Source organism: Phyllostomus discolor, chromosome 1, assembly GCF_004126475.2.
Source record: "Phyllostomus discolor isolate MPI-MPIP mPhyDis1 chromosome 1, mPhyDis1.pri.v3, whole genome shotgun sequence".
In the NCBI taxonomy this organism is placed as follows: Eukaryota; Metazoa; Chordata; class Mammalia; order Chiroptera; family Phyllostomidae; genus Phyllostomus; species Phyllostomus discolor.
In genome coordinates, this window is record NC_040903.2 from 204,356,028 (window position 1) to 204,428,116 (window position 72,089).

General features: G+C 37.5%; 1 long non-coding RNA gene and 1 other non-coding gene across 2 annotated transcripts; one reads left to right on the forward strand and one right to left on the reverse strand.

The window, feature by feature from the left end:
• Positions 1-31,294: 31,294 nt before the first annotated feature.
• LOC118501700 lies at positions 31,295-34,433 on the reverse strand. The gene is made up of 3 exons (XR_004904342.1): positions 33,038-34,433; positions 32,188-32,428; positions 31,295-31,605 (listed from the first exon to the last, which is right to left on the reverse strand). It is a non-coding gene; the product is annotated as an uncharacterized LOC118501700 (long non-coding RNA).
• A 2,042-nt stretch (positions 34,434-36,475) lies between these two features.
• LOC114493471 lies at positions 36,476-36,637 on the forward strand. The gene has a single exon (XR_003684144.1). It is a non-coding gene; the product is annotated as a U1 spliceosomal RNA (small nuclear RNA).
• Positions 36,638-72,089: the final 35,452 nt, after the last annotated feature.

A 72,089-nucleotide genomic window follows, 5' to 3' on the forward strand; every position in this document is an offset into this window, starting at 1 on the left:
GAAAGATAAAACCTCACAAATTTCACAAAAGTTTGTTTTAATAACTCACAGTCTTTAGGCTTTGGATTATCTATTAAGACAATATGTAGGGAAGAATATAGTTAATCCGCCTTAAAGGGAAAGTAAAGTACATTGTATATACTGAGAAACTGCCATTACTCCAGCATGGCTGGCTAGAAATGGAGAAAATGGAGACAGAAAATGAAAGTCAGAGGGAAATGTGACTTCAGAATGATTGGAGAGAGATGCAATACTCTTGGCTTTACAGAGGGAAAATGGAACCATGAGGCAAGAAATGTGGCAGCCTGTAAACATCTGGAATAGGCAAGGGAACAGAGTCTCCCCAAAAACCTCCAGAAAGGGATGAAGATCTGCTGGCATCTTGATTCTAGCCTCATGAGACCTGCAGTCAACTCTACCCGCCATAACCGTGTGATAATAAATTTGTGTTTTTAAGCTTGCATGTGTGGCAAGTTCTTACAGCAGAAACCAACACAATGCCTTTAACTAAATGCATTCTGGGTAGTTGGTTCCTGAACCTCTCCTTCAGTATGCATTATGACTTTTATTCTAAAGCTCTAGTAAGTCTTGATTTTTTTTAAGAAAAAGAGCATGTGATATCACACCGTGGCCCTAATCGCTCACACATAGTTCATTCCAAATAAAACTCGTAGCTCATTTGCTGAATGCAACTCACATGCCAGCTCAGCAGCAGCTAGCTTTCAGGTTAAATGAGAACTGTTTAAAAGGAAGAGAGTCATCGGCTGAAGCTCTGTGCACCTGTTGCTTTTCAGAGAAACCGTGCCTTATCATCAAGCTACCCTTGTCAAGGGTTACAACCAAAGCGTTTGACACAGTATTGCCAACATCGCATTTACACAAAGTGAACCATCTGGTCTAAGGCAGAGAGGATCTTGGCAATAACTTTGCTTTTTTTCTTTCTTCACTTTGTTCTTTGTTTCAAAAACTACTTTAGTGTCTCTGCTTTGATTTGCTACACTTCACAAAATAAATTTTAATGGAAAAAGAATCATCGAATTGTACTTCCCTAGCTTCCTTCTTAGGAGTCTTCTGAGATTTCTCAGAAGTATTTCTTCCATGGTAACAAAGCACAGAATATCGATCTTCATTTACTTTACTGAAAGAGATATTTCACTGGAATTTTACTATTGACTCCCCTCTTCTAAGTACTTAATTCTTTACAGCACCATTCGTCTCAAACCCCTGATAGCCATTACCCCTGTGAAATGAAACTCTGTGCTCTGAATTCAAGGTGGCCTTGGAGATGATCTAGTCTATCTCCATGAGGACTTTCATAATAACATTTTATTCTGTGGTGCCTTAAATTGTCCCCTACTGCCTGATCACCATTTATGTTCATGGTAACCTTTCCTTTTTTGTAATGAAACATTTGCTAAAGAATTAAAATTACACATACACAAATTCCATGCAGTGGGAAGAAGATTCTAAAGCCACAAACCATCCTGATATTTCTAGAAAGAGCTTTTACCATCAAAATTCAATTTCCATTCAGTTACACACAGGAGGGGAAGAAGATTTCAACCAGGGATGTCCAAACTTTTGGCGTCTCTGCACCACACTGGAAGAAGAAGAGTTGTCTTGGGCCACACATTAAATACATTGTGACATGCAATCACAAAAAAAAATCATAACGGTTTAAATAAATTTATGATTTTGTGTGGGCCCTCATTCATAGCCATCCTGGGCCATATGTGGCCTGCACGCTACAGGTTGGACACCTCTAAGCCATAACCTGTCTTGATATTTCTAGGAGCTTTTACCATAAAAATTCATGATTATCTTGACTTTTCTGCTACTATATAGTTGTGTCTACTTTATTATAACTGTAGTGCTCCTCCATCCCCTATGAAATTGTTAGTTTAAGCGTTCCTAAGAACATATGCTACATTTATCCTTCATATCATAATATATTACCAAATTGTTCAATTTGAGAAATGTTCTCATATAACTATCATGAACTCACATAAGTAGTGTACATGGATGAGCAGGTTGTATACATTTGGCCAAAATATAATTAGAGAACAACATGAAACACATTATAATGTTTCAAAGTTCACCATCAAGGAACAGTGCTTAGGGTTAAATTACTGTAAATCTTTATGGTCCTCAGATTTACATTTAAATAATTTTCACAAGGACTTCATACAAGTATAAGAGGGGGACCCAAAACACCTGAAATCTATTTATAAAAATTGTGTATTTATTCTTACATATTTAAATTTCCATCATCTTCAAAGTATTCTCCATTTGATGCAATACATTAACAACATTTTTTCCACCGCTCAAAATAGTTTTTGAACTCATCAATTTTGATGCCTTTCAGTCCTGCCATTTTTTGGTTCACCTCTTCCACACTGGCAAAACATTTCCCTTTGAGGAATTTTTTCATCCAGGGAAACAAACAAATGAATGTGATTCAGGGGTGAGATCTGGTGAATAGGGAGGGTGGGACATGGGGGCCACGCCATTTTTTGTCAAAAACTGCTGAACGCTCAGTGCAGTGTGGGCAAGTGAGCTCATAAATCACCCATCATGAATGGGGAAACATGTTGACAGAGTCTTCAGAAAACTTCACTGAAGTCGATCAAATGCAGCCCCTCACACCACCACCAACTGGTACCCTGATACAGGTGGATTCCTAGACCACTCACCTAGCAGGAGAAGCCTGTGCTACAAGGGGCCTGCCTTCCAGAAGATAATGCTGGTTTTGGGGGGCCCCCTCATATAGGTATAAATATTTAGAATTAGCACTGAAGCAATACAACGCATCACAGATAAGACCGGGACAGGTATATCGAGAAAAGAAAGGAGTGCTTGGTGGAGTAGGACATTCATGGAGCTGTGTTGGCCAGCCGTCCAAGACCTTAAATTTGAAGCAGCCATTTTTCTCTTTGGTAGTTATGACCCAGGGGGTGTGCTGACCTGAGGAGTGGTCCTCTCTCCTCTGTAGGTGTCTAGTCGCCTGGAGGGCTTGCTTCTGGACTCTGTCCTCAGGATTTTTGAGTCAGTAGGTCTCAGGTGGCCCTGGACATCAACATTTCCAATGAGTTCCTAGGTGATGCTGACAATGCTTTTCCAGAGACAAGACTTTAAGAACCACTAAGATAGAAAAAGTAAGCACACAAATTTGTTCTGGTTCATTTTTGTGTTTTTAACTCTGAAATTGAGAGCTCCCAGGAGCCAAGAAAACAGATTTGGTACTGACAGGTAAAATACTGTTTTTATACTCAAAGATATAGATTTATGTCACAGTAAGTGGCCTGGAATGACCCTTCAGGATACATGTAAGTATCAGTAACAGAGACACAATATTAAAATAATGGCAGTGATGCTATTTTATCACTTTAAAATAGTTTTTTAACATTGTCAAAATAGTTTACTTACTATTTGGTGCCTTTAAGATTTCAAACTACCAAATGAAGAAGTAAGGTACTCTATTTTCCATTTTTTTCAGAAATGACATTAGCTATTTTTTCATTTAACATTAACCTTTTTTATTAATTTGTGTTTCAAAGATAGTTATTTTTAGTTCTTTGGAATGGATGTTTTATCCTCTGTGCTTTTACAAAAGCTGGTTTGTCATGTGGAAAGACTTCATTGTTTTTGTCATTTCAGAGTTTACTTTCTGTAAGAAGTGACAAATAGCATCTCTTAACTCCTTTCTCATTCATTACTTTAACAGTTAGTTGTGGAATATATTTCAAAGTTCTGGTTCCAACGATATACTTCACTTTGCTTGCGTTGTACAAAATGCTGAGCTTTGACTCCAGTCTTTAGTAGTCCAACTACTCTAATTGATGATATCTGAATAGTTTTTCCAGTATTTACCCAGGACAGGATATTGTTTAGAGACAAGCTCCATCTTGAAGACTAGCTAGTAATATGTGCATTTCCCCTATTTTCCAAAACCTCTTTTAGAGCTGCGGAGCTCTGCCTCTCATCTCCCCACACCTGTGTCTGAATAAATTAACACATTCGTGCAGGCCCCTCTTCCTGCGCATTTTCCAGAGAGGTAGAGGAATGAAGTTTGTGGGGAAGGATATGTCACAACCGTCCTAACCCACTCACAGGGGTCTATTGTATCAAACAGCCAGCAAACGTTTATTAGCAAAGAAACTGAAAGGAATGATATATTATGTAGAATAAATGAATGAAGAAATATTGCCTCTCTCTTCTCCGTTCTCAGTCTTCCAAATCCTTATTTAGTTACTATATAACTAAAATATAGTTATTCATATTGTTTGTATCTGGTGCTTAGAATAAACCAAAGTTCCCCTTATGGGTAAGCATATTTTAACTGCAAAAGATATGTTAAAATATTAAAATTTATGTCATTTCAGAGTCCCACTATGTACATATATAGCCCCATAAGTACAAATTGATGGAGTTAGGGTCCAAGAAATAATTTTGTAAATATTAGTCTCCTATGACTGTATTGATATGGTCTTCCTTGTGTAATTTATGTGATTTTTCTATGTTTACTTTGATCAGTTTCCTTGTCTATATTTTATTCCTTGAATAAATGTTTCTTTTTCTGTGATGTTGCCACCATGTTCCCCAAATTAATGCTATTGTCTCTACATGAATGTGTCTGAAACTTGATTTTCTCCTGGGCACAGAAGTTCTATTATTGATCATATTCTTTTATAACAAGAAAGAAAAAAATTAAAATATATACTCTTGGGGGCCAGAGAATTGCTGTTACAAGACCATGAGGCAGAACCAAGGATATAAAGGCAGGACAGTATGGAAGGCAACTAATTGCAAATTGAAAATACATGTTTTCTTCTGGCAATGCCCCACAGATTTATTTTCAATAAAATTCATATATATTTATAAAATTTCAAATTTCTAGTTATTTTTGTTTTCCATTTGAATAGGACTTCATGCAATTCTAAAGCACTGAAAATCTGAAAAGGTCATCCTATAGAGAATCTGTGGCTGTGAGATTTAAGGCTAAAAGTATACATTCAAGAAGTTTATGCAGTTTGAATATTAGGTAGTAGTGTATACAATGTTGAATACAGCAGATAATCAATTAGAAGCCAATTGTCATATGTGTGACCCCTATTGTCTCTTAGTAATTGCATGAGGAAGGCAGAAAAGATAAATGAGGGAGGAGCAGGACCCAAATACCTATTTAGCTACAGTAATTTAAATAATCTACAGTAAAATAAAATGGTCTTTATATAAGATTCAGTTTATGTATATGATCTTTCACTGATGTATTAAAGCCATCGCCTTATTATACCCTAATTATCATTATATCAATAAATACTATGTTGGTCTATATTATTTGTCAGTTATTTTATTTTTAATATGCAAGTTAAGTAGAAATTGTCTCTCTATTTAATTTGTTCATTTTAAAATACTTTTATGGAATCTAGGTAAGTAATTAAATCACATAAATACACTAAACACAGCCCTCTAGAACTTGAAACAAAAAATCATGGGAATAAGTATGTCTAAGAACAGCTTAACATGGCGTATACAATATTGGAAACTAAAACATGGTAAGTAAATTTGAAAGGGGTGGCAAAGACATGGATGTTCTCCTACACCAGGGAGATTTTATCTTACACTTAAGGACACCATGGAGGGGATTCTAGAGAGAATGGAAGCTAAGTGATAAGATCAAGTCATTAAAATAAAAAAAAATAGAGCTGCCCAAATGCTGTCTTAGCTGAAGTATGCAAATACTCTGGTAATGGCATCCATGTTAGGGTGGCGATGTTAATAATTTGGGCCAAAGCTAATGACCAGTTCTTACCAGACAATGTGGATCGGGAGGGAAGAATAGATTTGCCAGCCGCTCTCAGGATGAGTCACGCACAGTTAGGGACTGACTACACTTCAGGACCAGAAGGCCAAAGTCACAAATGATTGATTAGTTTTCTCTGCTGGTTGATTGGAATAATGCTTCCACCTTTAATATAGGAAAGAATTCCAAGGAAATCTGAATTGAAGCAGAAATTGAGGTATTTCATTTTTTAAAAAAGCTGAGAGAAGAAATATCTTACACGTCAAATAACTCGGGAGAATACTTTACAATATAATAGCATTTATTCAGAGTTACTGTCTAGGAAAGATTCTCATGTTTTCTGTGCTCTTACACCAGTGCATATGGGTTTATTCTCATACAGGCCAGTTCTCAGACACCAGCAGGTGTCCTACAATTCAGTGAAGCTCTGATACCACCAATTGGGAGCTAGCATCAGATCCCGCACATGAAGGGTTCTATCCCCAGGGGACTGCCCCTTCAGATGCCGATGACAAGGGCCATGTAGTCCCCAGAACTTCTGAACAACCGACTATAAATTGGGATTCTCATAACCTCCTTTTCAGGTTCCTCATTGTGCCAGAATATCTCACAGAACTCAGTGAAATAAACTCAGAACTCAGTAAACTCAGTACTGGTTTATTATTTAATAAAAGATATGATCCATGATACAGATGAACAAGTCAGGTGAAGGGATACATAGGGCAACATCAAGAAGAGTCCCCAACAGGAATTTCTGTCACTGAGAAGTTGGTGTACCACTTTCCCAGCACGTGGGTATGTTCACCAACCCAGAAACTCCCCAAATCTCATACTTTTGGGACTTTTATGGAGGCTTCATCACATAGGCAGGATCGATACTTACTCAACCTCCAGCCACTCTCCTCCTACTGGAGGATGGGGGATGGGGCTGAAATTTCCAAGTTTCAAACCATAGCTTGCTCTTTTGGGTGACTAGACCCTGTCTTGAAGCTATCCAGGTGGGGTCCTAAATTCCAAGAGATTTTCCAAGAGATGCATTGGGAACAAAAAAAAATGTTCCCAATGCATCACTTCAGGAATTTCAGTGGTTTTAACATCTCTGTGCCAAACCAAGGCACATTTAGATCTTCAGATATATACTTTTTCTATTATTTACAATTATCAATTAGTGTTTTCTTGCAATGAAGATATTTTCATTAGACAATTAGAGAGAAAATTCTGAATTCTTGTTAGGGTAAAAGAAAAGTATTATCCAGTTGTGTTCTTATAAGAGAGGACCTGTTCATATTAACCGATCATTTTATTGACAGGTCTAAAGCAAGTGTATCATTTATCTAATGGGTGATGGATGAGTTTGCCTTCCAAACTGAAAAGATAACATATTTCTCACATTCCACCGCATTCCCATTTCAGATGTAAAGCAAAAAGTGTATTGAATTTTTTACAAATGTGCCAAATGGGGCTTATCGGAACATGACACTTGGGATCCATGCCACTTATAAGTGCAAAGCTTCATAATGAGCCATTTCTGCTGTGGTTGCTGCCAGAAATTAGTTCTTCAAGTGAGGCCTCCACAGACTGGCATTGTGCCAAACTTCACACCGATTCACATAGTATTTGGACTAACCTTTAGAGATGAAATTGATTTTCTGTAACAAAGTCTTACCACCACAGAGAATATTCAAAAGAAAATGCTGTAAGCAATTCTAAAAAAAAAAAAAATCCCGAACTGTTTTGAGCAATGGCAAACTGATTGGAATAAGTTTAGAACCACCCATGGTGACTACTTTGAAGGATCAAATATTCCTTTGTCTCGGAGTTTCAAATACTTTTGATAAAAAGTCTATTTGGTTCTTTTATTATAATAAATGCATGTGAATGCAAGTCTGTCTGTACACATACACAGCCCGGAAGACACACTGCTCTAACTGATATTCAACAGATGTTATTCTTTTACCCAATATTTTAAAAATATTTATTTATTTATTTTTTACAGAGGGGAAGGGAAGGAGAAAGACAGGGGAAAAAACATCAATGTGTGGTTGCCTCTTGCATGCCCCCCACTGGGGACCTGGCCCGGAACCCAGGCAAGTACCCTGACTGGGAATCAAACCAGCAACCTTTTGGTTCACAGGCCAGCACTCAATCCACTTAGCCACATTAGCCAGGGCTCCAATATTTTAAGGATAGCACACTAAAACACAACTTTTCCAGTATGCAAACCTATTTAAATTTTAAGGAATGCAAGGTGTTATTTTGATTCATTTATATTTGGACTCATCAAAATGTCATACCACAGAAACATCTGATTCAGAAAGACAGCTGGGTATCTGTCCAGTCTTTCGTTTCTCTAACACAGATAAAAATCTTGGCTAATTATAAACACAACTACCAGCTCATTAAGATTTAGTTTAAAATTCAGAAAAAAATGTTCTTTGAAGGTTCTCTGTGATAAGAGACAATAGAAAAGAAAGAGAAAACTAGGAACTTTCAGCATGAAAGAGGAAAATGAAGTGCTTCATACAGGGTGTCTTAGCTTAGGGCCAGAGCTGAGAGGAGAGGTGAGTCCCGTGTTTCAAAACCCAATTTGTTAGCTACATAACAATGGCCTTTTGTGCAAAATTATATCTATACATTAACAGATACACACACCCATATGCAGAACAAGACTATGTATTTGTGTGCATATATGTGTATGTAAGTATACATGTGTGAGTATGCATGTTTTGTGTTCATTCATGTATTTGTGTGTGTATCAATAATTATACATATTGACAGTGAACATACTAACCTTTAAGGGTGGGATCGATATTCTGGAACCAAGTTTTACTACCATTGCGAATACTCAAAAGAAAGCAATGTAGGCCTTGCAAGAAATTGTATATATAATTCATATAATTTTTATAACTGATATGATGCTAATATAATACATGCTAATATAGTTTCATATGCATATAAGTATAAAATAAACTTTGATAATAACATTCCTTGAACCCATCTTCTAATCATATTCCATTCAAATCTTAATAGGTTTTTCCTAAACTAAAATGTTTTTTTCTGGTATTGTTATAAATCCCCTTTGTAAAAAAAAAAAGTGACATTTCTGTAAACCTTGGAAAACATGAGAATTTTTTTATCTTGAATGACTGTCTTTACCTCTGTATACATCCTTACCCAGATACATTATACTGCTTATAGTATAAATCTAAGGTTAATGCTAAAGATTAATCTATTTATAATCTAATTTTGCTTCAATTTCAAAACAAAGTGATTTTACAGTTTTGAGTCTAAGGGACTCAGGATCATATACTCAATGGTCCTTCTGATCACAGCTGGCGAGGAGGAGGGGGTAAAGGAGATAAGCTGTGCAGTCAGGAGATCTACATTTTATTTACATACAATAAATAAAATGTAGACATATAATTGATAACTTATGAATTTGTTAATTTTATCCAAGTCACTTAATTTCCTGCAATACCAAATGAAAAACATGTATTTCAAAGGTCTCTGTGGAAAACCAAATGACATACAAATCCGAATGTGTTTTATAGTGTATCCTTATTACTACTAGTGCCACTAAGTCTAATTATTATAGTATTTATAGCAATCAGTTATTGTGTATTTACTGTATAGCAGACACTGCGTTAGGTGCTTTCCCATGTATTGACCCTAGTTTTATTATCCCCGTTTCACAGAGTAGCAATCTGGCAAACATGGATTAAAGTTAGTAACAAGCTGTTTAGAATTTTACAAATGATTTCATCACTATTATATTTTTCTGAGGTCCTGCGGATCACTTTTATTTAATTGGCTATTGGTGTTTTCCTATTTATAGTCAGGATCTCCCATCTTTTTCTGTTCCTTGTTTGTTCAATTAGCCAAATTGAAATTATGTTTCACCAAGACTTTGGTAGGTAAAATAGGGACACAATAGACTCAAGAAAATGGTTCTTATAAGAAAAAAATGTCCTCTCTTCTCCTCTCCCATTTTCCATGTGTTGCCACACATGCACACACCTGCATGCAGTAAGATTCAGCTCCAATTCTTTTCCCTGCTCTTAGCCTTGCATTTGTGGCCTATAAACCATATTCTGCTTTTCCACAATGAATGAGTTAAATGATATTATCACAAACAACTATTTAAAGGGAGACCCCACTGTACACACATAATGCTATAATTTATTTTATAGTCAATGACACTTAATATTAGCTTAATTTTGATCTTTTTGTAATAAGATGTATAAGCTTATACGTTTTAATACCTCTATATATTAAAATGATGCCATTTAAGGACATAAACTAAATATATATAAATATATGCTGAAAAAGCCAAATCAAATAAATTCTGACTTTTGGAATTTTTTCTTTCCATTTTGCCTGGTTTGCAGGTGTTCCATGGCATTCACATTCTTGTGAGCTTGGAATGCCTTCAAAGTGGAGAGAATTAGTGTCTGGTGGAATTAGAAGTATAAAATCTAATTAACATACCTGTTTCATGGTGTTAGTGATAGACAATTTATTATTTTATTTTAGGTGTGAATTTGTACTTTAAATAATTTTAAAGCAGAAAAGTAAAAAGAAGCCTCTAGTTTCTTACTGCCATTAAGAGACTTTCTTTATATTTTGCATATTAACCTATTCTCCTAAGAATAAAATGTCTTTTTTCTTTGTTTAAGATTCAAAACACCAAAATCCTTTTAGTTAGCACTATTCTATATATCACTCTTTGTCTCTCTACTTACTTCTATTTGCATCCCCTTCTTGGCTTTACACAACTATAAAAGCACAAGAAAAACACCAAAAATATGGGAGGTGGGTACGTTTGTAGAGGGTATTTTTTTTTAGTAAAGAAGCTACTCTGCCTGATGAAAATCCTTCAGATGAAGTGAAGAATTGGGTCAGCTCTTTTTGTCTCTGTGCACTGTGATGTCCAGATATTCAGAAGTATTTCAAGAAGCAACTTAATTTTCTACTTTTTATTAAGGCATTTAACAATTTGGTAGCCAAGAATGCATTTCTGGTGGGATTTTTTTAAGACATAAGTAATGTTTCTGCAAGTAGGACAACATTCCACATATATCAAATATTTAAAGAAAGGTTTGGACATAACCCTTAAAGACTGAAGGGTAAGCCAGGGAGGGAGGAGGAAGAGGTCATGTAGTATACATTATCCAAAAATTAAGCAAATTTTGTAGCATAAACTGAAATGCTGAGAGATTAAACTGTTGTCTACCTGCAATTCTAAAGAAGAGATAGGAATTCCAGCTTGCACATGTTTTTAGCATGCCTGAACATAGTGAGTGCATATGAATTTCTATTCAGGAAAGAAATTATAAGTAGAGAACTAAGCTGAGGTTATGCCAACTTTCTTTAAGTTAGAACATGTATTTTGATGTTATTCTGAATAGGGATTCCTGTCGTTGGGAGTCAATATGTACAAGTTGTTATTGTTTCTCTTGTAATGGGCAAATATATTATATATCTGTAACTTGTCATATGATTTTCAAAAGTCTAAAAAAGAGAATGTTTTATTTATATATGCAGATAGATGGATAGACAGGTAGATGATAGGATGGACTGATGGATAGATAGATAGATAGATAGATAGGTAGATAGATAGATAATTTACGAGTATATAGAGCAGGTTCTGTTTTCAGCAAGCTTTCCACAAAGTCTCAACATCAAGGAAAAGAAAGAAGTGGTGTTAAGTGTTTCATTCAACACATTTGACCAGCTAGTCAATAATTTCACTTCCTCAGAAAAAAAGACATGGCCTAACTAGTGGGTGAAAGTTTGTGGGTCACAGCCTCCCACTCTAGAAGTGATGGGAAAAGGGAAAAGAGTTGCTGGACAGAGAGAAGGCTAAAACAAGCAAGGGAAAATGAAGAAGAGAGTATTTCCACTAAGAAATTAGAAATACTGAAAAGGCTATCCAAGAAAGAAGACTACATGGATCTGTTTGGACAGGGATCTCAGATAACTGACTATGGGCTTCCCAATAAAGGTGAAAGGAATGGAACAATGCAAATACTGAAGAAAGATAAAGAAAGAAAAGGAAGGAAGGAAGGAAGGAAGGAAGGAAGGAAGGAAGGAAGGAAGGAAGGAAGGAAGGAAAAAGAAAGAAAAAGGAAAAAAGGAAGAAGAAAAGAAAAAAGAGAAACAAAAAATGCATTTAGGAAGATTGTCGATTTTCTATGCAGTCCGTCCCAAAACAGGAAATAGAACTGATATAATAATTTGTTTCTTCAATCCTTCTTGTACCCGAGAATCTGAAACTACTTGCAAAATGTAACTTAAAGTATTGCTATTTTTAATGGTAATCATCATCCTCATCTCCATCATTATGAATGCTGTAACTGTCTTGAGTCCCTACTGTTTTGAAATACTTTCTAAAATATACTGTGTCTACAATACAATGCAATTGCGTATATGGAATTAATTGTATATTTAAAGTGAAACTAGAGTTCTTGGTCTGTTGCATAGTATATCCATTGTGACCTGCCACCATCTTTACTCTGGCATATCTTATAGTAGATTGTTCAGGGAGAAGAGTTATGTGCCAATTCAATGCAGGGCATGGCTTCAAAGTCAGGCTATTCCTTCTGTAATGTGTCTGATTTTCTTGATATGATGACTTCAAGTTCATAAACAAAATCCTCTGATTGAATGAAGGGATTGGTATAGGGGAGAAGAGCACTATATGTAGCTAGTAGCAAAAAAAGGGAGAAACCTGGTCTATGGACAGCAAAGTTGGGTGCTATCTGGCTGATACACACAGGTTTGCCAAATTGTTAATATGCAAGGGACACTGAATTTAAAAACTACAGCAATTTAACTGTGTGCCATATTTCCCACTTGATTACACTCTATATTAATGTCCTAAAATATATACAATAAAAAGGAAATGTTTTTTTCTTACTATTCATTTTACTTCAAATAATTTTCAAGAGCCAGTACTTAACCAAAACCAGCTGTATCTTCAAGTCCCAATCATTATTATGGAGTCCTTTCTAAGAGGCTTTGATTATTTTAATGTGGTTTAATTTTGAACATTCTAGTAAAACCTTATATAGTACGCAAATGGAAAAGCCTAATCAGTCTTTAAAAAGCCTCTCGAGCATATTTTTCATTTATTTCCTTGCACGCATCTTCCATTCATATTGAAGTTGCTGAATTCATTTAAGGCATTTTCCACCAAATAATTTTATTCACGGACCTTGTGTAGAGGCCATTTGCAATCGGATGTTTTACTTAGCACATGAATGTGAAGCATACTCTTTTAGGTTGGTGCTACCTGATGATAGTATGAGAGAGAAAATATATTTTTCTTAGTTGTAATTGGAATTGAAAGGTAGGGGACAAATTGTGTTATCAGTCCAAGTCCATAGTTTTAGTTTAGCACCTCTGATAAAACCAGTGTCAATTGGCCAACAAGGTTTTATTTATTTTTTCTTCTAAATCCATGTAAAGAGGAGACAGCATGATGTAGTGAAACAGCCTACATTTGGAGTTAGATCGGGGTCTAAATATTGTTGAATCCATGCCATGGGGGAGTGAATTATGAGGTTTGAATTCCTGTCTCGACAAAATAAAAATAAGTCCAACACATCAAGGTGGTTCTAGGAATTAGAAAGAATGTAAGTGATCACAACATATTACTGTTTACTACTTATCTGGCACATAGTGATGATTACCTTCTAGATAACAAATTAAACATGCAAAAAGTAAAATTTCAGTAAAAGCAAGGTAAAATTATATCATCACCCCCCCTTAAATAGTGCGTTATTGAGCTCTAAATGACTTGTGTCATCTGACTTATTGCTGATGCTGAACTGTGTAGAATTGCATGCTTACTTCATTAAAGCTATTGTTTCATCTTCATGTTGCATTAAATGCATTTCCTTTGTTTCAGTAGGTAAGGTAAGCACAATTCTTGTCAGTTCACAGCCCTTTCAGGGATTCTCCTGTGTATAAGCCCCCCAAGGGACAATTTTCTGTGGACCACCATGAAATGAGAAATGTCTGGTCTGTAAATCACTGGCTCTAGTTATTATATTTCACAGCAGAGTCTCCTTATAACAGAAGTGTGATATTGTGAAACATTAAGAAATCTATATATTCAGTCTTTGTCTCCATTTCCTGGCCCGTAACACCAAAATCCCTTGTAATTCCTTGTGTAATAGAAGTGAAGGGAACTTTCTATGTTATTTATATTAAGTCCCTTTCCAGCCATATCTAAGTTTATGCTAATACGTGACACTTGAGCTGTCCCTAGATAGCTTCAGAATGGAGGCTGGTTACCATAGGAACTAAAGATGTGATTAAAGGGTTGAAAATTTCAGCTCTAGTCCCTAATCTCCTAATGGCTGGAGATGGGAGAAGAGATGGGCATTTAGTTAATCACCAATTATCAATAATTTAATCAATCATGCATATGTGATGAAACTTCCATGAAAACACTAAAAAAGTAAATTCAGGGAGCTTCCAGGTCGGTGAACACGTCACATATTGATAGGCTGGTAAACCCTAAACTCTGTGGAGACAGATGCTGTCGTACTCACACACTTCCAGACCTTATCCTATGCACCTCATTATCTGGTTGTTCATTGGTATCCTTTATAATATCCTGTAAAATAAATTAGAAATAGTCAATAAAGTGCTTTCTGGGATTCTTTGAGTAATTATAGCATATTATCAAACCTAAGGAGAGGGTCATGGGAACCTCTAATCTGTAGGCAATCATCAGCAGTGTGGCTAACTTGGGATCTGCTACTTGCAATTGTTGTTTGAGATGGGAGGCAGTTTTACGGGACTGCAGCCTGATCCTAAAGGATCTGCACTGCATCTGGGTAGATAGTGCCAGACTTGAGTTAAATTCTGGGTGCCCAGTTGGTGTTTGCAGGAAATTGGAGAATTGTTTCATGTGGAAAGTCCACACATTTGATGTCAGAAGTGTTGTGAGTAGGAAAGTAGAAAAACACAATTTTTGTTTAAGAAGGTTCTGAAGTTAACCTGGGGAGCACAATTTTTATTTATTAAAATATATGTATTTGACTTGTGTTCTAAGTGGTATGGCATTGGGTTATTAAGAAAGTTTTGTAGATAACGTGTAAGAATGTTTCTTAAGCAATAGTGAAGATATGTTTTGTTTGTTCTCTAAAGAAGTCCCAAGGAAATCTCACCCATTTCTTAAGGAACAAGAGGTTTATTATGGGGCATTTATTGATAAATGCAAATATCTTCTTCAAAGGATCCAAGTGACCCCACTCCTAGGCTCTGATCACAGTAGATCTTAAAAGTACTAAATTCATAGACAGATGATGTATTCTGGCTCAGATAAGATGAACCCAACTGAATTCTCTCTAAGGAATTGGAACTAAAAATACAGAAATCATGAAAAAAAGTTGCAGTGGAACTGGAAACTGAAAAGGTACCAGGTGCAGGTGGGTTCTCACTCAGGAGATTGCACAGCAAGTTGGATTTGTGAGGAGCTAGAAACAACGAAAGAGTCAGAGGTTGAGCCTCACTTCGTGGGATGGAGGGCTTACCAATGGCCGGTGAGGGAAGCATGCAGGCCTATGTGATGAAATGTCTGTAAAATCGTGGAACCAGAGACTATACCTTCCAGGTACAATTAATAGAATGTGAAAATAACTATCATGTTCTGTCTTCTCTTTTTGGTTAAGATTTTCATACAATTAATCTTTTTATAAATGTCTTTTTCTTTCACCATCCTGATTAAAATAATATGGTTTATAACATGTTCTAAATGTAGTGGTCAAAATTGCAGCCATGATTCAAATAATGAACAGTCTGGATAATGTAAATTTGTACCAGGAGAATCTGTGTTTTAATCACTTTTGTATCTTCTACAGCACAAAATACATTGCCTTCATACATAGATCCCCAATAGCTACTTTTTGCAATGAGTGTATGTAGTTGTTCACATGGATATCATCAACACAGAAGATAATAGGGCTACTAATCTCCATATTTCTATTAATATATCCTAGGGCCTGACCTTGTGGGCCTGTGAAATTCATAAGTAGACCCATTCTTCTGAAGAATAAATGTAAGTATGTGTATACATGCATGTGCCTGTTTTATAAATGCAGGATTACCTAGAAACAAAGCACTCTGCCAGAAACTATCTCTCTAATCCCTACCCCCCATTTACCAAGACTGCCATTTTTGGTAGGATTTTTATTCATTTTACAAGTGAACTGTCCTTTTTTTCTAGGGACAGAGAGGGGAAAGGAGTTAGAAAGAGAGGGAGAGAAACATCAATGTGTGGTTGCCTCTCACACACCCCCTACTGGGGACCTGGCCTGCAACTGAGACATGTGCCCTGGCCGGGAATTGAACCAGCGACCTTTGGTTCGAAGGTCCAAGTTCAATCCACTGAGCTACACCAGCCAGGACTACAAGTGAACTGTCATTAACAAAATAGCAGGAGTTATTAAGAGGCGGGGATGGAGGCATGAGGAAGTGTGGTAAATTATTAAAGGTGAATGTATAACCTTCCATGAAAAGGACTTAAAGCACATGGAGACAGGGACATGAAAACAGACATATGCAGAAAGTAAAATAAAATATGCCCAGGATGAAGTGTTACAGTGCTCCGAAGCTTGTTGCAAGCAAGTTTCATTTTATGGGGGTTACAATAAAACTCACTACTCATGTCTGTCTGCAGAAGACCTGATCTCATGAGAACACATGCCAAATTTCCAGCTTACGATAGAGTCCTGATAAGAACATTAGTTTTCTTGGGGGAAAAATAAACATCAGGGGAATTTACAATAAAAAATAGCAGGACCCGATATGAGACAATAAGAGTAGAACAATTTCACCACAGCCTCCAGAATGGAGAAGCTAGAGGCAACTAAGAATAAAATGAATTATAATTGAGTATTTATGGACACTACATTATGCTCAGCACTAATTATGTACTTAGCGTTCTAGGGCAAGTATAAAAGTTGACCTCTGCATTGAATGAACTTCTGTTTTATTAGGTAGATGATGACAATGATGATAATAACATGGGGATGATAACATATCTAATCTGAATTGGTTGCTTACCACCCTGACAAGTACATTCCATAGAATAAGAAATTACTCACAATGAGCCTACCAGTTAGGTCTAAGCGCAAATGAAGAAACTGAGGCACATGAACGTTAAATAACTTAAATAACTTAAGCATTATACTAAGCTGGTGAATGGCTGGATAAAACAATATTCCACACTGGGTATAAATGAAAGCTTATGTTTTTAACCACAGCTGCACCATATTGACTAGAAAGAAGAAATAATAGAACACTTTTTTCCTATCATGCATTGACTCCTGGAGAAGGTTTAAAAGGGTGGACATTATGATGAACCAGAGGCCGATCCTTCGCAGAGGGTTAAGTGAAGAATATGGGCTATGCACTAGCCTTTTGCTGATGATGAAGATTTGGAGCCCAGATGGCAGAAGCCGGGGTGTCCTAGATTAGGAAAAACAAATAACGATTGAGGTTATAGATGCAAAATTGATAGTACGGAAGGGGCAGAAAAGAAGACGGCATGCTCCAAACAAGGGTGGGGACAGCCAGGGTGGATGATGCTGGGTGCAAGCATTGCATCCACACTATGGAGAGCTTTGACAGCCAGAGAGAAGCCCACAGGACCGAGGTCATCTTGTGTCAGGAAGGAAGAGCCCAGTGAGTGCTGAGAAGTGTAATGGCATATTGAAGGTTACACAAAGGTGCAAAAAAGGTTGGCAGGAGGAGAGACCAAGCCAGACCAAGCAGGTAACTATTACAGCAAAAAGGGTCTTGAGTAAGAATAGGAAGGTAAAGAATAGAGATTGTTTAAAATAACTTTTTAAAGTCTCCACACTGCGGATTATTTTTATCAGAAGATTTATAAACGGGTTAAACATTTACTATATCCCAATGGAATTCTATTCAAGAAATTAAGCTTAAATGCTGGTACCTAAACTAATGAGAAAGAAAAGTTCCATAATATGAACAGACTCAACTTTAAAAAAAAAAACACTGTAGTTTTCACTCAAATGTAATATTCTCTGTTACACAGGATTTTCTTAGTAGTGAAGGCCCCTTGAGAATATTAGAAGTTTCTGGAAAAGTTCAGGAATTTTAAGTTTTCAATTGCTATTTTAGGAGCTTGAAATAGTTAATGACATTTATCACCAGGGACTGGATTGAAAGAAGATGAAAATGAGTTAGTGTTATGAATTTAGCTATAGCATTTAATCTATGATATGTGCAATATTTTATTTTAGTAATTGTTACATAATTTATCCCTATTTATTGGTCTTGGTTGAAACAATTTTAAATTGAGAAACAAAGGAAAATAAGTATTATGGCTTGAGGACTTGTGGTGAATTGTGAGAAAGCAAATCACTCAACAAAACGGGGATAGGAGCAAAGTTTACATATAAACTGGGTGTGAGGCAGATGTGTGAGCAGATGTATTTTGTCTTTTTGAGTAGCTTAAAAGTTTTAAATTCAACTTGGGAAATAAAAAGACAACAGCAAGTTGCTATTTTTTCTGTTACAATAGATGTCTTGATTTAAAATATAACACTGTGTTTTTTACAAAGGCTTTATTTTATACCTAATTCATTGCCATTGTTTAAAGATGCATAAGAACAATGTTTATCTTGTATTTAGTTAATCCAAAAATATTTTCATGACATTTCCTACACATTTGACAGAGGGAAAATAAAACTTTTAGAAGTGTATAAAACAGTTCCCCATTGTACATCTGGAATGGCTAAAAACTGGCCCATCAGCACCACTAGAAATCATATTGCATCTCTCAAACTGTAACATGAACAGGAATCATCTGGGACTTCAGACTTGGCATTTTCCAGCACACTTCAATGTGGTGTTGATGAGGCTGGCCTTTGGAACTCACGCTGGGGAGTGAGGCTCTGTCTTGGCACCACTGACAGTTTGAACTGGACGACTCTTTCTTATGAGGGTTGTCCTTATGTTGCAGGATGTTTAGCAGACACCATGGCTTGCAACAACCAAAACGTCTCTGGATGTTGCCCAGTGTATCCTGGGAGGGGATTGAATTCACTGGGAGTTGAGAGCCAGTACTCCAGAATATTAATTCACCCTTTCTTGGGGGACCAGTGGCTGCTGCCCTTTGGAGTATGTGTATCCCAGCGAGTACATAAAGATCTTCCGTGGCATGAATAGTTCTAAGGAAATCAATATCCAGATGTAGAGTTTCATACATATTATTTCTTAAATGGACCTAAGAACGGGCCTGCAGCTTAGGCAACAATTTCTCTTTTCCTATTTTGTCTTCACAGTCATCCTCAAACACTTGACAAAGGGTCCACCTCACAACTATCCTGAATCTTGGTGCATGCCCCACCCCACATACATAAACCTGTGGGAAACCATCCTGAAGGACAACGTCAGACTCTGAAGACACAGTAACAAGAAGCCTCTTTTAATTAAAACACCCTGTCGGAATACACGTATTTACATCCCCACATTATTCTGTTGACAGAATATGGTGTTTAGAAACAACGCGCTGGCTAACCGTGATATATTCTGAAATAAGATTGTCCTCAAGTTAGTCTGGCACAACTACTGGAATTTTTATTTAACTTCCACACCTCTTTCTCTCGCCATCATTGTCAAAGCAAGAATCACTCCTGAAGCCATGTCCTAGGAGGCTGAAGCACATAGTTCTGTAAGAAATTGAGGGGAGCAGTGATTGTTCATCAGAAGGATACATTTATGGCCAGAGTTTATGCCTTATATTTATTTATCATATAATTTAAATTCAGAGTAAGATGGATGTCACAGGAACATGCATTAACAGTATTTTTTGAAGTGAAAGATGAAGTGAACATTAAACAAAAAAATGTCTCAGTTGGACACCTGGTTAGAAAATGAGGTCTTGGTTTCCCAGTTAGATTCTCTGATGGATACGTTTTATAAACAGAATGAGCAAAATCCGTAACTCAATATTTTTATAAAAATACAGGGTCCAGCAAAAGTAAGGCTTGTTTGAGTGTAGCTGGGAGGACAATCGTACAGGCATAATAAGTTATAGTTTTAATTTTAACATTTCACCTAAAATGTCATACAGTGTGTTTGAGTATGATATCATTATGTTACAGATTACATGTGTACGATTTTGTAATAAAAGATTTTGTAATAAAAAGGGGTGTTATTTGTTTTAGACCCTGTATGTTTAGAATGCATGTTAAAATAAAAACACTGGATCAAAAGTTATTGTGCTAGAAATATATGCATATATAAAATAAAATAATTTGAAGTTTTATAATCCTTTCTGATTATATAGGTTCAATATGGGATCTCCAGATTTAAAAAAGTAACAGGCATAATGAATTGTCATTTGATAAATCTTTTTTTTTAAGATTTTATCTATTTATCTTTAGAGAGGGAAGGGAGGGGGAGAGAGAGAGAGAGACAGAGAGAGAGAGAGACAGAGAGAGAGAAACATCAATGTGCGGTTGCTGGGGGTTATGGCCTGCAACCCAGGCATGTACCCTGGCTGGGAATCGAACCTGGGACACTTTGGTTCCCAGCCCGTGCTCAATCCACTGAGCTACTCCAGCCAGGGTCATTTGATAAATCTTGATGAAGCTTTTTAAGAATATTTCCTGGGCTTTGAGAATGCAAATTGGACTAATAATCTGGGAATAAAATTGCATACAGATTTTTTCTTATTTGTTAATTGCACTAAAATTAAAAGAGGGCTTGAGTTTTGAGCAGATAGATTATTACAAATAATACTCAATGATTAAAAATTATCTGATAGTATATATTTGTAAGGAAGTAAAATATGCCTATTTTTGTGAACAGGGTTTCTTAGGGTTCACAAGCATATAAAATACAATTAATGTTGAACCCTGAATAACTCTAATAATAAAATAATAGTTACCTACTCTGGTGCATATACTTCGATACAAAGAATCCATCTATATCATTAAGAATGCATTTTCAATAACAGTTTGTGTGTCTGTGGCAGTGACGGGAAAGTGCTCCTTGGATCTCTTGTCAAGAAGGAACTTTGGGCCCTGGCTGGCATAGCTCAGTAGATTGAGTGCGGGCTGCGAACCAAAATGTCGCAGGTTCGATTCCCAGTCAGGGCACATGCCTGGGTTGCAGGCCACAGCCCCCAGCAACCGCACACTGATGTTTCTCTCTCTCTTTCTCCCTCCCTTCCCTCTCTAAAAATAAATAAATAAATAAAATCTTTAAAAAAAAAGAAGGAACTTTGGGTTGGCTTGGAAGTCACCAGCTGTTTGCACATTCCATATCTGAGGACTCAGCTCCCCAAGGCCATGCTCTTCCTGGATGGTCCTCAGCAAATGATTAAGAAGAAGAGTAATGACGGGACTTGGCTTTGCTGATTAGGTCAAGATTTCTCTGATGGTCGATTTTTGCTCTCAGTACCTGACAGGTTGGCAAGACTTTGTCAGATATACACAGTGGTCTAGGGCTCTCACGGCCAATCCCCCTTCCTCCCTTTTGCTCTTTATACAGGAATGACCCATCCCCTGCCCTCACCTCAATAAACCTCTTACAATTCTAACCTAGTCCCCACATGTGCTCCCTGAGGACTCAACCAATATCGTGTTTGATAGTTTTATAACTACATATAATTATATTATATAAAATAACCATAGAACATATTGTTACATTTACCAATTGAGTGCAAATACCTTTAAAGTTGTTTTACTCCAAAAGAAAATTTTAAACTCTTGGCTAATAGCACAGCAAAATTTTTAAAAGTTCATTTGTGTACCTAGTTTTCTTGCAGAAAAATATGAGAGGGTGAGTAATGCAAGATTTTTCAAGCATAAATATATCTCCTTAAGATATATTTATCTTAAGGAGATATAAATTCCAGAAATAAAATTCTGGAATTTTATTTCAAGGAGAAAAAGGGATAATATTAATATTTCTGATAAAGAAACCTTTCCCACATTTTAGATATAATTGGGTAATGGTAGGTTTAGAATTGTTGTTCATTCCATTGAATGCTTTTTTATTTTTTTACTCTGGTTACCGAAAATACATCCAGTGATAGTTTAATGATTTTTATTGTTTTTCTATTATAGTTGTCCCAATTTTCCCTCCTTTGCCCTCCTCCACCCATCCCACCCCCCCCCCCCAGTCAATCCCCACACTGTTGTCCATGTCCGTGGCTAAATGATGCAAAATTTTAATTTGTAAATGTCATAATTACATGTCAGAAGCTATCTTTTGATACTTAAATTTATAGTGAAAAATTATAGATATCAATTTTAAAATGTTAAAGAAGAATCAATAGTACTTCTCAAAATTAACTTATAGGGAAAATCCAAGCAACACTTTAAAGTTTACTGTCACAGATAGTTATTTTCTTTCAAAGGTCTGCTTCCTCTATTCATTCAATTATCTGACAAACTTGCTTTTAACATCATCCAAAAAGAAAAGCCAAAAAAAAAAAAAAAGAGGAAAGAAAATGAGAGAGAGAAACAGAGAGAGAGAGAAGCGATCAGGAGAAAATCTCCACTTGCTCACTGTGTTTCTCCACTTACTTCCTTGTGCCTGGCCCCTGTGTTGGCTTTCTCTTCTGTGATTATGGCCGGGCTGTACCTTCTGTTATCTAAACACAGCCCCTCCGTTTAGGAACTAGTAATGACCTTTCCATATATCCCAAACTTCCCTCCAGAAATTCTACTCTCTTTCCCTGTTAAAAACAAACAAACAAACAAACAAACAAACCTCTTTTGATCCCACCTACCACCCCAGGTCCCATCCCATTTGTCTGCTCCTCTTAACCTTCCAGTCTGCCATCCATCACCAGCCTTCACCAAGACTGCTGTTGTCAAGAGCTCTTAATGAGCTGCTAATTCCACAGGTCAGTTCTCAATCCTCAGTACTTGATCTATCAGCAGCATTTGACTCCGTTGATCACTGAGTTCTCTTCACTTTGCTTTCAGCGCAACCGAGTCCCCTGTGCTGGTCATTCCTTTCTTGTTGCCCTTGCTTGTGTCTCCTAATCTTCTGAACTTTTAAAAGCTGGAGTGACCCAGGGAGTATTTGACCTCTCTTCTTTGCTACCTGTACCCACTAGATCGGAGAGTTCTTGTCCAGCCTTACAAATGCAAATAAGCTGATCATTCTCACGTTTAAGTCCGCAGCCTGGACTTCTCCTCTGACTACAAATTCCTCTCTGTGTCCTACCCCCCAGCTCCATTGGACTGTCGCAGAAGCACTGCACACACAACAGGTCACAGAATTCTTGGATCAGCTCCTTGGCTAACACCACACTTTAAATGCATTGAATATTTTAAGTTTTCTCTATTTTCAGAACATATCCAGAATCACACTATTTTTAAAAGTTACATCTTGTGTCTGAACAGCTATTATCTTTTGTGAAGGTTTTACTGAATTAGTCTCTACCATAGTTCTCTGACTGTCTATTCTGAACAAAGCATAGATTTGGCTTATTAGAGCAGAACCCAGGATATGGCTCTGTTGTGTTCAAAATCCTCCAATACCTCTCCATCTTGCTTAGAGTAACAGTGAAAGTCTTTATAAGCACCAACAAGACTTCACATAACCCACCCTGAACCCTCACTTTGTTCATCTATCTGACCTCATCACCAAATACCATCTGCCTTCCTGAGTCACCTCCAGCACCTCAGCCTCCTTGTTGCATCCGTGCCAGACATGCCTCTGAATATCTCAGGACCCACTCCCTCTCCTCACTGACATCTGTTTATGTCCCTTTCTGGTTACCATCTATGAAATTGCAGCCTCTCACCACCCTCAAGCATAGCTGAGCCTCAGCCATGCTATTTTTCATAGCACTGCTCCCAACTGATACATTATATATTTGATTGGCTGATTGTTTGGCATCACCTTCTCTTAGAATAAAAATCTATGAAGACAGAGATATTTGTATCTTTTTTCAGTCTGAGAAAATGTTTTGTGCTATAGAATGTTCTCTTTAATCTCAGTTCTATGAATGAATAGTTGAAAATCCCATAAAAATTCAGAAATGGCAACCCTTTATTTGCTTGTGAGGACTCCACTTACAGAAATCTCTTTGGCTGATCAGAGGTGAATAAACAGCAAGAGTGGACAATTTAGAACTGTCTATTTCAACTATTGCCCTTTCATTAAGCAAATGAAGAAATAAATTATGCAATTTTGATATGTTCAAATGTAGTTTTTTGATCTTTTGGAGATAAAAAATGAGTAAGTTTGACTAGATTCAAATTAAAACAATAGAAGTTTGAAGTTATATCTGTTCCTTAGGCTATTTTTGCTAATATAACTCATTTTATATTTGCTAATATAACTCAGAAGACACAGGTAGAGGCAAGTTCCCATATAGAATTAGCTGTATATTGTATAAATATTAACTTTCATTGGCATCTGGATCTAATGTGGGCAGTTTTAGGGCAACGGAGGGTGAAACCAAAGAGAGAAATTGTCACTGACACCTGCTCACTCAAAGTTCAATCTGACTTCCTTATAAACAATCTCTGTTGAGTTTGACTGCAGCAATAACTGTGGATTTCCATGGAAATAAGTAAAAGTACATGATCATGAAAAGACAGGCTTTTCCCTTGAAATAATTTAGATACCTCTCACTCAGAAATGTGGGCTATTGAAACACCGGGCACAAGAAAAACTGACTTAATAGGTTTCAGGAAATGTTGAAAAGACCCTAGAATAAAACTCACACTAGATGCTTGAATTCCCTTTCTTCCACCAACTAATCCATTCTTCATTAAAGTGTAAAGAACCAGTTTGGCAACTGAAGTGCTATTGATTTGAAACCACCACGGCGTATGAAGAAACTGTTTCGCTTGTGTTGTTTCCTGTGTTTGCTTTGAAACGCTCGGACACGGAAAGTAAAGCACTTTCATTGAAGAAGTGGATATAGCTGAGTCAACATTTATGTAGGGTACTTTTCTCTAAGCCCAGGGTGACAGAAAGAAAACACAAAATTCTCATCATTAAGCTCTTGAGGACATTCCAATCAACAGTGACTGACTTCTAAACACCACAGGGTAAAATGTCAGGACTTTCAAAAGTAAAGAATGGAATAAGCTGCTAGTGCAAAGGATGCAAGCTTTTGAAAATGCACACTGAGCTGATCTCTCCTACCATCATATAGGAGATGTACATGTGGCAGAGGGGAGAGGGGATGAACACATTCCCCAACAAAGCATGTGGAAGGGTCCCGTCGGATTCTCTCCCCAGTGGCTTCAGTGTCATGCCAGAGTCTCTGGTTCTCTGAGTAAAACTCTTCTAGAGACAGGAAAGAAAATAATAAAGCAAGTAATTTAATTCATCCTCTATCCTGGGAGAAGTGAATTGTGAGACAGTGGTGCTTCTAAGGTGAGGAGAGAACCGGCAACTTTTCTGACAGTTGGTAAAACAGTACCATTTCTAAAGCTGAAGGGCAGACAGTATCTTCATAAATGTCACCATCCCACATTCCAAATGAATAGACAGAGATTTATGTGAACTTTATTTTTTTCTGCTTAAACAGCACCTATTAATAATATGCCCTTAAATCATCTTCAGGACATATTATGAATTTTTCTCAGTAAGGAGACTCAGTATTTTTCATGGACAGTTAAGTTCTTTAGTTAAAATGTAAAAGCAGAGAGGGAAACTGTAGGTATCTCCTATTGACAAAAATGTGTCAATTAATGTATGTTATGGGAAAATGCAGATCACACCAGGGTGTAACTCCTTTTATCTTCTAGTCCACTGTTAAAGCTTAAACTATCATCTCAATATAACCCTTTATGTCAACTAGGGCTGCAAGTAACCGGAATCTAAATTTAGTCTGTAGAGCCGGAATTACCAATTTGGTAGCCACTAGCTATATGTGGCTATTTAAATTGAGATTCATTAAACCTAATATTCAGCTCTTCACTCAAACTAGCTCCACTTCAGGTCCTCCCTAACCTCACGTGGTTAGAGGTCACCATAGTGGGTAGTACAATGAAGTCTGTCTAGAAAAAATCCAGCCATTGTTAATGTAATGAGAACTGTTTGTGCAACAAACAGGAGAGTGGACTGGAATGCACACATGTAAGCAATGGTGACCTCACGGTACTAGACAGTGTGGGCAGTAGATACAGCTGAGTGAGAATGTATGTGCCATTACCACACAGTATACTTCAAAATGACTTGGTGAACAAAGCAAAAAACCTGCATCAAATTTTGCATTAAGCTTGAACATTCCTCTGCAGAAACCATCTGGGTGATTCAGAAGGCTGCAGCTATGGGCAACTGGTGATTGGCAGCTTCATCCCAACAACACACCTGTTTGTGAGTCATGTCTCTTGCAGAGCTTTTTGGCAAAACATCAAATCACTCAGGTGACTCAGTCACCCTACAGCCCAGATTTGGCTGGGCTGTAGGCCCTGTGGCTTCTGGATTTTCCCTAACCTAAAATCCCCTTTGAAATGGAAGCAATTTCAGACCATCAATGAGATTCAGGAAAATACAATGGGGCAGCTGATGGTGATTGGGAGAACTGTGTGAGGTCCCAAGGTGCCTACTTTGAAGGGGACCGAGGCATCATTGTCCTTTGTACAATGCTTCTTGTATCCTGTATCTTTTTCAATAAATGTCTCTATTTTTCATAATGCATGGCTGGATACTTTCTGGACAGACACCATCATATACAGGATAGTTTTGTGCAAAAAGTTCTATTGGAGAATCTTCCTGAAGTTCAAAAAAGTGTAGTTGCAAAAAAATCAGGTATACTGAAATATACTAATAAAGCAACATTTGGTTAATCTGATCAAAGAAAATTTAAAGCACTCATATATATCTTTATTAAACCCTCTAGCTCAGGCGACTAAAAAAATCCCCAACCACTGTCCAAGAGTGCTCATTATGAAGAAATGTATCATGTTTATAATGGTTGTCTTGTGAAGCGTTAAATTTATAAAGGAAAAATCTGTTCCTTGTATTAGAAAAAACAAAAAGAAATTATACTTAAGCATAACCATTAAATTATGTCTCAATAAATTTGTGAGCTAAATTCATAAAACTTTAAGTGTTAATTATTGCCTTAGATATGAAATCCATAAATGGATAAGGTGTTCCATTAGTATTTTGAGTAAGAGAAACTACCCAACCTGGCAACTTGTCAGAAGAAACATGCTCTATCTTCAATTATTATTTCTAATTTAACATTTAAATGTCAATCACACATTTAATATTTAGGTTGTTTCTCTTTGTATATATAGTTTCACGTGAAGGCTACTTTTAAAGTGTTTAAGTATCATTAGTCAGAATTAAATTAAAATATGGAGTTTCCAGCTGAAAAATTGTTTTTCCTTGAAAGATTTCTCTGAAATGGTAGACTGGGTCACAGTACCCAGTGAATGTCTTGTACAAAGTGAGTGTGTCGTCTCTCACTGTCCTTGTCCATCTGAGGTTTAAGGAGTAGTGGAATGGAAGACAAGCAATAAACTTGAACCTCAACACCAGGGCCTAGCATTGGAGGCTAAATATACTGAACTTGTAATGAAAAATGGTTGATGAGAATCACAGAATCTGATGCTCTTGTTTCAAAGTTTATTTTGTTTTATTTACATTTCATTTTTGATTTTTGCTTTATTTTTCCAAGACAAAATGAATGAAGAATGAACTAAGCTAAACATTAGGAAAACTGTTAGGAAAAAAAAGAGGAGCAAGAAGCAGTTCACAACAAAAAGAGAATACACAGGTAGTTAAGAAAATAAAAACAAAACAAATGGCAAATAAGTAGACTTTAAATCAAGAAATGGCCTATCTCTTCATAAATTCCTTTTTTGTGGGATATATTATTGTAATTCCCATAATCTATATATCCCCAGGAATGTCACAACCACACAGTACACATGTTCACTCAATGGAATCTACTGCCCCTACTGACGGTGAAGTTGTCGTTGTTCATGCAAGTGCATTCCAGTCCACCCTCCTTGGCCGCCAGGTCCACAGATGAGGCACAAACCATTCTCATTATAGTAATAATGGCTGGGCTTTTCTTGGACAGACTATCTCTCTCTCTCTCTCTCTGTCTCTCTCTCTCCGTCTCTCTCTCTCTCTCTCTCTCTATATATATATATATATATATATATACACACACATATATATATATATCCATACCCAAAGGGTATATTCATACCCAAGTGGAAATAGAATTAGATGAAAAGGAGATAAAGTAGTTGATCTTATTGCTACAGGTCACTAAGGAATTCAAAGCTAAGCACACTAGGCTTTGGAAGTTACTCCCTTGCTAGATATGCGGGGACAATAACTATCCATGGAAGGGATTTCAGACCATTAGCTTGAATAGAGAAGTGGCAGGGGTAAGAAGGAACACCGCTGGTGAGTGAAAACTTTGTCGTGACTTGTATGCCACAAATGTGCTGCTCTTCCCTGAAAGTTAGCATCTAGTTGCTGTGTTCAATGACAGACTAGAAAAAGCCTGAGTGTTGAGAGATCAGAGGCTGCTGCTTTTGTGCATACAGGTTTTCTCATTTTGACAGTGGGTAAGTCAAGATGCCCCAGTCTTCAATCTGAAGTAGGATTCAAGTTGCCTTATCTCTATAGAGCTATGAATGCTGGATGGGGAAATGTAAGTAACACCATTTTTTCTGTGTTCACTATTAAATAGCATCTAATTGTTAATATGGTAATCAGGTAAGTATTATATACAATTTTAGTGATTCTTTGTGATGTTTTTACCTGTTACATGCTCTGTAAATATCCTAAATTTGCTCTTCAAGACCTTGATACCCAACACAAATTTATAAATATAATGTTAATCCATAACTCTCAGAGAATGCCTCACTTTGGTTACTGAAAACCCTATTCTCTATCAATATGCATGATATTGAATACTGCATTGCTCTACATCAAGGAAAAATCTTCATTGTTTATTTCAGAAGTAACAGTTTAGCAGTTGGAGGGCTGATGTCTGTACAGCACAGTGTTATTAGATGTCAGAATTTTACAGGACCTCAAGGCTCCAAAAGAATGGCAAATAAAGCTCTTCCTGTTCTAGTACACCATAAAGACCCGAAGTCACCCTTCTGGGGCAAAGGTGTTACATAGGTATCAGAGCACGTTGATAACTTTCCAGTACCCATACCTACCACAAGCTTGTGAAGACAGGATTTGTTTAGGCTAGGGAAGTGATTTAGATAAACTAAGGTAATTTCTTTGTTAAAAGGCATTTTATTGTTTCTTCCTATGAAAGGTAGTAGACATTTTTGTAGATACTTTGAAAGTACAAAAAAAGGAGTAAAAGTCAGGCTTTGATCTCCTCCTCAGAGGCCACACTATTGCCTGCATGATCCACTTTCTAGAGAGTTGGTTGGCTCTGTCAACATTCTGTCACTGAGACTCTCCTGGTTCAAGCAATTGTCATCTTAAGCTTAAGATATCTGTTTGTCCTTCCTTTGGGGTATTGCTATCCTAAATCAGCCTGCACATGCACAAGAGAGTATCCTTACAAGACTGACTACTTCTCCCCCTTGGCTTTGGCCTAAATACTGAAACAAGGGGAGTTTAGCCAAGGAAGTCACAGAAAAGGAAGTGATGTCTTTTTTGGGATTCTGTTTAAAAAAAATCCTAAGAGGTCGTTTACATTATGGCAACTCTGATTTGAACAGGTGGTTCTCTGAGATTCGGGAGAAAATTACTTAGATTACAGACAAAGCATGGACTGAGTAGACCAAGGTATGACTTACAGCTAGACCACTTGGCTTCAGTTAGAAATGGTGAATACCTATGTCTCATGGTCATAAGCTTTACCCTCACATCCAGAGAAACACCTTTCGAACATCTGCTCTGTTCCAAAGAAGTATGGGGCAGGGGGGAGGCATATTGATCAAAGACGCAAATACCACTTCGCTGCTGGGAAGTCACTTCAAGGGTACATGCCACCACCAGCAGGCAGCATCAAAGCTGGGTCTAGATCATCACACACTGGCTTTGAAAGAATTGAAAAAGCAAGTTTTATTAAGTGCTACAGATGATAAATGACTAAATCTCTATCTGGAGAGATGGATTTAGCAACAAAGACTGTGGCTCCTGCATCATCGGTGGGAAGATAATTCTGCTTCTCTACTTTAAAATTCCCAAGAGCTCGCCAGCTCCTATAAGGCAAAGTCAATGTTCTTATAATTCTATGCAATGTGCTTCTATTTTTTGTGTAGCTCTCGAGCTTCATCTTTTACTGCTCATATTTAATTCCAAACCGATGGTAGTTCTTTGCACACACAGAACTGGGACCTGCCTTCACGCCTTTGCTAATCTTATGGCTATAAAACAGTCAGTCAGAGTGTTGGGGAGTCTCCCCATTGGCCAAGATGGTGGCAAAGTGAGGTTCTTAGATGGGGCACCTGAAAACCTAGCAAGATAATTAGATAGGAAAAAGCCCTGACCCCTTCTAGTGCCAGATTGGGTGTCAGACCAGGGGAAGGCAGGTACATGTGCCACAGAAGTCAAAATGGTACAGGGGGATGTGCTGGACCAAATAGGGGGGCCTGTTTGTCTAGTCTGGGGGGAAAAAGGGATTAGTTGGGAGGTGAACTCACCCAAAGTGCATGAAAGTTTGGGAAGGTGATTGGTCATTTTGAGAAAGAACCTAGTTTGCCCCACACCCAAGCTAATAGAATCCCAGGGGAACAAAGGAGCTCTAGCCTGTGACCTGCATTTGCACGGTGCACTTGCCTCTTCTCTCCACCGCCCATGTGGCCTCAGTAGACACATGACCTTAGCAGTCACTCGGCCCATGGCCACCAGGAGAGAGTCTTCTCTCACTTGCAACCTGACGATGCTCTCACTGATGTGTTTGTGTGCTCTCTCCCCGGAATACGTGTGATTTTGCAGCTCTCCTAGCAGCTGCATGGCTCCGCAGGCTCCACAAGCAGGCTCCAGGAGGGAACCTGCAATGGACAGTGGCCTGGAACAAGCGATGCTACCTGGATGTGGACTATGCCACTTAGCAGCCTCCAAAGGACCGGACTTTAAAATGAAGCAGGATCTCTGAACACTGGCTTTTGTCTTGGTACTGCTGAGGAGATGGGCTTTGAGATGGCAGTCTGCCATTCTCGTAGATTATGCAGCACCTGAATAAAACTTCTTTCCTTTTGTACCAACATCTGCCTCATGAGTTTGGCTTTCATGGTGACAGGCGGCCAAACCACCATTTCAGTTTGTTACAATGTAACTACTTCAGTTTCCCTTGGTATTCCTAGAGTGAATGTTGATGGTGTCCTACCCAGATCTCCTTTCTGTCAGTGTATTAGGCCCATCAACCATGGGCAAGGCTCGCCAACACAGTTACACTCATTGGGGAATTCTCTTTAGCCAAATGGTAGCCCTGTTTCCTTAGAGCAGGACACAGCAAACTGTAGCCAGCCTATAATTAAAATCCTAGCCATCACATGTTTTGTGGATAAAGTTTTATTGCAATACAGCCATGCTGGTTTATCTATACATGGTTGTCCACATCACAATGGCAGAGCAGTTTCAAAGGGTACTGAATAGCCCCCAAACCTAAAACATTTACTGTTTAGACTTTTATCAAAATTTTTTGCTGATACCTAGAGAGCACACAATGTTGATATTATTGTATGTTGTAATTTGTGATTCAGAGTCTAGAGTTTTCGTACAGGATCATACCAAAGCTGATCTTCAGTTAAGACTACACTATTATATACCTTCTGCCCCTGTCTTATCCTGCTTTCTTCATTCCCTTCTCTTGAGAGCACTCCCTGAGAAAACATTTCAGTAAGATTCAATTATTCAGATGTTATTCCTAGGAAAACTGCCCTCAGACCGTGGGTACCTGGAGTTGTTCTATGTCGTATATATTAAAGATGGGTTTCTGGAGTTGATTTCTCACTGGATGGATGCAATTACAGTTCATTACTGGTTGTGGGAGGAGTTTTGAGAGTCTGATCATCTCTAACATCCCTAATATGCTGTAGCTGTATAATTGCTGGGAATTAATTTCACATGCTTGCTACATTGGGTACAGGTGGGAGCGGATGCACTGCCTGGTGCAATGTTTTTGTATAATGGGAGATGGGATAGAACTAGTAAGCATCATTGATTCTATGAAAAGAAAAATTAACGGGCTTAGATCTATTAATCAACAAGTTAGAACACAGCGTGAAAGTCATAAGGACTCCTTGGAATAAATTAGAATCTATCATCTGCAGGTTCTTAAGCAGACCCAGTGAAAGATCAGAAAAGCTGAACTCTAAGGCTAACAAGTGTACTAAGTACAGGACCCTGGGAGGAAGGAGATCCCTCTCAGACTAGACGTGTGGACATATGGAAAGGGGAATTACCTGCTTTCAAGAACCTTGAATCCCCCATTTCACCTCTGGGTCTGCGGAAACAGCTTACTACTGTCCTGGGAAGAATTTGTAAGTCCTTCCCTTTGCCTGATGATTAACAAATGCCTCAAATGAATCAATGCCTTAAGGGACAATGCTTGCCCTTTTGAGCACGTGTTGTCACCTTGCCTGGTGTGAAGCATACTTGTAATCAGAGTCACAGCTCAGCAAACCCAACTGGGAACATCTGGGCCTGTTACAGGAAGGGAGATATTTACCGAAAGATCTGTAGGATACATCGGTGTGTGCACCATGGAACCCAGAGGGTAACACAGCAGTAAATCTTAAGGGTCCTGGTACAAAGCAGGTGGGAGCGGCACTGTACAAAACAGCCTAAGGGAGAGTTTATTGATATGTCAGTACAGAGGCAAAGGTCTTCTTCTAACAAACTTCTGGGATGGTTCAAATGGCTCAGCTGATTGGCCAAGGACCTGGCTAGGAAAGCAAGATTGGAAGGCTAGTGACAAGAGCTAGGAAAAAGGCATTTGGGAAAAAAGCATGAGTTTCTTTGGAGTAAACATCAATGCGCACCACAGAGCATCCAGCAAAGGTGGCACTAAAACCAAGCGGACAGAATGACTCAATGAGTACACATGAACCAGGTCCCTCACTTGGCTGCCTACTCATTCATTGCACAACGAACTTCTTCAAAGAGTCACCATGGCTAAGGGTGTAGTTAGTATATGAAATGGTCTTATCACACATATAAAAATAATAATAGATAAAAAGGAGGGAGGAAAACCTTTAGAGGTGATAGTGTTATGGCATAGATTGGAAGGATAATTTCACAATGTGTACTTACCTCTAAACTCATCAAGTTGTGTACATAAAATATGTACAGTCTTTTTATGGCAACCATTCTTCAATAAAGTGGCTTTAAGAAGAGTAGCCCTGGTAGAAGAGATGGGGACTAAGCATGGACTCAACAACATAGGAACTTCGTACCGGGCCTGAGATTATACAGTGGAAGAAACAAAAATCACATTCAGGATGTTACTTCATCTTACATATTCCATGCTTTTGTCTCCCTCTTCACCAAATTTATAAAATGTTTTAACTGGGTGTACTTTAAGATACAAGGAATGCACAGTCTGAACCTCTGTAAATGTGCATATTGTATTGTCTTGGACACATTTGTGAAAGCTGATTCTCAGCTTAACCTTAAACATTCTGCTAATTCCTGCAACCTTAGCCTGAGGTTGCACCACTAAGTAAAACTCAGTTACCTGCTCTTTCAGCTATTTTGTTTGATAACGTTAACATTTCATAAGGTTAAGAATTCCCCTGTAATGAGATACATTTGTGTTGAAAGCTTCTGCTATATTTCTGTCTATAGACAATAAATTTAAGAAGATCATGGGTCCTAGCCTTGAATCTGTATACAGAATGAGACCGGGGGAGTAGAGAGTCTGTTTTTATTAATCATCATTATTCTGTAAAAATGTCAACTCCCCTCCCATTTCTATCCCATGTGGACTTTATCACAGTATTCTGCCTTTCATTAAATGAGACCCCTGCTCATTTGTCCTTATGCCCTAAAATGCATCTGCTGAGGTCAAAGCTAAATTGTAGTGGGGGCAGAGAAAAAAGTTTGCCCTGTATCTACTGCCCTTGAACTAGGGGTTGAAATGATATCTTGATGAAAGCAATAATGTGAAAGTCTCTGAAAATTCTGATGTAATACTATTGTTTAACCATAGATTAGTCTAGAAACCCACAGTCTTTGTCTGATATAATTTAATGTAAACTTGCAGCCAAAATAAGAGAAATTAATAGACCTTCATTTAAAATATGAATGAAGATTTTAAGAAGTATATATTGAGAAGCAAGATACAATGGGAAATTTCAAAAGAATATTTCTGTACTTTGCTAAAAATTGAGTACTTCCTCATCATCTGAAGCACATTTTTCTCCTTTTTTTGAGAAGCATTTAGATTGGTACTTTATAAAAGGTATAAAATGAAAAAAATTGGATGAGATTTCTCTGTAATTTCCACCAACACTAAATGTTCAGGGAAATTCACTCATATTCTAAGACAGGGAGAAAGCAAAGGTTTTGGAATCAGAACTTAGTTTAAGTTGAAGCTTTGCAAATAAATACTCTCTGAACTCTCTGATCCTCAGGGTTTTGTTTGTTTTATTTTGTTTTCATTTCTATATGAAGATAACTCCACCTTACATTGTGCTGTGACTAGGAGTTTGGATGACATGTGTGGAAGTGCCTGCCACAGAAATGATCAGATCTCACTAGGTCTTTATTTTTTCTTTACTTCCTTTCCCTTAATAAAAATAAATAAATAAAATCATCACTAGGTTACCAGTGTATGAATATGTGTGAGTTTTGCAACATTTTATAGTTTTCTGAAAACCCAACTGACCTATGCTATTTTTTTACAACATAATCTCAGGGAGATCTGTGAAATACATTTCATGTAGTACTGCACTTCAAGCTCTGAAGTTCAAGTTTTGAAACAAACTAAAAGCTCAGATGTAACAGTAGTTTCTTAGGAGGGTTTGCTTTTTGAGGCAAAATACTAAAATTCAAATTACCTTGTTTTTGTAGCAAGATCTGGGTTTGATTTACAATCTACATGAATCATTTGCTTCATATTTCTTATCTGGGAAATGGATACAAACCAGTTATAGTTGGGTCAAAAAGATTTAATTGTAATGAGTGCTAAGAAAAAGATAAGAATATCAGTCACTTTTTCCATAAAAGTCAGCTACTTGAGTTAAAACTAATTTACCCAGATATTTTAACCCAATGTGGCAAGTAAATTATAAACTTTTAAAAATATTGTTATTTTGCCATTATTTTTATTTTGGAGGTTTCTTTTTAGTCTCTTGGGAGGATTTGATCGAGCAGGTGTCTAAAAAATATAATTGTCATTAGTTTTACTTTGAGCTCAAGAATTAGTAAGATAGATTTCAAAATAAGTCATTACAAAAAATACACAACTCAGCTGCTCTAATTCTGATCCTTGAACTAAACATCAAACATAAAAGAAATAAAAACACCAGAGGATATTACCATCTTGCTAGTATCCCAGTAAACACTGCATTAAGTTAAACCAAATTAAAATTTTCACTTTTGGATATCCATGTATTAGATCATTTTGAGAAAGTATCTGGATCACAATGTTAAGTTTAATTTTTGTTTTTGTTTTATTTTTACCTAAAAATCCAAATGGGTGCAACAATGACTATTTTAATATTTTTAGTAACTTACAGAAAAAGATAGATGTCTATTATCTAAATATATCTAAAAATAATATGTAGGGCTTGTTTAATCCTCACCTGAAGATGTGTTTGTTGATTTCAGAGAGAAAGAAAAGAGAGAGAGAGAGAGAGAGAGACAGAGAGAGAGAGAGATGAGAGAGAGAGAGAGGGAGGGAATTATAGATGCGAGAGAGCAATACTGAGATTAGTTGCCTCTTGTACACACCCCTAATGGGACGGAACCCGGAACCTAAGTATGCGCACTGACTGGGGATGTCATCTGCCACCTTTTTGGTATATGAGATGATGTTTCAGCCAACTACCCCACCAAAGCAGGGTAGTAGGTAGTTCTTTATAAGTTCAGTCAGCTTCTCCATTTGGGCATATGGACACAGGAACCAAAAAATGTCCTTTAGTAGTTTTCCACAAGTCTCCTTTTCTTCTTCCCAGAGTGAGTTGGTGACACAAAAATTACTAATACCCATATGACTTTCATCTCCGTTTTGAAGTGTGTACCTGAGGTGGATCTGTTAATTGGCACTTCTCAGATTCTCTTAGGTGATGAACAATGCACCCTGGAATCAAAACCAAAAAAGGAGCTAAGGCATGCACTTTCCAGTAAGATGTCACAGAATCAAATGAATGGTTAACAAGTGAAGATGACACATCAGGTCTTTGGCTCACAACTTCATATATCCTGCTCATTATTTTTTATTTAAATTGAGCACTGAGATAAATTCAAGTTAGATCCAATTAAATTGTTCAATGTGATAGGAAGCATGGCTACATTGCCTTTCAGATGCTGCACTAAATTTCTTGGATAACCCCTGATAAAAGCAATGAGCTCTCATTTCTTCTGAGTCTTCACTCTATAAAAAGTGGACAACCCTAGTGCTGGGAAGGAATTGTGTCTGAAAAGTGTGTGATCTTTGGGTAGCAAAATCCTGTGGGCGGGGGTGGCAATGTGCTACCAAACGGATGACCCATGAGGGCATTATGCTAAGTAAAACAAATCAGCCACGAAAAGACCTGGCAGGGGAGATACTGATCACAAAGGTGGTTTTCTCAGGGTTAGGCTTATCCACTGCACTCCAGATGTGCTGACCCCTGTGATTTCCCCTAATGTGGGAAACTGGACTACATAATTTGTGGTAGTGGGGGGCAGCACTGGGGCTTTCCCCTGAAAAGAAATGCTGCATGATTCCAATTATATGGAATCTGTGAGACAGTCAAATATAGAGACAGAAAATAGAAAGGTATTTTCCAGGGGTGGAATAGGAAGGTTTGGGGACTTGTCTTATGTGTGCAGAGTTTGGCTATTTCCAGATGAAAATTTCTCTAGTTGTTCTGAGTGTCAGCTGATCATTTACTTCCCTTTCAGTCATTGATTCAGGGAATTTGATCAACTATACTAGACCTCTGTGTTTTACCCCTGACAGTTTCTGCCAAATTACTTTTTCTTGGCCTTCTTACCCCAGGCTCTAAAGCTTTTGGGGACTTCCCTCATGGAGAAAGCATTCCTTTTGCACATCATTTCTCCTTTTTCTGAGCAATTGTTTTACTCCTGAATACACATGCTTCAGTCCTACCCTAGACCAGTGAAATCAGAAATACCAGCGGTGGGAACCAGGACATTTTTATATTTAAAGGCCTTATAAGGGGACTGAAATGCACAGTGTGATTTGAGAACAACTGTTCTAAGCCTTATTTTACTTCCCATTTAATCTTATTTTCCTTTGTTTTATTTTCGCCAGGTCTTAAAAGAAATAGAAAAATTAGTATTTTATTAATCCAGTATAAAGTGTTAATAATTGGTATCACATAAAAACATTACCTATTCCATAAAAAAGGAGATAGACATACTTGTATTAAGCAAAATATAATGACTATTTATGGCAACTGCTTGTAACAGGGCAATGTTATATTCAGCTTTTATCCAAGTGGAGATTTTTGCTCCTTTACACAACTAAGGAAGAGTTGATTACTTATCTCAACTACAGTTAGGCCCACCTTAAGCTATCTATTTCATATGTGTCATAGTTTTATTAATCTCTTTGAAAAAAGAAAAATTATAATGTTTTATGCAGCAAACTTTTTCAGAGCACAAAGTTCAGATTCCTTGGTCAAATAAATTTAGCCTTTCTGCTATAATCACCTCCTGGAAATGGCCATTTTTGTTTGTTTGTTTTTGTTTTGTTTTGTTTTTAGCTTGTGAAAAAACCCGCAAAATAGCAAAACCAAACATACAGTTCTTTACATTCTCCCAATGTATTTCATCAATGTAACATTTTTTTGAAGTACATCTGGAGAATAGTGTTCAGCAGAACCCTCTTTGGGAAATGCCATAATACAATGGCATAGGTTGTATTCTTTTCTGGAATTTTTTATATGTGTAAGTCCTAACTCCTAGCATCTCAGAATATAACTGTTTATTGATACAGGGTCTTTCAAGTGGTAACACAGTTCACTGAGGTCCCTAACCTATATGACTGGCATCCTTATAACAAAAAGAGATCAGGGCACAGACAAGATCATGGAAGACAAAGGGAAAAGACAGTCATTTACAAACCAAGAAGAGGGTGCTGACAGTGAAATCAAACCTGCCAACACCTTGATCTTGCACTTCCAGCCTCCAACACTGTGAGAAATGAATTCCTGTTGTTTAAGTCACCATGTCTATGGTCCACTATTATGACAGCTGTAGCAAAGTAATATATACAATAAAGGCATACAGTGCATATTTTCAGGCATTTGTTACTTTCATGAAGATATGGGTTAAGAAAAGTTTACTAAGATAGCCAGAGACACGTTTAATATTAACAACTATAATGTTAACACTACTCTAAATTTCAGTGCACTACAGCCTGTAAAACATGGCATTCCTTATGATTCCCAGTACCCTGCTGAAGTCAGAATAGAAAGCGTGTTCTGTCTATTTCACGAGTGAGGGGACTGTCTCATAGAAGCGGAGGAACTTACACAGAGGCACACGTTCAGAGTGCTGGTGACTGCAGCGGGGCGCAGGCCCTCTGGTTTCCTGCCCGGGACTAAAACACAGAACGCAGTCATTATCACAGAATTGTCTCACCACCAACAAACAAGAAACACTTCCCCAATGCCAAAGTGATAGGCTCCTTATGCGCTGAAGAATCACCCTGGTAAGAATAATTAACAGGCTTCCATTTGCAGAAACTTTTTCCTAGCAGTTATGTATTTCTACAAAAATTAATTAACCACTTATAGTTGAGATAAGAAATGTTCTGCAGTCAGATGACTCGGTCAATATGCAACATAATTTTTATCATGGGATTTGCAATTATTTCTTTGGATACTAGGAAAGATGCAGCCTATTAAATGTGTGAAGGTGAGAAATTAGGGATATGAGAAAATTGATTCTATATAACATAATTCCCTAAAAGAGGAGAAATAAGATATAAATTAAGTGTACAAAGAATGAGAGAGATTGCAGAGCCTGGAAAAATATATTACTCTATAATATTAAATATAAACTATTACTTTACCTGATATTTTGGGAATTTAAACATATTTAATTCAGCATATAGTACTTGGAAGGGTTTAACAAATTAGCATATATTTTAGTTAAATGAAACAAAATCCAATATCATTCTAATAAGCTATTTTTACAACATGATTTTTATTATATCAATTCACCATCATAATTGATACAAATTGCCACTTTGTCCTATGTAAACTAGAAATCACCAATAATGTATGTGTCCACATCTACATTGGTGGACCAGTGAAGGCATTATACAACTTATTAATATCTGGGTCTTGAATTATTTAAATTCCTGATACAGTTTTGAGTCATCATATATTATACATCTCGACTAATCAATATATTATATGTGAATAAATAATGCTTCTTTCTTTCCTTTACCTGTAAGTTTTTAGGATAATGACTTAATGGGACTGGATTTACTTTTCCATATTTTAATGGTTAACATTTCCATATTTTGAGAAAATGCAGGAGGAACAAAAACCCTATAAAGCTTATAAATGGCCCGAAATATACCAACTGTCTTCAGAATAAAGATTTTCCTTTAGGTGACTTTAAGTCATTCTTTTACTTTCATTGTAATAAATCACCATCATTATCTACTCACTCATGTGCACTTGAAACATGACAGGATGGAGTGTCAGCAACTCCACAAATATGCACATTCTACACATAATCAAAACTGCAACATAATGACTAACATCATGCCAAAGGGGAGAGTAAGACTTCCAAAAAAAGATCCATGAAGGGATTTGGTTCAGTCATTTTTAAGTAGTAAGCAGAGGTTATTTCTAAAGTGATCAGCCTTAATCACGCTGAAGTATTTGCAATCAGCATTGAGCTGCTTTTCCAGGCTCAGGATTGAATGTTGCAAAACGCTGCACTCAACACATGCTTGCTATGAAATATGTTACAGTATTGACAATTTTCCATCAGCTAGTTCAACCAACGTACTCATGAAATGAGATTGCCTTTTCTCCTGATTGTCCCAAATTAGATGACACATGTGAGAAAATACTACGTAATTTAGAAAATATCTTTTGCATTTAAGTATAAGTATTTTAACTTTGAGACTTCACTGTTCACCACAAATGTGAAACAATCTAAACCTTAACAGAAAAGCAACAAATAAATGTAGTACAGAGTGTGTGTGTGTGTGTGTGTGTGTGTGTATGTATATATATATATATAGTGATAGACAATGTTGGTTCATTATAATCCATATTAACTAATAAATTTTAATAAGTTGAGAATATGCTGACAATAAAATGTGACAAGAAAAATGCATGAAACTTTATTAAATGTGGATTCAACCATATAATAAATGCACTGAAAATATGTCAAAATATTTTCAATGCTGTCTTTTTATAAAGATTAAAGGTGAATTTGTTATCTTTTGAAATATTTTTATGATTTTTAAAGATTCTAACGGTGTCACGACATAATTTTATGATCACAAACACGTCTTTGGATTGATAGCTCTCCTACATACTCCAGAGCACGATCCATTTAAATTCACTGAAGCACTGCCAAGGTCAACCACACCAAACATTCTTCTATTCCCTGGCAAAGTTCCAGTTCCTTAGAAGATAGCTTGTGCTTCAGACTTTCTGACTCTTCATTCTGCTCATACTATATGCAAAGAACAGATACAGAATGCAGGAAGCTTTGTCAGAGCCTGATCAGCCATAACAGCTTTATTTTATTATCTTGTAGTGTCTTTTTTCATGGGCCTGTACTAATTGTATGACTTCTCTTGACCAGCATGTAACAAGAGAAAGACCATGGTTGTGCAGCGGGAGAGTCAGCCAGTCACAGTAAGGGCAAGATGGACTGAAAGGTGATACCAAAGAAAGAGCACATGATGCAGAGCTTAGACATGGGGCTTAAACCTTATCCCGACAGTTAGTCACCCAGCACATCATTTAACCTCTCTGAGTCTGATTTCCCTGTGTAACATGGGGGAAGCAGTGTCTATATCGTGTTCACTATTCTGGACCTATGGCCACGTGGTGAACAGTAGGCAACTTCATTCCCAAGCAGGAGCAAGCAGACCCCATAAATACAATGCTATCGTTTTCCTCTGAAGAAATACAAGACTGATTTCTTGCTTTCTTCCTGCAACTGTGAAGATGGAATCCAACCTTCTGTCTTTCCTCTGCTTAATTTTGCCTTTCAAAATATGCACAATTCCCATAAGATGATCACCTGATTTCTTAAAAGAAATCTTGCAGGCAAGAAGGGGCTGGAAAGAAGTATTCAAAGTCATGAAAGGCAAGGACATAACACCCAAGATTACTCTATCAAGCAACGCTATCATTTAGAATGGAAGGGCAGATAAAGTGCTTCCCAGATAAGGTCAAGTTAAAGGAGTTCATCATCACCAAGCCCTTATTATATGAAATGGTAAATGGGCTTATCTAAGAAAGAGAAGATGATCAAAAAATGAACGGTAAAATGACAAGAAACTCATAACTATCAACAAATGAACCTAAAAAACAAAAACAAACTAAGCAAACTAAAACAGAAATAGATTTACAGAAATGGAGATCACATGGAGGGTTATCAGTGGGGAGAAGGAGGAGGGAGAATGGAGGGAAAGGTACACGGAATAAAAAGCATAAATGGTAGGTACAAAATAGACAGGGGGAGATACAGAATAATATGGAAAATGAAGACAAAGAACTTACATGTTCGGCCCATGGACATAAACTAAGGTGGGGGAATGCTGGTGGGGGGCGTTCAGAGTGGAGTGGAATAAAGGGGAGAAGAAATGGGACAACTGTAATAGCATAATCAATAAAATATATTAAAAAATAAACACAATTATTCAAGTTTTTTAACAAATATTATTGACCTTTCATTCATGTTTGATGACTAACTTTGTCCTAGATCTATTGCTGCCTAAATGATTCCAAAACCATTAATATGAGAAAGCCAAACAACAATCAACACAGGAAAAAATGAGACAAAGATAAAAATACAAACATTTCAAGTAATATTTGACAGAAATGAGTATATTTACAAAGTAATCCAACTTCTAAAATGGGTTAACAATGAAATGCACTGAGAAGAATGATCGATTGAATATAATAGTTAAAAAAGTAATTGTCAGACATCTTACATTTTAAATAATTTCCTAGCACAAAATGGTAAAGTCAATAAATGATCTGATTCTGCATTTCAACTTCCCACATATTGTGTATGACCCTTTTTAAATTACATGTTAGATTTACAAGTTAGGAGAGAAGAGGCAGAAAGACAGACAGAAATGGGAATGGAGCTAAAGAGAAAGAGAGGTTCTTAGGGTTACATTTGAGAGAGATAGAAGAAATGGAACTTGAAATTATTTGCTTCAAACCATCCCTCACAAGATTACAAGTAGCCACAGCGGGAGGTTCACGTATTGGTAACATTTTCCCCACCACTACTACCTAGTATTTGGTCTTCTGATATCAAAACTTTTAGTGGCAAATTGTTATTTCCCATTGCATCTATAACATTTTTTTCAGTATGTCAGGGAGAGGGGCAGCCTATCATGCTTCTTTTCTTCTCTCTCTCACCCTAGGTCATTTCATTCTGTTCAGGACATAAACAGTATTTCATGTTCAGTACTCTCAACTTTATCTCATCATATCCCTTCTGTAAGTGTGACTCAAATTTTCAGTTGCCTATTTAGTCTTCTCCATTTAGATGTCTAATGGGCATCTCACATTTAACTTGGTACCTACCTTATGAGCAAACCCTGATCTACTCACCTTTCAAACTTTTCCCATCTCAGTAACGGGCTATAACTTTAACTAGTTGCTAAGGCTGAAACCATGTAGCCATTCTTAATTGTCTCCTCTTCTTTCTCTTACCTTTATTCCTTACCTTATAATCTAGTTCTATTCATTTTGAAATTAAAAAAGATATCCCAAGTTTAGATACTTGTCCCATCTTCATTATGGTAGGAGCAAACAAATTTAAAGATATTATTGTTAGCTATTAATTTTAAAGGGATCAAAATAAATCATTTTAGGAGTATGTAGCAAAGGAACAAAACATACTATTGAGGTGATGAGATTATTCTGCTGCTATTAAGAATAAAAGGATCCCATCATACATTTAAAAAATATTGTATTTAACAGTATTAAATTGTGTTAATAGTGTTTTCATTTTGTGTTAATACATTTTTTAAAAAATATCGTGTTTAACAGGTTCATTTGTTTTGGATTTCTCAGAGTTTTTAATATAGCAATGCATATCAAACATAGAGAATGCTGTAGTATGAAGCTTGTTGAAAATATATTTAAACATAAAACCTATTTATCTGAGAAAATTCCACACCAGTTTTGTAAATATTGCCATAAATAAAACGTGAAGACTTATGATCATTTCCAATTTAAAATTGAAGATCTTCATTCAATTTCAGCTTTGTTTTTATTGGATCTTTTCATTTATCCAAACTCTAAACATTGAAATATCCTAAGACTTGGTTCTTTATTTTTTTCTTAACTCTACAAGTGATTATTTCAGTGTCATGGATTTAAACATTATCACTAAATTAAGCAATGTCATGTCTATTTCTAATCACTACCCCTCACCCCTACCAAACATCTCCACTTGGATATCCAAATTAACTCTCTTCCTCCATCCCATTCATTTCAGTCTTTGCTTTCCATTCTACTGAATGGCAAGTTTACTTCTCCAGTAATCTAGGCCAGAGACACACTTGGTGTCATCCTTGTCTTCCCTCTTCTTTCCGAATACGGAATAGCTTATTCACAACCTCCACCGTAGTCCAAAATATGTTTATTTTTACTGAGGCCACTAATTTATGTCATTTACTACTAGATGCCTGTACTTCGTCTTACCTCTCCATTGCCTCCTTATCTCATCCAGAATTAAAGGCAAAGTCTTTACCATGTCCTAAATCTTCTTACATAATTTGCCCTACATGTTGTACTAATTGCCCAAGTATTTGTAGGAAATGATCTGTATACAGGGTGGGGCAAAAGTAGCTTTACAGTTGTATCCATGTTCAAATGTAATAATTAATAAATACATAATAATACAAGAATACACTGTGTTTCACGTACTCACAACTGTAAACCTATTTGAGAAACACAGTTTGTTCTTGTGTTATCACTTAGTGTTTAATTATCATATTTGAAAATGGACACACTGATAAACCTACATTTGGCCCACCCTGTATGTCCATATGTAAAGGGTGAAATTGGTCAGTAGTACCATTTTATTTTCTCACTTAACCCCGCAATTTTTAGCACTTCTTTAATGTGTCAGGAATTTTCATATTTATGACATTTGATACTCACAAACATCATATAAAGTAGGTAATTGTATTTCAAATATAAGAAAACTAAGGCTCAACATGGAAATTAAATAAAACATAATTTTGTTTTAGGGCTGAACAGCATATTACATTTAATAATGAGTCAGGTTAAAACCCACACTTCCTCATTAGAGAGGATGTAAATTGTCAGAAGGAACAAGTATCCTTGCTCTTCTATTCAATTTCCAGTGCAGTTGAGTGTATGCTGCCTTGCTTCATCTTGCTAAAAAGGAACAGTGACATTACTGGCTTGGAAGTTGCAAAGAGTTACATGATCTAATTTGTATGACAGATTCTATTATAATTTATTAACAATGTAAAATTTGAAAAGTATGAAGTTTAAGTTGTTCAAATTTATTCTTGATTTTAAAAGACAAAGATGTAAAATTTAAGTATGTATTGGCAAAAGACTGACACTAAAGTAACCTATTGACCTCATGACATGATATATAATAAGACCGAAATCTAAAAATTATTAACTAGTGCGTTCCCTGATATCGGTAAGTAGATAATTAGCCCCGATGATGTGGAGGTTACTTTATGTCAGTTTTGTACTTAATCTGTCCTAAAATTGTAATGTTTATAAGAAGTTCTTGTGTGACTTTCTTCCTTCATTATAATATCTATTGTTATATCAATTAAACCAAAGACAATAATTTCTGTAGAGAATTATATTTATTCATTTATACTTATTGTAGAAAATTGAGTTTTATTTATGTAGCTCACTAACTGAGACTTCACTGATTTTGTTATGATGAATTCAGCAAGCATGAAGCCTGTTGGTAACCTTTTTCCTCCAGGTACTACTAATTATTGTGCCAGTTAGAAAAAATGATGATGGCAAAGACATTTTCACAGCCCAATACCACATTTTGATGTCTTCCTCAAGAATACCTACCACATAATGCAGTGGGTGCCCAGTAAATGTGAATTAAGCATCGAATACCTCGAAATCTGAGTTCACCATATCTAGCAGACAAATAGAAATAAAAATTCAAGGCATTGAAATTCTCTTTTGTCAGTAACTTGTAAAAAATGTGCATATATGCGAGGGCTGATCTCAATTTCCCTAATGATTTTCTTCTCATCAGCTATCACTCTGCCACTAAAGTTCAGACACAATTTCAAATATCTAACTATTCCACTGCAGCAATTGTTAACTAAACTTGCTCGAAATTTTAGTAAAAATGGTATTCAGACCAGGAATGTATCAAATGCTTGCAATTTCTTTATAAGGCTTGGGGATATATGGGAAAAAAAAATCGCAATCCCCACTGTTCAAAGGAAAACTTTGTTTTTGCCTTTAATGTCCAAAGCATTTACTTTTTTTTTTTTTGGTAATGTTTTCACTCACAGAAAAAAGGTTTTCATTTAGAAATGTAAACATTTTGGCTGTTAGGGTGGGACCAAATAAAAGATTCCCTGATTACTTTAAATGAGCCATTGAGAAAACCCTTGCCAATGTAGACACAGTCGCTCAGTGTTCTACAATGTGTCAAAATGTCCCACCTTCTTTGGTGCTTTGTAAATCACACCAGGGATTTGAATAAATTAAGTCAGGCTCCTTCGCCAGAAACCAGATGTTGCACCTCCACTGAGTTTTACCTTGGAAAACAATGCATTATTAAGTGATTATGAGCTATGCAATCAGGAAGAAATACTGCGTCTGACTATCACAATGTATGCCTTTTAAACCTGCTTCAAGACTACTTGCAGAAGCCTGGAGTGGCATAAGATAATTACTAAGTGTTCTAAATTCCAAAGATGTGTGCTAGACTATAGAATAAGTTCAAACGCGCCCTTCATAGAGTGAAGAGACAGAGTGACCTGTCTAAAGTGCAATAGGGTGTGTATGTGTGTGTGTGTGTGTGTGTGTGTGTGCACTCACACGTGTCAATATAGCCCATTGTAATTAGAGACATGACTCAGCCAGGCCATTCAGATTCTAAAAGAAAAGTTATCAGACAATGTAGAATAAAAATGGGAGAGAGAAAAAAGACGGAAGTTAGACAGAAATAAGAATGGAGAAGACAAAGACAAGGAAGGAAGGGAGGAAGAGAGTGAGAGGAAAACTCATGAAGAAAGGGGAAAAAGAAAGGAAGAGAGAATTCAGAAATGAAAGAGGAAGAGCAGAATAACTGAAAAAAGAAACATTTAGTAGTTAGAAGCAAATTTACTAATTTGAATGTATATCCTAGACTTCCCAGTTTGTAACTGTCAATGAATGTTTTTTCTTACCCAGAAGACTCGTATTACTAAGACATTTGTCCCCTTAAGAATGCTACAGCTTTTATTTTATTTATTTTTGGGCATCCTCAAAAGAGTGTCCCAAATGAGCAAATAACTATTCCAGTGTGGTTACCACCTAGGGCCTTCCTTGTCCCTTTCCTCTTGCTCTTGTCACTACTTGTCCCCTGCTATGCCTGTGAAGTCAAATGATGGAACCTTAATGTCATTGTCTATTCTATGACCTCCAACCCCCCGCCCCTGGCCCATGAATGCTAACTCACATTGTGCAAGGCATCTTCCATGTATCTGTAGGTTTTCCAAGAAATTTAAAAAACAAGATATCAATGACTTGTATGCAATAATAGGAGAATGACCTTCTCTACGTTTTGTGTTTTATGGGGCACTGGAAACAAGGACAGAGGATTGTCAAGCTAGCTGATACAATCTTTCTTGAATGGGTAAGCCAGTCAATGGACACCATTTTTTTTCTCCTGAAGGAATTTGGATATAACCAAGGAGCTGGCTATGAACACAAACCACTTCTTACATCTTACCCAGTCTTCCAATCCCAAACTCTTCCCTGTTCAAATTAAAAAAAAAAAAGAAAGAAAAGATAAAAAGAAAAAGGTTCTCTTTTACACAAGGACAAAGATGCTTCTCTGACAGCACATTTGTACCAAGAGTTTCTTGGATCAGATAATTACATGTATGCATACTTATTTCTAATTATACGTGCATTGGTAATTTCTCAACTCCATACTCTTTATATTATAATTTTAGTCATACTTAAAGCCCTTTTCTACAGATTTTATGGAAGGAGAAAGAAGATATTTCAGAAAAATTACCTATTTTTAGGAGAGAAAAAGTACTGACAATCAACATTTGGGAAATATTTTTACTTGACAGTTTTACCGAGTTTCACCATTTCCCCTGGGGATGTATTAGTTGTCTATTGCTAGGTAACAAATTCTCCCATGCGTAACAGTTTGAAACAATAAACATTTGTTACTGCACTATTTGCATGTGTCAGGATTTCAGAGGCAGTTTTGCCAAGTGGTTGTGTCTCGAGTTTTTTCATGAAACAAACTGCCATCCAAGTGGCGGCCACAGCTGCAGTCCTCCGTGGGCTTGGCCAGGACGGGAAGATATAGGCTTCTGAGAAGGTGCCTTACGTGGCTACCCACCGGGACCCCTCGGAGGACTCCTCCAGGGTCCTCCCCACATGGAGACCTGCTTACCCAGAAGTGTTTTTGCCAAGAGAGACCAAGAAGGAAGCCACAGGGACCTTTCATGGCCTTGTCCCAGAAGTTTCACACCGTCACTTGGACCACATTCTCTGTATTAGAAGTTAATTACTAAATCCAGCCCACATTTCAGGAAAGATGAATTATGCTATACCCCTTGATAAACTTTTGGTTATATTTTAAAGCTACCACAGGAGGAATATGTAAAGTATTTGACAAATTCTCAAAAAAATAATAGCCAAGACTGATTCAGTGTTGGCTATGTATGTTTCCATTGTTGGAGATTCAGTCTAAGACACTGTTCTATGCTAGAAAAAGGAACCATTTTATGTAGAACAGCATTGTTTGACTGGTATCTATTTTTGGATGTGTGTAGAAAAGTTTTACTCTTGTAAGGTTTTCACCTGACTGAAGGACTGAGTTACTCCGATCATCATCATTGTTAGTATGTCCACAGTTTCTTTTCTAGAAATGATGGGAAACTCCTTCATTACAATCACAGTGGCAACACTGGCAGATGGTACTTTGGAGTGTCCTGGACCGATCTCTTGTATGACACATGGAACAACATACGTGATTTTTATGCTGGGAAGCCATAACATTACAGACAGAACCATATTACCATCAACAGAACAGTTTAACACCCACATGCGCTAGAGAAATGAGAAGACAAAAAATACATACCAATATAATAAAGATATATTGTGATGAATATAGTAAGATCCCTCAGTATTACATCTTAGGAACTCTTCAACGTAACAACAACTAAGCTATTTCAGTTTGTCTTCCCTGAGGTAAGCAGTTTGACATGTAGGTGGCCGAGTGAATAACAGACATCTGGTTTAGCAGAAATGAGCATCGACAGAGGCAACGTGGAGAGCAAATGTTTATAATATTAGCGATTCAAGTTCAAGTATCAGATTAGTGTGGTATTGGAATCATGCATTAAAATATGCTTGCAGGCCCAAACCTTTCTCAACAAAACTTCCAATCATTAATAAGAAAAATAAGGTAGAGTTTGTCAGTGTGTGTATCAAAATATGATATATAAAATGATTTGATAGCCCTGGCTGGCGTAGCTCAGTGGATTGAGCGCGGGCTGCGAACCAAAGTGTCACAGGTTCGATTCCCAGTCAGGGTACATGCCTGGGTTTCAGGCCACGACACCCAGCAACCGCACTTTGATGTTTCTCTCTCTCTGAATGTCCCTCCCTTCCCTCTCTAAAAATAAATAAATAAAATCTTTAAAATAATTTGATGTTCGGGCATGACTTCAGTATCATTTACAATATCAAATTCATTGCAACTGTGGATCAGACAGAACATTCTAAACTTGCAGTCTCAGTCATGTTAGTCCAGCTTTAATATGCTCATGGAAAATCTTGTGATGTAAGCATTTAGAAGAAACACTGGCTTTCCTCTATTCTAATTGAACCCCTAACTTATTTAAATTGTGAGTTGAACTGCCTATGAGATAAAACAAAAATGTTTCATTATTGAGTTTATCTATATCAAGGCAAACCCTAGTTATTGTTCCTCTGCCAAACAAATGAAGCATTTTATTAATGGGATTTTTAGAGGTGACCTTTTAAAAAATTCTTTAAAAATGACTTCTTTGTATCTGAGTTCATTGCTTACACTTTAAAAGACTACCTGAACTTGTAAAGGCATGGGTATTGCAGGGCTTGTTTTTATTTTTTCTGTGTTGTCTCAGTATCACTTAATTTTCACCGTGTAGCAAATTGCACCCAAACAGTAAATTAAAACAACTACTACCACGTATTTGACTCACAGTTCTTCGGGGTGGTGGATGATTCTTCTGGACCAAGTCAACTCGACTGAAAACAGCTTACCTTGATCACGTGTCTGCAGTATTTTGTCAGTCAGGTGAGGGATGGATGACCTAAGATAGTATTCCCACACACCTGGCAGTGGATAGCCCTTCACTTGGGGCAGCAGAGGAGACTGGGCCTCCTATTTCTTATTTAGCGGGGCAGCCTGGGCATTTTCACACGGTGGCCTCAGGGTTTCCCGGAGCAGCAGCAGAAGAGATATCTGCTGATGTCGCACTTGCAGTGACTCACTGGGCAAACCTTGGGGCGTGGATGAACCAGAGGCAAAGGGAGGAGAGATAGGTCCCACTTATTGACGGGAGGACCTGTCATGCAAGGCCAGGAAAGAAAAGAGTTTGCAATAATTTTACAGTGTACAACTATCTTCTTGTCTCAAACTTTCTGAGAATACAGGAGTCCAGTAGGGTTCACGGTATAGATACACGTAGTTGGTAATAGTGAAACAATGATAAGCTTTGGAATCAGAAGGATAATGTAACCTTCTATTCATTCATTAATTTACTGATTCGTTCTTTCAAAGATATATAATAATTGAGCATGCAGGTTATTCCCAACAATGTATTCAATAATAACTAAATCATCAAATGTTCCTTGAATGTTTCTTATGTTCTAGGTGCCATTCTGGGCACTAGAAATTTGGCAAAGGACAAGAGAGTGCAAAGGAGGACAAAGACCTGTTCTCTTGGAATTTGTGTTCCATGGAGACCTATACACACACACACACACACACACACACACACACACAGAGTAGAAAATTGGAAAAGAAAAAAACTGAAGAGTTACTTTGAAACAGATGGTCAAGAAAAACCTCTTTGAGGAGGTGATATTACTTCCGAAACCTGTCCACAGGAAAAGAATCCACCCTTCAGAAAAGAGATGTTGACACAGGAGGCAGAGAAAACATTCTGTACGAGTTCCTTAGGCCAGCATGAGCTTGGCATGTTCAAAGAATACAATTAGCCAAGAGTCTGGCCAGGGGTTGACGAGCAAGCTAAAGGTTTCTAGTAAAGGAGGAGGTAGGGCTAAGTCATATCCAGGCCTTAAATTCTGGATTCAGGAACTTATTCTCATCTCCATTTCCTACAGGCATGGATGGTAAATGAGGAAGGTGAGGCATGGGCTCCAAGTGGGTATGTCCCCTCGGCCCCGTAGATGTTTTTGCTCCAGGGTACAGGGAGACTGGAGCAGAACCAGAATGAGGTTCTCTATAGCTCAGAGACTAAGAAAGCCAGCCGACTATCCAGTCTAAGGGTGCATTCCCTGCCTACAAATGATTTTGTATTCTGGTTGAAGGAAATGCTTGTTGAGGAATATGCGCATATTACCTGACCCATACAAATGACAATACATGAGCTATGGAAAGATTATAAGCATCTACTTCTCAGGATTATTTTAAGAAAGTCATGACCCACACAAAGCTCTCACATGTTAGATTCCTCTCTTTAAAAATAATATATACAGCCCTGGCTGGAGTAGCTCAGTGGATTGAGCGCGGGCTGCGAACCAAGGCATTGCAGGTTCGATTCCCAGTCAGGGCACATGCCTAGGTTGCAGGCCACGGCCCCCAGCAACCGCACATTGATATTTCTCTCTCTCTCTTCCTCCCTCCCTTCCCTTTCTAAAAATAAATAAATAAAATCTTTTAAAAAAGACTTAAACAACGGTCTTAAAAATAATGTATACATAGTACACTGTCCAAACCCAAGAGGATTCAAAAAAGAAAGCTTCATAAAATGTATCCATTGTCTTCACTTCCCAAACCTACTCTTTAACACTGTACTTTGACATCCAGGCCCACTGTCTCTTAACTCCCTGTGTCCCTGAAAACCACACCTCACTATCAGAAACACAGATGTCAGCTTAATCTCTTTACATTGCACATGTGTCCCGTATTTCAGATCACACTTGCCAACATTAGTGTGAAATATCTATTTGTGATTACATTAGGAAGATACTAACTCAATCCTCCTTTGATTATCTATCACAGCAATAGTGTGACTGAAAAACTGCATGCCAGAAAAAGTTGCCTAATTTATGGTTCATGTTCCAAGGGTAAAGACAAATTCTTTATGGCTCCACGAAGAAGATGAGTACAATTCTCAAAATAATAGAAGTCAGAATTTTAATTTATCTTGGGTACTCTTTATCTTTATAGTTAAAAAATCAAGCATATTATTCATTTGGGCTTGTTTTAGAAATTGAAAACAATTTGAGTTTGTATTTATATCCCTATTACTTTAAAAAGAATGGCTAATTCAGTAAACTTTTGAGCCTTGAATCTTGTGTTATATTTCTTGGTAGACATCAAATTGTCTTTGAACCAATCTTATCAATGAAAAAATATTAAGAAAATTTTGTCAGTTTTTTATTATCTGGCTCTCTTCCATTTTCTCTATTGTCATTCTACAGCATTGCTTCTCACTCCCCTTCCCCCCAAAATCCAAAATCACACTTGATACAGCAACTATTTATAAATACACAATCAAATCATTTCCCTTTACTGTTCTGCAGACTAAAATAATAACTCATCAAGAACAGCTTAAGCAAGCAGTTATTCTCAGGGCTCAAAGCATCATGTCTAGTAAATGACAATTTCATTATACATGTAGAAACACATTTTCAATTTTGCGGTGTTGGTAGATTAATTAATATTTATTCAGTTTGGGGGGAAAAGGAGAGCAACAACCAAATACATGTACCTAGGAAATATATATAATCTTCATGCTTAATGACATGCCATTTATTCATTCAACCAGTATGTATTAATTTAATACCTTACTAAGGTCCAGGTACATTCTTGGAATGAGAAGTTGCATACACTATAATGGAAGACACAGACTTGTAAAGGAGCATTACGGCAGAGAAGAGGAACCCTCTTATTTTTGCTGGGGTGGGTGTCGATGAAGCTCCCACAGAGGAGAGGATGCGTGAATAGAGGCTTCGAGAGCAGAGTACAGCCTTATGAATTTAAACAAGGAGAAGAATAAAAGGTAAACCAGGACAGAGCTAAGCCTGGGCACAGAGCTGCGAAATGCTCTCCCACAATTTGAGTCCAGCGAGTATTTTGATTCCGCTGAATCTTACATTATTTTATAATGATAGAGCCTGAGGCTCAAAACCTTGGCAATGGCCAATCGCTAAATATTTTTTTATGGAAAATTAAAGAGTTAAAAAAGAGCTTGCCCACATGGAGAAATATTAAAGATCAAGGGTGTATTTAGGAAAAATTAATTAGGACATAGCACAGAAGCTGGACTGTCCAGTAGAGAGGTAGTGTGGAAAGGACCTCTGCCTGTGAGCCAGAACGGTGTTCCCATCCCAGAGGGACAGGAGGGAAGGACGGACTCCACAGACACAAAGGAGAAAACAACCATTTTCCTAAGTGGAGTCTGAAAAGTTGGACTGGGGAGACCTCAGAATCAAGGGGTCACCACACTGAGTTTTGATCCACTTTCTCATGAAGACAGATGGCTTAGGCCAATGTTATTGGTTTTTTAAAATGACCAGTCACAGTCAGAAATACGTTTTATTCTGTGACCCGTACCCAGGTCTCTGTAATTCTCCACTGGGCAACCCTCACCCCTTCCACACATATCTATGGTCCAAACAAAAGTTTTCCTAAAACCATTACCCTTAGTCCTAGCTGCATCTGGCCACGGCCAGTCCTTTCACATCTGTGTGATTTGAAGGATACAGACAAGACCTCCTCCCCAGTGGATGGCATAACCTTGTACAACACGGTGATCAGCAGCTGGAACATTCATTTAGAAGAGTAGAGCCAGATCAGTTGTGTGTCCAAGTCCAGGCACATGTGTGCTGGCCGAAAAGAGTCCAAGGAAAATAGACCTGAAGTGATTAGACAGTATCTGGCCAGTCAGCTGTGCCTGGTCCCCAAGAAAAGCCACTGTCTCTGAATTAATTCTACTCTATCTCTAGATACATTATCGCCAGTTACTAAGGTATCAGTGGTTACAACAACCTATTTTCTGTTTCTTATAAATCTTCTCTTGACACATCAGAGCATGGTATTCTAAAGTGGTTCCCCAGTAACTACAGAGTTACTATGTGTTCATGAATGATATTAACTTTCGATTGCTTGTCTCGGACATTAATTTTTATATGTATCATTTGGAAATGTTTTATACATATAAAACAGATAACATGAAGATATTATAAATATTTCTTTACAAAGATTTTCAGCACCAAGTAATGGTAATTATTACCCCCATCAACACAAAGCAAAAATTCACTTTTATAGGCAGTTTTATTCTATGATAATTTTATGTATGTATTTTTTATTTCTTTAATTGTTGCAAATAGCTCTCTCACGCCAATGATTCCCTTCTTCAACCACTAGCATGGGATCATCTAGAGGTTTTTCTTGTTTAGCTGTAAGTTTTTCTGTATCCATAAGAGTCCATCTGCGCACTTAAAAGTGAGCCTTAAAAGGCTTTTCCAATCTGTGAGGACAGTGGAAACTCTCCAGTCCCTTTCATAAAAAATATTACCTACATAAAGTAAAACACCTTAATGGGTATGAATAACCAGCCTTTCCTATCCTACTATACACATTTATTGCTTAGTCACTTTGAAAATTAAATGATTTAGATTATGTTTATTTCATAAGCTAGATTTTTTTCTTTTTATTCACTTAAGGCCTCCCTGTATTATAATAGCCTCATGATTCAGAGCATATACATTTAAAATCAGACACCTGAAAACCTTATGTCTTCTCTGGGCCTAATGTGGTTAATTAATATTAATTTTAATTTTTAATTAATAATAAACTAAATTTCCTCATCTGCTAAGTAGAGGTAACTAAATGGAGATAATGATAGTACCATTTTATGGGCTCATTATGAGAATTGAGTAATATAGTGTATATGAAGCACCTCATACAGTTTTTTTCATATAAGAAGGGTTTTGTGAATGTAGGTGCAATCATTGCTACAGAAACATGTGATACAAGGGCCTTCACATAACATACATCTAAGGGTATCACCCCCCAGTTCTTAGTCTGCTATGCATTTAAAAGCTGCACTGAACTACTAGAGATCATGTGAAGATCGAAGGCTATGGACAGACTTTATCATCATGCTGGACATTTAGAATAGTTTTTAAGTATATCATTACCTGTTGTCATAATTTAATATGTATTTTACAAATACAGTTTTACAAATACACACATTACAGTTATATACAATCATGGTATATAATGTGCTCTCCCAGGGTGTTCATTCTTTACAAGTCTTAAGAAGTAAAAAATTTGTAAGCCAGAATCCTCACCAAAAAGAAATAAATATAAGCTTTCCGAAGTATGATTTTCCATAGCCTTGGACATTGAAAATCATTTAGATGTTTACAGCAATAGTTTCTGAAATGAAGGAATACTGATTAGACAATCTAAATAAACAAACAAATGAATAAATACATAAGTAAATACATACTCAATCTGCGATTCTTGTTAAAATCCTTCAGGGCCTTTGATCCTGCTCTGTCTGACCACTGTAAGGACACACCCACTCCGGATGGGAACTGTTACAATAATAGCTGGATCTGAAATATGCCACACATCAGGCATATTTCCGTGTGATCACTACTTTTTACCACTAGAAATATCGTCATAGGGCCAATGGAACGGCTAACATATATTCTACCTCCACCACCTTGCTCCGGGTTCTTTTTCCTTCTGATCCTATTTGGTCACTCATTTGATCAATCTTACCACATACCAAACTTTCATCACAGCTTGAAATTCTCAGTTTTCAGAGTCAAAGGCGGTGCTAGAAGCAATGGTGTTGCAACCATCCCTCAGAGGAGCTCGAGGGGAACTTCAGGGGACGACATGGGTGTCTTCCTTAGTTTGCCTTTAAAGACAAAGGCAGCACCAAATTAATGGATGTGGAATAACAATGTCAAATCCTTTTCAAACCCACTTATATTTTCTTCTAAATATACACATAAAAATCACCCCAGAAGTGATTTTTAAAGTCTGCGAATTTGTCAGGCTCGAGTCCAAGATTTCACGCTTCCCCTGAGTATGGTTAGTTTTTCCACCTCTCTGAGGCTTGACCCCCTTTCCTGCCATAAGAAAAATTGATGCCATCTTACAGGCTTCCTGGGAAATGTAAGTGAGGAAGTACAAAACTTATTTAAAAGCCCACATACAATAACTATGAATACTATTATGATAATTATCTTCCTCATTTACATCCCCAAGAATGTATTATATGCTTTTAACGGCCAGCATCCCAGATGCTTTTCATCCTAATTTAAACTGTGGCATCTTCGCTCCCGTCTAATGCATTGTGCGCTGACTTTGCATGCCCTTTCCTTCACTGTCTTGAAACCCAGAGACCACTGCTGCACACACCAGTGCAGACGTGCATGTGGAACCGATCCCCGTCGCTTTCCACGGTCCTTCCTGATAATGTGCCACGTTTTGTCGGCCCACTTACGCAGTCATGGGTAGAGTGGGAATGACTCAGGAAAAGGTTGCTCCGTTTACTAGACATTCCTTGATCCCCTCAAGCCATTGGGTTAGGCCAAGTTATGCAATGATAGGTAAGGACAATGCAGGGGAGAAGAAAGACTTGGCAGCTGCAAGGCAAATGCTGCAAGTGTAAAAAATGAGCTGAGACTAGGAATCAGTGCCTCAGAGGCCCTTGCCCTGCATACAGTTGCCGTGTTTTGTGCTTCACCAGTACACCCTGCGCTAGCTGACGCTGAGACTCATCAGGCACTTTTCTGCTCACTCACACAAATACTTAGGATATCCTTACGATCTGTTTTGATAAGGTTCGTTCTGTATTTCTGAGAAACGGTTAAGATCAAGTGTAAACTCAGAGATTCCACTGGATTTCCAGCCTAAACAGAAAGTAATTTAAAAGATATGTATTAGCTCTGGCTGGTGTGGCTCAGTGGCTTGAGCGCCAGGCAGTGAACCAAAGGGTCACAGGGTCCATTCCCAGCCAGGGCACCTGCCTACGTTGAAGGCCAGGTCTCCACTTGGGGTTGCACAGGAGACAACCACACATTGATGTTCCTTTCCCTCTTTCTCTGCCCCTTCCATTCTCTCTAAAAATAAATAAATAAAATCTTTTTAAAAGATATTTATTAATACTTACCCTCAATATTTATAATTCCTGATATAAACAAATACAGTACTATCACTATCCTTTATCTAAATTAACTGTCTCCATAAAAAATCAACAAAAAACCTGTCTCATTTCAGAAATATGCAATTTTTAAAATTTACCTTTAAGAGAGAGTATGATTGCATATTTTTGCAGATGTGAGCAGCTCCTATATCCCTGCGGGGTCACGGCTCCTCCACACCTGCAAAGTAGGGCCAGATGGGAAGAGAACTCTGTGGCCTTCTGTGTAGCAGGTTAATGAAGTTTGATTCCAATAGGGCTCATGGAATTGTTCAAATTGCTATATCCGAGAGAAGGTAACATTTTCTTACAGAGCCGTTGCTTTCAGGAGTGAAGAATCCTGAGAGAAGATTCTAGGTGAACCTTGAACTTCTCAGCAGAGGGCTATGTTTAAAGTCTTTCTACAGTCCATCCTTAAAATGGTACATTTTGAGGGAGAAAAAAACAAACCTGTCATTAGATCAAGTCATGCTTGACATGGTCTTCTCAAGTTCCCTTGTGTTTTAGATGGGTTCAGGTCTTCCTGTGCACGATTTCTAGGGCATCAGTATAAACTTGTATTGAAGCCAGCTCACCTTGTCATTTCATGCTAACACCACCCCATGAGCGCCCCCACCCTCTGCCTGTGTTAGTGCTGGTTTTGACTGGCACAACTCAAGGGGCCACTGTTGACATAGAAGGAAATTTGTGTAACTGTCGCCTGTGGACCTGCCATGGCCAGCGAAGCCCTTTGCCCCATGATTCACCCTCATCTCCCTCCATAACGTGACCTCGTTTCAGTTGTCTCGGTCCGACACAGTCTATGGGGGTCCCGTTAAACTGCTTCATCCTCCGAGGGCCATGCTCTAATGTTTGGTGACTTAGTAGACGTGGCTGGTACTGTCTGGAATGCTGTCGTTATCTCATCTGCCACTTCCACTCAGTCTCTGAGTCTCCCTGTCTGCGAAGATTTCTCTGTAGAGATTAGTTGTCTCTTTGCTCTTCCTGAGCATCTTCCCTAAATCAAATTCGTATATGTTTCAGTGTCTGTCTGTCTGTCTGTCTCCCACTGGGCTTTGAAGCCCTTTGGCAGTGGGCTCTGTCTTGCTCACCTTTGACCCACAGTGCTCGGCAGGAGTGAGGTAATACAAATTCTGAAAAGGCTAATAGAGCAAACTCAGAAAGCAGGCTCTCTCAGTTCTCCTGCTGGCTTCACCCTCTGCCACTTACACTCTGTGTTACTCGGACAGATTTCTTAACCTCTCTGTTCCACACTTTCTTCAATGGTGAAGTGGAGTTGGCAGTAGTATCTACTTTGTAGGGTCATTGCAATTAGTGAGGAAGTTAATACATGTTAACATGATTAAAATGGTATCAAATAATAAGCATGTTTGGAATATTAGAAATTAGCACTAGTATTGCTATAATTACTATAGTTCTTGTATTATTTTGTCTTTCATAATATAGCCAAGTGATGGTTCTCAAAATTGTGGGTACATGATAATTACTAAAGCCTTTTAAAACTCAGAATACAAGGCCTCAGGGTCTTGGGATCTGCATTCTTATAAGCAATTCCATATTTTTAAACATACTTCCAACAGTGATGATTCAGGGGGTCATGAAGTAACCTGAGTTAATCTAAGATTATAAATTGCCACATAAAGATATTAGGCTCTATTCCTCATGGTGATTAATTAATACATATATGCATACCCAAACCATTCAGATTAGAAACATTTTCAGCTGTTCAAATTAAAACAAACGTTTTTCCTAGATAATGCTGTGTCATTAATTTATATTCACCTACACTCATTCTTTTTCTTTACCGTATTTGGTTATCTTAAAATCTACTCTTGGTGTTTAACATTTATAACATTAATGATAACAACTCATATACTTATTTGAAGCATTTGCAATTTGAATTCACTATTCCACTTGCTTGTTTAGTTATTTTATACATCTTTTATAGATAAATCTAGACACTCAATTAAACAACAACAAAATAAAATGAATTTTTAGAGTGTTGAGGATAGTATATACAAGGAGAGACCAATAAAAACCCAGCATCTTGCAAGATTTCTTACATGGTAGGTCGAATAATAAGTTGGTCTCCCCAACATTTGCATTTTAGTTGAAGGTCTGAAATATTCCACCTTTACAATGTATTGTATTTAAGGTGAGTGTTGTGTGCTCTACAAGCCGGCACAGGCTGTACCACAAAGCATATATCAGAAACAGGGGACCATTAAAGCCTACAATTTTAAACAACTTTAGACAAAATTTCATATTGGCTTTTATTTCACATAAAAACTCAAATAGGCTATTTCCCAGATAAGATAAAGATGCTGTAGCTATAAAGTTCTTAAATCAATGTCCCATACTTTTGAGTGCATTCCTTCTTGTTGCCATATGCTTTTGGGAAGGCCCAGTAGATAACTAAATAGAAAATAAGGGGAAAAGGGAAATGTAATTTCAATATTATGACTGAGACATATTTGTAATGTACATATTTCTGCAAAAGGCTATTTTTGAGCCTAATACAACATTCCCAGGCCATGTTTCTTCCGTCAGATTCTCCATGGTTAACCACAGGTAAAAATGATGAGAAATTAGGGACGACACTATACATCAGAAGAATCCTTTCTAAAAAGAAATAGCCCAGATTTAATATTAAGCTAGCCTCCCACCTATACCGATCATTAACTTAAAACTATCCATTTGATACTATTCACATTCAAATATCTAAGAGGTGTGAAATGCAAAATATAACATACAGATGAATTATAAGTGGAACAGGTTAACTTTCCAAAGAGCTGGTTACATTATGTTCTATTTTAGAGTCCATCTTATTTGGTTTGTGCTCCTTACAGCATCTGAGAAAACACCATCCCTAAGGATCTTTCTCCTACTCAATACGTGTGTTTTCAGCAGCCGCTGTGTGCCCAGCATTGCTGCAGGTGCTGGTAAAGAGAGGAAAAGCTGACAGCACTGCCCTCGTGGAGCCTGCATTCAGTGCTGCAGACACGCATTGACGCGCTGCATGAATACATGTCAGGTTCCTTGGACAATGCTACAGAAGAACCCAGCTCAGGGTAATGAGATTAAAGAAGGACAGCAGGCAGCATACACACAGGGGGGCAGGGCCATTCAAAGAATGACATTTTGTCAGAGACAAGAATAAAAGAATCTGCCTTGTAACTGCTTGTGAGGAGAACCTGAAGTCATATGACTAGGTGACAGAAGGCAAAGGAACAGACAATTAGGCAGTCCATAAAAAGAAAGGTGTTTATGAAGTTCAAACTTCTGCCTTTTCTGTCTGCTGCTTCTGGCCATCCTACCTCTTTGAAGTTTGGCAAAATAATCCCCTTCTAGCTTTACGTTTTCCATCTCAAAGGTTTCAGTTTTATTTACTTTCTTATTTTAATAATTTGCTGAAAGTGATTGCAAAATTAGTACATGACTCCAGGCAAAATATTAACATTATTTAACAAAAACAAAGGTTTTTGTTAAAACGAAACAAAAACTTTCTCTCACCTTAAAGTAGCCATTTTAGTTATTTCCCAAACTTTATTTTTCATTACTTTTTCTCTCATTTGTATACATATCTATACATTTATATGTGTAGGTATGGTTCTCTGTGCCTTGGCATACACACACACACACACACACACACACACACGTGGTTCTGTGTGTCTTGATCTATATATGTTTTTTACTATTCTGCCATTTTCTTAAATCTAAGACTATAGCATTGTCAAATACCTGAAGCTATGCACACCCTATAATTAAGTCATTTCTGCTCATAACTAGATAACAGAAATGTCTTATTTCTCATCCCTTATTATTTCTTTATTAAAACACTGAATTTACCATAGTGAATTTAATCCAAGTAGGTACAAAATGAAACTCTTATTTAAATCTACCAATGAAAAACATTTATTCTGGTTTAGGGTCAAGGTCAGGGTTAAGGTTAAGGTTAGGGTTAGGATAAGGGGGTTAAGGTTAGGGTAAGGGTTAGGGTCACTGTGATTCCCCCTCTATTCATCTTTGCCTTCTGACACTACTCAGTCAACATTTTTCTAATGATTCCCATGATAAAATATTTGTATGTTCATGGTGTTTCGGGTAGCATCACCCCATGTACCCCCTGGGCATGCCTTTCCTTTTCTCTTCTAGTGACTGGTCAGTTCTGCCTTCTACGGGCATCTCCGACTGCTTTAGTTGCACAATCAACCCAAAGCAGCCAATTTTGTTTTATTCTATTGGTTATGGGCTTAAGAATGACTAAAGTAATTTTATAGTTTTGTTTGCTAGGCTATTTGAACTGCCCAGGGCTTTGCAAAAACAATTTTTAAAATACTTTATGGTAGTTTTCTCAAAGTACATTTTAAAGTTTCTCATAAATGGCTTTTCAAATTGTTCCACCTGACTCATATAGAGAGCAACAACAACAACAACAACAACAAAATAGGATCATTTATTTAACTTCCATGAAATAAAGTTTTAGTAGGCCGGAGAGTTCTAGAAAGTTATTTCTTATTTTTTTCTTCTTTTCTTTTTCATGTGCAACTTACAAAGGGCTCCTACAATATTCACAACCAGGCTTACAATTTTCTTCCCACACCTCATTGAAGATACAAAACTTGCACCCACAAGCAGCCGTGATGACCACAGAATGACGATGAAGTGGCCCTCAGTCAGCAGTGGTTCATTACGCCTGAAATGTTTGCAATTAAACTTGATGGGGGGGAAAGAGGCCTCCCTTTACAAGCTGCCGTCTCCTTTCCCATTGATCCAACCACATTATGAAACAAAATAAGAATACGTTTTCCCCAAAATTTACAATTCAAATATTTTTTAAATTGAGCTAATATAATTTAACTCAACTCTCTGCTTCCAGCACAAGAGAAATAAAAAGTGAGTGTTATTGATAGAGATTTTCAAAACCAAAAGGTATTAGTTAATATGGAATGGACTAGAGACAATTAGAATGAAGTTCTAGCCCAGTAAAAAGAAGCTATAATTATCTAAACACACTATAGCAAAATCAAGTTCTAAAATATCCGTATAAACACCACAAAACACATTTTTTAGAGTCTGTAAATAGATCTGACATTGCCCCTGCTGTCCATACTTTAAAGAATAGGAAATTGAAAGAGAAACAGAACCGGCAAAGTGGAAGATCCACAAAGACTATCAAGGAATCATCAATTCAGTAGACCCTCATAAATTACCTACCAAACCTGCAGGCTCACAGAGGCCCAGCTAGACCAGAAAGCAAACATTAGCCACACTACTGTTGCCAGAGTCTCCTTTTGCCTCCTGTGTTTTCATACATAACATTGAAGAACCATAGATCATACTAGATCGAACTCTTCCTAGATACGCAAAGTGAACAAACAGGTTTTCTTTCCTACCTAGATCATACACAAATAAAAATCATGAAAGTGCTCATTCACAAGTAAGAATGTGGGAAAGGTGTCACTCCTTCTGGCTCATAGTTGGATTCTCATATTTGCCACCTTAAGTTCTTTTATGAATGCAGAATAAGAGTCTACCATTCTTTAAATAGTGGAATCCACCATGTCTACAAAAGACAAAGTATCTCATCAGGACATTATTGAGTTCTCTGAAAAAGCAAAACAAAAACAAACAAGCAAAAATCATAGCTTGAAAGTTTCAGTTTCTCTTGCAAACATGCAAGACTAATTTTCTTCAGTTGAGATAAGAATTTTAATCATTTGGGTACCTTGGATGATATTTGAAATATTTTACTCACAAACTTTTAAAGTTTTGAAGGGGAATTTTCAATTCTATTTTGGCACTTGGTGATAGCATTATGGTATAAACATCTTAAAATATTCAAGACACAATAGCTTATAAAGCCAAGTTTTCATATAAAAGCAATAAAAAGATTCCTCCAGCCAGTAGGATTCAAAATGGATCCAGAAATCTTCTGAGATTACATTCCTTACCTCCCTTCTTTCTTTGCTATTTTGTATTTCTATTCTAAATATATTTCTTTCATTTATTTACTTGTTCAACAAATATTTAACCAAGACATATGTCTTTGTGCTAGCCACTGGTCCAGGCACCTTAGAGGCAGGAAGAAAAATAAGACAAAATTTTCACCATTACACATCAATGTAAACAAAAGAAACATGTAGTATGATATATTGAAAGGTGACAAGTGTCAGATAGAACACTAATCCAAGTGTTTGGACGGAGGGTGCCTGAGGGAGGGCTCATTGTAATTGTGGTTGTGGTGCCCTGAGGACACTGTTTATCCCATAGGACCAGAGGATCCGGTGGCTCAACTGAAAGTAACTGAGCATTCTCCCGTGGTCACCAGCCCACACCCGAGCAGATCGATTTCACCTTTACAAGCACACAGACATGGATATTTATCCCACACAGCTGTTAATTACATGTGGCTTTTCCCATGATTAATTAAATCTGGCCTTGACCTTTGTACTTTCTTTGCTTCATGTTACAATCTGCACCAAGCCAAACCATTTAAAAAAAAATGGATTCCTGCTCTCCCTTTGGTACACTTGGTGGTATTCAATTACATTTTTCAATTTTCTTGTTTTGCTCCTTTCAGTGAGAGACCCGGAACACTAATGCGAATTTGCTTTCTGAAAAATTATTCATTTTCTTATCCAATCTCCTGTGGTTGACAGGTTGTCCCATTTTGCAGTAGAACACATGATTTTACAAAGTGTATCTATCTTGTCTGCTAAGGTCACCAGGGGGCTTTAACCGAAATCAGGTATCATCTCAGACAGCTCTTGTCAATCCTGCTTTCACTTGGTATCACCTGGGACACTTTAAAAATGTTGCAGCCTAGACCCCCACAACAAGAGTTTCATTCTGTTGTCTGAGGTGGGACTTGGGCTATAATATTTTTTTAAAACCTCCCTAGGTGCTCCTATTTTGGAGGCAAGGAATACGAGAAACTACGATGAGCCTTTTAGCTCTAAGTAGGCCAGCAGTGCTAGCACAACCTAAGAGCTTTTTAGAAATACAGAATTAGAGGCCCCTCCCAGGCCCTACAATATCAGAATCCACACTTTTAACAAAATCCTAGATAGCCTAAATGCATATTAAAGTTTAAAAAGCACTGCTCTAGGTACACAATTTCATTGTGTAGATAAGGCAGGTAGGAGTAAAGAAGTTAAATCATCTCCCCTAAGTTGGTGGACAGGTGGTGAGCCTAGCCAATCAGGAGACAGGTGAGTTGAGAAGCCAGGTGTTAGGTTTCTCAATTTTCAACTGTTTCATTTTGTCACATGCTTTTCAGCACAAAGGACTGTCAATCTTATGTGTCTGGAACCTTGATGCATATTGGAAAAAAAATCCTGCATGGGTTAATTAGGAAAAAAAGGATATATATTACTGTTAAGCAAGAATTAGAAAATACTTCAAAGGAGATACTTGGAAAGAGATAAAAATACTTTAATAGAAAAGACTATGTGTAATTAATACTGGTAAGTTGGCCCTATCTAATGAATATATAGAAATCTGTTAGTCATAAAGATCCTGTAGGAACGTTTAGAAATATTATACCAATCCAGTAATACACTTTCTCAAGTAGACTCCTGGATCAGATTTCTCTTGCTTAGTTTTACCTGATTAATCCTTTTATCAGAAACTGAACAAAAGTAAACACTTTACAGCCATTAAGTATCATAAATTCCGAGGTAGTAAGTTAACTTGAATACTCTTTAACTCTTCTGAGAAGCTATTTGAGCGATGTTAAAACATTTGTACATAGCTAGGGCATATGGCATGCTCTAAAACACATTTTCCTCACTGAAGAAAATGCCTGGAAGACTTCTGAGCTTCATCTGAATCTACCCAGCTCTGTGCATTACCAAAAGTAAGGCTCTGTGAGCTGAGAGCAGGTGGTCTTATTAAAATAACTGGCTCGACCACTTTTGTGCATGTATTTCAGTTCCTTAATCATTCAGGAGACATAACGGTTTCGTCTCACTCACTACCATAGGGAAGAATAATATAAAAAATTTGTTTTCAAAGATTGACCTAGGTATATTTAAATGAGGTAAGTCCATTTCAAATCCATTAGGCAACGCTGTCATTCACTGTAAGTCAAATCTGTAATAAGATGTCCTCATGTGAAAGCACAGTGTCGTGGCCTATTACATACTAGTATCTTTTTTACTTTTGTCATTATCAATTTACATATGCAAGTATTGGGGTCTTTATTAAGTGCTGTAAATTTTCATTTTTCCCTCAATGAACCTTGCGAAATAATTATTCTTTAAGATAGTGTCATTTGTGTCTTTTGTGAACTATTAACCAACTTCATTGATTTTGGATGGACTGTCTCTTTAGTGGTTACATCCATGCCAAATCAATTTTACATCAAACATGTCTCTCTGAACAGATTCTTTCTTCCATATCCTTAAGTATAGATATATATAATTTAACTGTGATTTATTCTCTACGCAACCCTCGTAAGATTTTTTTCTCTTATTCTCATAAGTGGAACATGTTTTACTGTTCGAACCTAAGAATCCCATTAAAGTGTTTCTACAGAAAATCCAAAGACACATGAAGCGATGCTCAATATCGCTAGCCATCAGAGAGATGCAGATTAAAACCACAATGAGATACCACTTCACACCAGTCAGAATGGCCATCATAAACAAAGCAACAAACAACAAGTGTTGGAGAGGATGTGGAGAAAGGGGGTCCCTAGTGCACTGTTGGTGGGACTGCAGACTGGTACAACCACTATGGAAAGCAGTTTGGAACTTCCTCAGAAAACTAAAAATGGATCTGCCTTTTGACCCAGCAATTCCATTGCTGGAACTCTATCCTAAGAACACTAAAACACCAATACAAAAGAACCTATGCACCCCGATGTTCATAGCAGCACAATTTACAACAGCTAGGTGCTGGAAGCAACCTAGATGCCCATCAGTAAATGAATGGATCAAAAAACTATGGTACATTTACACAATGGAATTCTATGCAGCAGAAAGAAAGAAGGAGCTCCTACCCTTTGCAACAGCATGGATGGAGCTGGAAAGCATTATGCTAAGCGAAACAAGCCAGGCAGTGAAAGACAAATACCACATGATATCACCTTTAACAGGAATCTAAACAACAAAGCAAAACAAAAAAAACTAGCAAAATATAACCAAAGACACTGAAATAGGGGATAGTCTGACAGTGTCCAGAGGGGAGAGAAGAGGGAATTTCAGGGGGGAATGGGTAGGGATTACAGGAACAAATTTGGAGGACACATGGACAAAAACTAGGGGTGGGGGGTAATGGGGGGAAGGGGGGAGGGTTGGGTGGGTGGGCTGGAATGGGAGTAGGGGGGAGAAAACTGTACTTGAACAATGATTAAAATAAAAAAAAGAAATAAAAAAAAGTGTTTCTATATCACAGGTTGCAAATCAGAACTGAATTCAAAAGCAGAAAAGGTTTCTAAAAACAAAAAAAGAAACCTAGCCCTTTAGGAGATAATAAACACAGCTTCCTACTTCTAACAATATGTTTGAAATCTCAAATTTAAAATTGAGAGCTCATACCCTTTGCAACAGCATGGATGGAGCTGGAAAGCATTATGCTAAGTGAAACAAGCCAGGCAGTGAAAGACAAATACCACATGATATCACCTTTAACAGGAATCTAAACAACAAAACAAAACAAAACAAAAAACTAGCAAAATATAACCAAAAACACTGAAATAGGGGATAGTCTGACAGTGGCCAGAGGGGAGAGAAGAGGGAATTTCAGGGGGGAATGGGTAGGGATTACAGGAACAAATTTGGAGGACACATGGACAAAAACTAAGGGTGGGGGGTAATGGGGGGAAGGGGGGAGGGTTGGGTGGAGGGGCTGAAACGGGAGTAGGGGGCAGAAAACTGTACTTGAACAATGATTGAAATAAAAAAAAAAAAAAAAGAATACATCATAAAAGAAAAAAAAAAAAATAAAAGTTACAACCCAAAAAAAAAAAAAAAAAAAAAAATTGAGATCCCAATTTTATTCAACTTTGTGAAATAAAAACACATATAAACAGTTTTGATATGCAAGCTGTCATTTTCAAAACAACCTGAAAAAAAATGTCACTCCCTTTCCTCAACAGCACCCTTTGTTAACTAGAAAAAAAAAGAAAAGAAAAGGTGGAAATAGAATTGAGAGATGGAGAGAGAAAAATAGATCTATGGAGAGAGAAAGAGATAAAAGGGGCAGGAGTGGCAGGTGACATTTCAAAATCGGAGAAGTTCAGTCGCTGGAAGCATACATTAACAACATACAAATGCCCTTTGGTTGCTGTGAGTGGGTGAAAGGAAGATGCTTTAAATATCCTTGATTATATATATAATGGTCCACACAAACTACATTAAAAGAACATTACAGCTGTTACAGGAAATTCACAGTTCGGGGTGAAATATACCATATGTCCTCAATACCTCCGCACAGCGGGGTGCATTAAGACAGCTATTAGGCAGACTCCCTGCTGTGCCTAGGTGCTGGTGGGCATATGGTGCCTTTCACCCTTGACTAATGTTTCCTTCCTTTCATTGTTTCCTGCAGCCGCTTGAGCGTCTTCGGAATGTTGTTCTTCAGTCTAAGGAAATCAAGTCTCACCAACAACTATCCCCCACCACAACACACATATGTGCATACACTTCTGCTCACACAAAGGAATTTTTCTCTGTATAATACACTGTACTTGGCAATGCATACCCATGACTAATCAATCTGGGAACAAGTTAAACATGCAATGATGATAATATGGCTATATATGGGTTGCAAAGGGGAACAAGGTGTGATCTCCATATTAAAGATGGAACTATTACAGATAATGAGAAAGAAAACAAACAAGGAATGTGGTTCATTGAGAAGGAATCGTTGGAATGAAATACAGGGAATTCATTATTTTCTTTACCACTTGAATCACATTCATTTTCTCATATCTGTTCCTAATCAGCCTAAGTGGCCACTTTCCATGAGCCTGTTGAAGCTCACAATATAAGAAGCATCTCTTTTCACTCGCTCATGCAAACAAATATGGCATCTATACAGTCCCATGAGTTTCAGTAAGAATGACAACAAGAAGAAAATAATACGGAAACAAATCCAAATGCTCCAGGAGTCTCCTTTACTTGTCTACACTATAAATATTTTCCCTTCTTCCTTACTTACAGGGCCTAACGTAGTTTTCAGTTGTCTCCCTCAGGGTGGCGGTCCCAACCTAACCTCAGGATCCAATCTGTTCTGTTTGCACATGAGCATGGAATGTGATATAGGCAATAGGTTCTTAGAGGTTCTTTGCAGTACCCCTGGGAAAGGTTGCCTTACTATTGAATAGTAAGTCAAAGCAAAGGCCAGCCTCATTTGCTGCAGCACATGGCCTTGCCTGCTGAAATGTCGAGTGCCCTGGCAGCCATGCGGACCACTGGAGTACAGTTGTTCCCATGCAAAGGAGGAAAAAAACACATCCTTGGATCCTTGCTGACACTGGTGAGGCCCTGATCAAATCAAATCTAGAACTCCACTACCAATTCTTGACATATATTTAAACTAGTTGAAGTAAGTTGTGATCATTCCCCTACAAAACATGTGCTAAGGGGTATACACATATCTTCTGACCACCTATGCTGAGGACTGAAGTTGAATGCAATGCTCAGGCAAACGTAGCGGTAAATATCTCCTGGTTAGCCAAAGCTTGAAATGTCTACAATTCATGAATATTCCCAGTAAGAAGTATTATGTAATTCTACTAGGTTTCCCTAGTATGTGTGGCTACGCTACCGTATTTTTTTCTTTTTTTTCTTTTACAATTGAGAGGTTTGTATAATGATAAGGAATAAGCTCTACTCTATTTAAACTGAATTCTAAGAAAGCACATTTATCAGCTTTTTAACCACGTGGCCTTCACAAAGAATGCAAAGCTACCATCAATCATGTTTAGTTCATTTAGGTTGGGCAGAAGAAGAAAATCTAAAATGCTTCAGCTTTCTTCCCTCACTTACTTACCCAATGATCTAATCTCAACTCATTCTCCTACCACCAAGTCCCAGAATAAATAGTGTTCAATGGAGAGTGTATAGAGAGAAAAGAAAACATTGGGCAGGGAAAACTGGCGAGAAAAGAAACTGAAAAATGAGAATGACAAGTGGACTGATGGAAGACATCATAAAAGGCATGATGTATCTTCAGGAAGACATAAACATACGGACACAGTACACAGTATATAACCCGCACACCTGCACTCGGTCACCCAGGCAAAAAAAGGCTTCAGGATCCATGAAGTGACCTGAGAGAATGTCATCCATGAGTTTTCAGGATGAGTCCTGGTGGAGGTGGAACACAGGGCAGCTTGCGGAGAAGAAGAGCATGATTCTGTAGGAAAAGAAGCTGGTCGAATTGGAAGTTCTTCTAAGCTTTTCTCATTGTGTGGTCTTGGCCAATTTACCTAATGTAACCTTCAGTTGCTTATGAAGAATCACTAGAGGAAGTATCATACTTAAGGCAAAGTATTGTGGGAAGACTAAACGAGATCGCCCACACGAAAAGCATATTGAAATGCATTATGCATATGTTCAGCAATGCTCCAATCTCCTGTCTCAGCAGCCCTGAGGTGCAAAGCTGAGACTCACCATTTCCTGCGAGCTGCTGAAGCTTTCCAGCTGGGGTGCAAAGACTCTCTCCAGGATTGGCCCTGAGTATTATTTGCTGAGAGAAAAATTAAAATGAAAATATCCCAAGTTTGTTTAACTATCTTAACTTTCCAAAAACTGTATTTTTATATGTCATATATGATTTATTCCTAAACCACCTGGAGACTTCTAAACTAGATGTTCTCCACACTTTCAGAGAAGAACCTAGCTATTAGAAATCATCTTATTTAAAACAATCTGCTTATTGATTGAGAAAGAATTAGAGCCTCATTGTCTGATCGTCATTCCAGAAAAAATCCAATAGTACTTTCAAGTGGGCAGAGGGAGCTATAGTTGAGTCACTGGTATAGAAATATATCATCCTCACATTTACAAAATTATCCATTCAATGACTGTCAAGTTCCATTACTGTCATTTGCTCAAGGTGATTAGAGACAGGTGAGAGTGTATCTCCTCTTCCCAATAGTCTTGTTGTCATCAAATGATATGCTGAGCTGCAGCAAGGGGAAATAATTTAAGGGTGTAAATAACAAAGGCTTATGTCCATTAGAGGTTGACTGAAGGCTCTGACCTTGTCCTTGTCTTTCTCACTCTAGGACTCAGATTGACGGACAGCAACTAAATGGAACACTGCCAGAAGCCATATCAGAGGGCACAGGGAAAATTTTCTAGAAGGCCTGGTAGTAGCAATTAAATGCTCAGTCAACATGTGACTCTTACAAGTTACTAGCCATGAACACTAAGGTGTAACATGCCATGGTAGATGAAGACCCAGAACTATTTGGTGCAAAGCTTTAAATGATTGCCTCCATTCATGATGAAAGCGAGTCTTAGAAAACTTTGCCAAACGGGCAAACAGTTATTAACAGTCAAGTGCAAAACCTGTCATAAGATCATTTATCTTTTCAAATGCTTTGTGATCTAGCCAGTCCTAGAGTCAGGTGAGAAGGCCTAGCCCTACACGGAGAGATCCCAACAAATGTCTAGGTTTTATCTCAAGATGGTAGCTTGCTGAGCTAGCTGGATTACCTCTGTGGTATGATCCAAATCATTATGATGGTGTGGCCAGTAACACACCTTGAACATTATTCATTTCATCCATAAAAAGTTCTTTCTAGCTAATCAAATACTAATTAACAAAACCTTTGTTGTAGATTTCAATAAGGATATTCAAAAAAACTCAAACAGAAGAGTCCCTTCTGGCAGTTTATTTCCATTTAAGACTCATTAAATGCAGACTAACTGCCCTTTGCTACAAAACAAGTCACCTTAAAACTCGGTAGCATGCAAAAATAAACGTGTATTCCTCAGGCATCTACAGAGCTCAACTCATCTCAGGTGAGTTTCTCATCTCTCTGTGGGTTGGCTTTGATCTGCATCTCTCCTCTTTCTCCTGGGCTCAACAGACTTCCAGGAATGTCCTTCTCTGTCTGTGGCAGGAGCAGGGGAACTCAGTCTGAAGCATGCACGGTATCTTGAAATCTAGTCTCAGAAGTGGTTCATTGTTACTTCCATTTTCTTCATTGTGTCAAAACAAGTTACATGGTTGAGGCAAAAGTCCAAAGTAGGGAAGTTTTCCCCAATCACTGTGGGAGATCACAACAAAGTTATGTGGTAAAGGCATGGATAGGAGAAAGGGTGAAGAATCCTTATAGCCATAATTGCAATCTACCACATGTTTATGCAGAACAAATAAAAATGAACTCCATACATCACTTTATGTTTCACAGTCATTTTTAGGTTTCAAAATCCCCACTGCCTACAGTGGACTCTGGTACATGCACAACCTCATCATGTGATTCTTAGGTAGATCATTATTGCTTTAGTAAAAATTAGTGTTTTCTGATAGCTCTAGAGGAAGCTGAATAAGGACTCTAGATAAAAGACTCACTTCTACAGCTATTTTGAGATAAGATCAAAAACAGGCAATCTCAGAACGTAAAACAAAATAGTGATACACCTTTTTGACAACTTCACATATAAAACTAGACAGACGACTCACATTGGTTTGACCATACACCTGCGTTCCTGCTTTGCAGAGACTAGGTTAACAGAAAAATGTACACGCACACACACAAAATCTGTTTCCTGTGAGATGTTTAAAAATCAGTGAACAGTAATATTGCTATAGAGTATATAAATTTTGCAAAGAGTGAAAATATTGTAAAGAGAATTTTTGCTCTGCCGATGTCTGGTCTAATTGTCACCCTAAGGTTGTGCTGGTGGCAAGAGGGACACGGAGGAGTGACAAGGTACTAAGTTCTCCTGAGCAGAGAGTCTCAGAATAAGCTAGAATAATGCCTATGACTACCTTGAAAACTGTAAGATGTCATCATTTTCTCTGAATTTTATTAAGCAGCTTTAAAGTTTTTTGGCAGCAGATAAGAGCTGGTATCACAACCTGGTCCATGTAACTCTCTGCCATGCAAAGGAGATCTAACAGTGATTTTGTACAGGAAGCATATGCCCTCTTAATTACACAAAGCATCGAGTTACTTACAGAAGAATCGGGAACCATATGGCCCATTGAAATTAGAAGTCAGGAGGCAACAGAGACTGGGATTTCTATGCTTTCTAACTGATCAGCTATTCTACGCAATGAGAAGTTCTTTTTACAAACTTAGAGACCAGTCCAGTGCAGAGTTTCATC